At 32.2% G+C, this 68408-nt stretch overlaps 1 long non-coding RNA gene across 3 annotated transcripts; it reads left to right on the top strand.

Annotated features, from left to right (window-relative positions):
• Positions 1-33700: 33700 nt before the first annotated feature.
• Positions 33701-42069, top strand: LOC123565645 (uncharacterized). Of its 3 annotated transcripts, none has more exons than XR_008372257.1 (5): positions 33701-35910; positions 36379-36499; positions 36977-37080; positions 40127-40237; positions 41325-42069. It is a non-coding gene; the product is annotated as an uncharacterized LOC123565645 (long non-coding RNA). The 3 variants fall into 3 exon arrangements; XR_008372258.1 differs by lacking the exon at positions 41325-42069 and adding an exon at positions 36702-36783 and having other exon boundaries at positions 36379-36460; positions 40127-40876; XR_008372256.1 differs by lacking the exon at positions 41325-42069 and having other exon boundaries at positions 40127-40876.
• Positions 42070-68408: the final 26339 nt, after the last annotated feature.

Consider the following 68408-nt stretch of genomic DNA (forward strand, 5'->3'; position numbering starts at 1 on the left):
CAAATAAAGAAAAAATACCTCATTAATGCTTAAGGAAGAACAATACTTGGACTTATCAGTGAACATATCATCAAGCAGGGATATACACAAGTAAGTACAGTTCACAATTCAAAGGAAACATTGAGCTAGACTATTTTGATGCTGGATATGGGAAAGCGGCATGTTTAAGGGAAAATAAATCTTTTTATAAACAGATGGTTCTGACAATTAATTCAAATAAGCAACGGGAGTTAGTGAGCATAGGTGACCCAATCATTTACATCCAGTAAAAACAAGATATGCCAAAGGACAGCAACGCTCGACTATTAAACAGTCGTGTCAATAAAGTTAACTGAATGAATACTGAAACCAAATGGAGTCAACATTTCGTAAACATGAAAAACAGGCCTAATGAGTCTGTGCAGTGTATGTCAGCTCATCAAAATAAACAAGTTTCAATCCATTCCAATAAGTGTCTCACCAAAATGTACAAGTTTCAATCTATTCCAGTTTGTTGGTACAGAAATACAAGCTATCATGCAAAAACCTTCAACGAACATTTCTAAGTAATACGAATGGCATACGTTTGTAAAATTTAAATTCATTCCCATTAGTATGTATTAGGATAACAGTTCTCATACAAACTAGAACTTAACAAAGTTATTTCACCTGTGCAGCGGAAGTAACTTCATTACAGTAAATACCTATACCGAAAGAAGTTTAAAATTAATTCCACAAGTGATCGCTACGATACTAGCTTACATACAACAACTTAACCAAAATGAAATGCTTACCAATGGGCGAGTACAATAGCATAACCAGTTGCTAAAGAAAGTCGAGCTAAAATTACCATTGATGATGTAGAACATCTGTTTGAATCAAATCGATTAAGTAATAAATGAAAGTAAATCAAAACATCAATCAAAAATGTGAATAAAATGTTGAAACTAAAGTTATGGCCCATAAGTCATATTACGTGGGCAAAGCCAATCCGTTAAGTAATAACAGGCATAAAATGAAAGTGCATGCACACTTTAACCAAGTTGTGGACACCGGAACACATATGATAATTTTCAATATAGTTTGTTTAGCTTAGTTTCAAATCATAAGTAGGTATATTTTATCAATAATTTTGCCTTAGTTATATTGTAACTGAGAACTTCTTCTATCTGAGATTTCACTACTGTGTAAGTAATGCATCCGATACTTAAATTTTCTGTACAAAAACCCGCTTCACACAAATGTCCTCAACGTTAGGCTTCCGTTATTTAACTTATTCTTGATTCTGCGTTCTGTACTGATAAAATTAGAGTAGAAATCAACTCACACTTATGCCCCTTGCCGGCGGGGGGATAGAAAATGCCGGCTGTATCTCCATGCAGAGGGGTACGACTCCCCCGAAAATGGAGCCACCTGTTTGCCGTGGGTGGCGGCCCGTAAGCCGGAGAAGAGGGTCCTGGATGTTGAGGTGCCATGCAAGTGTATCCCACACCGTTCTCTGAACTCCTCGAGGGGGATCATTCGTTGTCCTGATCTTGCAGGAGTATCGGAGACGGAAATTGTGCGAGAACTTGCTGCGCAACATGTCACTGCTGCAAGACGCATCAAAATAAAGAAACTAGGCAAAGAAATCCAAACGAACACTATCATCCTAACATTTGGCGTTCCATTTCTTCCTTCTGTTATCAACATCGGCTATCTTCGTACAAAAGTTTCAACTTACATTCCAAATCCTTTTCAATGTTATAATTGTTTCAAGTTTGGCCACAATGAAAACAACTGTAAAGCTGATCACATTTGCCCAAAGTGCTGCCAAAATGGTCATTCTAATGAACATGACACCTGCAGATATCCATTGCATTGTGTGAATTGCGGCGAGCCCAATTCAGCCGAGTCTCGAAGATCGAAAAGGAAGTTCTCCATGTCAAATTCACACAGGGCATTGGATTTCCTGAAGCTAGACAAATTGCCAATGCTAAATTCGTATCTCCATCACTGACAGCAACATATTCTTCCATAACAAAATCTAACTCAAACAAATCTACTCAATATATTGATGCGTCTACGCAAACTGATTCCGTGCCTATTCCAAATGCTCAAAACGAAAAGCCAAAACTACCAGCAAAACCTGTTCAGACACCAGCAGTTCAAAATGCAGCTGCTAAACCAAGGCTGCCACCAGCTGTACAAAATGTTCCCAACTACACAAATTCGCAATCGTCAAAGCAAAATGTTACATCAAATTCTAATCAACGTGGGGTGAGTCAAACACCCAAACAAAAAATTGACTTGAAAACTGATGGGTTTGGAAAGGGATCAAACGATCCCATTCAAACCCATAACCGGTTCCCTCTTGATATGAACCGGTTGACGGGGGAGGATGATGACGATCCGCCATTATCTGCTCCGCACAGTTTAACCAGCACAAAGGAGGGGAAGATCAAAAGGTTCCCACCTCCTGAATCAATGCAACACTAATACTTTAAATTTCCAGTCGTTTAATTTTTGTTTACCAGTGTAAATGGAAAGTAAAAGTATCCAGTGGAATTGCCGTGGACTTAAAGCAAATTATAATGCAATTCTCCTTCTCTTATCAAAATATAATCCTTCACTTATGTGCCTTAGTGAAACATTTTTAAAGGAATCGGACAAAATAGCTTTCAAAAATTATTCAGTGTATAACTTCATAAATACTAACACTGATAGAGCTTCTGGTGGTACATCTATTATTATTAATAATGCATGTCAGCACAGACAAATTGTTCTAAAAACAAGTATTCTATCAGTTGCAATAAACGTAACATTACATCGACCAATTACTATCAGTTCGATTTACATACCTCCCAAATTTAAACTAAATCTTGAAGATCTTGATGATCTTATTAAACAGTAACCACAACCACTTTTACTTATGGGAGATTTTAATGGTCATCATGAAATTTGGGGCTGTTCTGACAGCAACACTAGAGGTCAAATTATTGAAATTTTTATTGAAAGAAATGCCCTCTGTTTATTAAATAATAAATCCAAAACTTATCTTCATCCTGCAACAGGTAACTTTTCTTCGCTTGATTTGACAATTTGTCAACCGAACATCTTTCTTGATTTGAATGGAAAGTACTGGATGATTTGCATGGTAGTGACCATTTTCCAATTATTATTTCAAATACTTCTAATCTGCCATCAAACCACCCTTCATATTTCAAATTTAATAAAGCTGACTGGAAGCAATTTGAAACGCTATGTAAAAATGATTTGACTTTGGAGAATTTTACTAATTTTTATGATCCTATTGATCGGTTTTCAGTTCTTCTGTCCGATATTGCTGACAAGTCCATTCCTAAAACTTCAAGAGACGTGAAAAACTGTTATTGCAATATGCTCTGAGGGTAGCTGCCAACAAATCTAATCCTGCTCATAAAATCATATTTAAACCCAAGTACCACGATTCGTATGACAGAAAACCTAAACAAATTAAACCTTTTGGATTTCGCATTAATAATTCTATGACGGAAACTGATTTTGAATTTGATGATGTGAAAGAAAATTTAGTTCTGAATACACCACCATGTACTCTAAATTCTCCAACAGTTCTTTTTGATATGAAAACCGTCTTGAAAAAGTCTGAAAAAAACCCAGAAATATTCAAGTCTAAAAATAACGAAATCAAGTCGACTTACAAAGATCATTTTCCAATTTATACAGATTGTTCAAAAGATGATTCAAAGGTTGGATGTGCCGCCGTTAGCCATCTACATCAATCAAGATTACGTTTGCCAAATAACGCTACTATTTTTTCAGCAGAAGCAAAAGCTATTGATTTGGCCCTTAATTTTATTTCAGAATATAATGAAGAAAAGTTTATCATCTTTTCCGACTCACTTTCTGCATTACAATCAATACACAACCGTAATACAGAAAATCCTCTCATTCAAAACATTCTTCTCAGGGTTCATGAACTATCTTTTAAAAAATCCATCATATTCTGTTGAATTCCTAGTCATGTTGGTATTTATGGAAATGAAGATGCTGATACTGCAACAAAGAAATCACTTTCATTAAATGAATCTAAATTGAAATTACCATATACCGATTTTAGGTCAAATATCAACAAATACATTTTAACTAAATGGCAGTCCTCATGGATCAATGCTTCGTTCAATAAACTTCGTGAAATTAAACCTACTTTAGGTGAATGGCACCAAGGAAATAGATCTGTTCGCAGGGAAGAAGTTGTTCTTTCTCGTTGTCGAATATGTCATACTCGGTTGACTCATTCGTATCTGCTGAACAATGAAGATCAACCTGAATGTATACCATGTCAAACACCACTTACTATTAAACATATTTTAATAGACTGTATAGACTTCGATTCACAACGCAATTCATACTATAATGTTGAATCTCTAAAAGAGCTGTTCGAGCAAATTTCAGCCGACAAAATTTTGCAGTTTTTGAAACAAATAGGTATATATCATAAAATCTGAACCTTATTTGATTTTTATTCACCACTTTTTTAATATTTGCATTTGAATTTTTACACTATATATGTATATACGCTTTTACTTTAATAGTTTTATATATTACAACATGATTCTAAATTTATTTACAATGATTGGTATATTAAAAATCCAGAAATAAAAAACAACTACAAATGATTATTTGACAAATTATTAACTTAATGCAAAGTTAAAATTGAGAAACACATTGTGTGTTTTAATTTCCATTGACAGGTTCGGGTGCATATCTACAAATAGTTCCAAATGATAAACTATGAATCCCAAAGTTGAAAAGAATATCTGTTGCTTCATTCTCTGTCATGACTCTCTCTACAAATGTTGACTGAAACATTTGAAACCACAGCTAATGTTCTCAATTTTAGTAAGCATTTCCTTGTAGTAATGAAATTAAGACTGCATTTTGGAAAACACCAAATTTGTATACATTTGTATTTTAATTTCGCGGGTCAATTACTCAGTTTTGATTGGTATCGGATCTAGGACCGCCTACAAAATATTTAAAGAAAATAAAAAAAAAATGAAATAAGGAAACAGTAACGAAAATATAAAAGTTGTGCGGGAAAGACATTATAAATGAGCAAATATATATACGAGGGCTGTCTCAGAAAATCGTGAACTTTTTTATCATTTCGAAAATAAGTGGCGCTTCAAATAATTATTTTAACTGATGTTATTTCAATGTTTACTCGACAGGACTATAGAGTTTAAAATTAAATATCTGTCATATTATTTGATATTTTTCAAATAATGGACGGCAGTCAGTACTAGTCGGCGCACGTTTAGATTTCCTAATTCAGAAAGAAGAAACTTACCCGATATACATCTCACTGGATTAAAATTTATATCGTCCTTAACAGCAACGTGTGTCGCGTAATTATGTTGCGTTTCAAGTCTTTGACATCACTTACGTTAAAATAGTGACGTAACTTTGAAAGTAATGGTTGCACACACTTTTAGAAATGGCGACGCCAGATAAGTTCGCGGCGCAGAAAGTATTAAAGTATTATGTCGCCCTCTCTTTGAATCACTCGCCCAACCTTCCTTAAACCGTTTGTCCTGCGTAAAGACAAGGGTCCTGCTAACATTTACCTGACTTCCAGTATTTTCCATTTCTCGTTTTGTTTTGGAATGAGTCATACCGCGATCTACACAATATTTTTTAATAGTTTCTGCGCCGCGAACTTATCTGACGTCACCATTTCTGAAAATGCGTGCAACCATTACTTTCAAAATTACGTCACTATTTTAACGTAAGTGATGTCAAAGACTTATCTTTTTCTTTTGTTAATCTAGCTGATAAAACTGTTAAGTTTTCATTTTATAAAATGGGAATATAGTACATTTTGACTCTGTTGTACAACAAATGTCTATATGGCTACTTACAGGTAATTGTCTTATCGATGGGTCTCTAATTTGTTGAGGATGAATTGTTCTTCTAGTTCTTAATTTGTCTCCGGTTTGACATATGTAATATTCATGGCAGCCATTACATGTCATAACATAAATTATATTTTTCACATCACAGGACATGTTTTCATTCACGTAAAATATTTGTCCATTAAAGATAAATGAATTAGATTGTTCTATTTGTTTACATAGGTTACAGTTAGGTCTATTACTCCTATAAACTCTGTTGTTTCTTTGTATATTGAATTCAGAAAATTTTGCTCTTGTTAATAGTTTCTTCAAATATATCTCTACAGATAATTCTTTAATTTCAAACGACAAATCTAATTATGTACATCATAATATCTCTTTAAAAGAACGTAAAGCATGAAAGTCATTAGCAGATGATAATAATAATTATGAAAGAGGCTGATAAAGGCGGTGGCATAGTAATTATGAACATGGCCATTTGTAATCCCGCTCGAAAATAGTTGAGAAATATAGCCACATATACCAAATTATTCCTTGGTCTAAGACAAAAACAATATGTGTGTATCTTTTATGGGGACCACGACTGGATCCGGAAATGACGTCATCAATATGGCGACTGATTACGAAAATAAAACTGCTGAATAATTTCTGAAAAAATCAGTAAAATTGCTTATAATATCGAATATCATGTCATTAAACAAGCCAATGAGACATTTCAAATATGTATATTTACACTTTCTCAGGAAACAATATATTCAATTTATTTTAACTGTTTAATTTGTACCCCACCCACTTAATTTACAATGGATTTTTACACGCCGCTTCTACCTCTTGATATTAACTATTTTCGACTGTTCTTATGGTGTTGAATTTGAAATAAGTTAATTTCCGAAAGTTACAAGAAATATAACATATAATAAGGGAATATATGTTACCAATATCTGCTTTTAATAAGTACCTAGAAGGAAAGGAATTTGAATGCAGTAAAAATCAATGTCAGCACAAATAGTTGTCTATGCTCTTATAAGATAATGTGCAAATTACATACATTGTTTGCAAGTTCATTTTGATTAGATTTAAGCATGAACAAGACGATTAAGCCAGCAGAAGTTTAACAGATCGTTTTCAATTAATGCAAGTGTTAAAATCATGATAGTCTTCTTAATTATTCTGAATTACTGGTTAATTATATTCATTAAGGCTTGACATCAACATTGAAAGTGTTCTACTTACGTATTCAGTCCTGCGATAACAAAGCTATCTACAAACAGTATTATTCATTTCTCCTGCATTTAAAACGTTCTGAGTTTAATATGGACCTTCCGCAATTACGTTCAGCTAATTGCAGCAGGAAGGGCATCAGGGGCATGGGGTAGTCATTTCACCATTCCATTTCTGCAACTGAAAGTATTTCTCAAAAGATCCGATATGTGATATACTCTGCAACGCCTCTTTGAACCGTTACACTGCAGCAATGCATGTATAGTTTAGAACATGATAAATACATGAACAAAGTAAAGCATATAGACAGAAAGCTCAAAACGTAAAATAAAGGAAAGAACGAAGTGCGGCAACACCTTGGAACGGTCAGTTGTAAAACAACGCTGGTGTGCTTAAAACAGTATTTTGGCAACAATGCCCAGACTCTATATCCCAACCATATTCCAATGTGATAGAACAGTATACATATAAGTAAGCCGTCAACTGCTGAATGTCTTATTCATGAAAGGGAAACTAAAGGCACGTTATGTGAAAAACAAAAATGATTGGGTAAATATCTACATGAAAAACCTCTGGTCCTTTAGTTTTATGGAGTTCATTTAGTATCATCACAACATAATTCCGCTTAAACCGTGCTAAAGGGCGTAAGGGTATTTTACCTTTCTAAATCTCTCATGAACAATCTTAGTCAACCGAGCCTTCTATTATTTTGATTAGATGAGTTCTATATTTCAAGGGATATTCTTGAAGCTTTTAACAAACCATTTGCTCATGTTCTCCATGCCGTTGCAGAAAGCAGAACAACAGCAGACTATTATTAAGGATCCTATGATTCAGGAAAGCAAAAACATATCAAAGCAGCTCAGTATTAATGGGCTTTAAGAACTATCATGGCATCGTCCACCTCTTTCGTCAAACACGATCAAATAGAAAAATCTAGCATCCAGCTGACGAAGGACTAAACACGAAATATGCGATATATCTCAAAATAAGTGGGTCACAACCGCATAAGATAAAACATTTCATCATTTTACCAAATACATTTGGGACAATTTCCATTGAATTTGATAAATAACTATTGTTTTGACACACTTAGTAACGGAAGTGTTTCAAATTGCTATTAAACGTATAAAACACACACTGAATTACGATACTGACATTAGAATATTCTCGCAGTTGATAATAGCGGTATTTCTGCAAAAGGACAAATTGATAACGTTCATTGAATTCTTGAAAGACACTCTTGCAAAGATATGGTGATTACATAAAGGTAAAGGAAAAGGTATTTATTAAACGTCGCATATAACCGACAGACAACATGACCTACAGCTATTGTGAGATAAACCACGCATCTGGTAACAGATACCTACCTGGTCTGATATATTTCAAAAAAGTGTATGGGGAACATCCCCACTCATCTAAATAGAATAAAGCTTGGGTAAATCAGTGTACTTAAAAATCAAATTTCAAATATGTCAGTCCCAATCGATGCAGTATTGTAGTTTACATTTAATAACTGTACATCCCTGGCATAAAAATGTCAACTATTCAAGCAACAACTGATTGTCCGTATTTGAAAACATCATCAAGAACACGTGAATTATTGTTGATATAGTAACCACAGCTGACTGTGTATAACGTTTTCCAAATCATACGAAAAATATCTGCGAAAAGGTAGGCAGAAATGGTACTCACGGATTACTTATTATATCTCGGAAAACTGCATTCCCTAACCGGACATCAATGCTGTTGAATAAGGAGAGAGTTTGACAAACTGCTTCACATGGTCACATGCACAAATATCAATATGAAAAAGGGAAAAGGCTTAACTGAAATTAAATACATAAAAATGCGTTTAATCTAAGCAGTTTCTTTGTCATTCATTATACTATTAGGTAAATAGGTATAAAGAGTAAAGAAATCATATGAAACAATTAACAGCACACCTTGTAATTGTTGGATTTCAATTTTTCAAGGAATGTTCTTTTTTCAGAGTTTGCATATACTTTGTCGCAATACCGTTTCACGCGGGGTAAAATATCAGTTAGGCATGAAGTTATACCGTAACGATAAAATAAATTAGTATTGGTAGATGTAAAAGGGTTAAATTATCTATGAAACGAGCTTAATGTGATTGAATATGCAATTAAGGAATCCATCATAATCTTGCTGATCATCTATGCGAACTTCGAAAATACAAACTTCAGGATGTGATTAGAGGCCAAATCCTGTTCATTAGAAGGACTCAAGGTGTAGGTTTAACTACTATAATTTTCTTTATGTAAAACGTAAATACACTGTAGGCGTTAAACGACGATGACATCATAGACCATCTAGTATACTGAACTAAAATGTACATAGAGAAATCTTCTGATGATTCCTTTCGTATATTTCTTTAACTCTTGTTTACGGGGAAGTATGTATTAATTGGATTTATTAATTTTAATAGGAGAATCTGCACTATAAAATAGTTTACGTTTTAAAGCTGTTATATCATTAGAAACAACATTATTAAGATTGCATTATGTAACAGATGTTTTTTCTATTGATTTTGAGTTCTGACCACATTGTCGGGGCGTTAAGCCGATCTGACACACTCATACAGATAACAAGGGTATATAGATATATATAATTATGTTATTTGACTATGGAAGTGATAGAGTATTAGACAATTTCTATTTTTAATCGAGCACACTGTGCCATTTAACAGAAACTTGCAAACTTAATACCGTTATTTAGTCATTTTCAAGTATTGATGGATATTTTTCAGTTTATGCATAGTTGATTCCATCTTATTTTTCATAAAAGTGTTTTATCTGCTAGAATAAGCATAACCTTCACTAAATATATCAGTTTTACAATCATAATCTAGTTTTCAAAGACGTTGTCACCTGTAATTATTCAGCAGTCATACATTGTCTGCCTTTCTTATTTTCTCTTTAGCCGCCATATTTATGAAGTCATAACTTTCTCCAGTCGCATGTCTGGAAAGAGATACATGGGAAATAACTTTAACTCACTTCAATCTACAATGTGGTATAGGTCTCTATATTTCTCAATATTTTTCTCACGGCGGCCCATATTCCCACAAGTCGACGTGTACTAATAGATTTTTATAAACATAAGATCTTAGAAATGTTGAATGATGATTCATTCTATAAAGTAACGACTAATATATACATACAGGATACAATGAAAAAGATAAAATAAAAGCTTATCACTTCAAATAGTAATGTCATGACCAAAGAAGAAATAAACTACTTACTGGACTTTGAATATAAATCTAGTTACTTTTACGGCCTACCTAAGCTTCACAAAAGTAAGCTAGTAAATGACAAATGTAGGGAAACGAGAGGGGAATAATTAGAATTATTTAATCTATTAGATTTAAAATTTAGACCTATTGTAGCAGGTCAAGCTTGTGAAACACAGCGGCTCAATAACTTAATCGATATTCTGCTAAAACCATTCATTTTTAAAGTAAAAAGATATGTAAGAGGTGACCTAGATTTCATAAACTATATTCCCAGGGTGCATGTACCATGTGACTTTTTCGCTAATCTGGGGTGCCAAAACATGGCGGATTGCACTTTTAGAGAAAACGAACGGACTTTGAGACAGAAAACTTGTAGCCGAGTGTTGGATTTTCATATGAGAGGGCACTCATCTATGTTTCCTTTTATTTGAACAGGTTGCTGAAAAGATATTTAAGAAATTGATACCTTTATTGTGGAATCAGCCATGTTTTTGGCACCACAGATTAGCGAAAAAGTCACGTGGTACATGCACCCTGATTCCAAAGAAAGTTGATCAAAGTACATTATTAGTCTCGTTTGATGTTACAGCACTCTACACAAATATTTCACACACATTAGGTATAAAAGCAAACGTTCCACAAAATTCACAAAAAAAGTTTATATTTGAAGCAATTAAAACTATACTTGAAAACAATAACTTTTTACAATCAAATTAAGCGTACGGCTATGGGCACAAAGTCTGCACCAACCTATGCTACTTTAGTTTTAACATTTTTAGAAGAAAATTTGTATACTAAATTAGATCAGATCTATGACTTAGAATTTGTACATTATATACGAGAAAACTGGAAAAGATACCTTGATGATTGCTTCATATTCTGGAATAAAAACAAAAGAGGAACTTAAACGATTTCATAGAGTTTTAAATGATCTTTATGAAGATATTAGTTTTACTATAGATTCAAGTAACCAAACATTACCATTTCTTGACATACTGGTCATCAAAAACGACACTGACATTAGTACAGATATATATTTCAAAGATACTAATACTAAACAATACCTAAACATTCATTCATGCCACTCAAAGCACATAAAAAGCCACCACATATGAAGAAACTATTAACAAGAGCAAAATTTTCTGAATTCAATATATAAAGAAACAACAGAGTTTATAAGTGCAATAGACCTAACTGTAACCTATGTAAACAAATACATAAACATATATTGACAAAAATATTCACTCACTCGTTTGACCGATTGAAGCATAATAATTATTTCAGGTTTTTAATATCATTATGGATGGAATAACATTTTTCCTACAGCATACTACGTAACCGAATATGTTCGGGCAGGATGGTGTGTTTGTCGCAGGATTTATACATTATACGGTAGAATCACCTAATTTTCATCATGTAATAGTTGCACTTTATTATTTTGATTTGAAATCTTGAAAAGTTGCCATTTTAAGGGGAACCAGTGAAATTGAATGTTTATCTCTAATTTTGGCAATAAATTTCATAGCCACATTTCTTTGAAAACATTGCGAAACAATTTCTATATGGATTGTAATTGTAAATCTTTACCATGTCATACTTTCGAACTACGATGTCTTAATTATTGTTTAGTGGATTTTTTTTAAGTTTAAATTATACCTTATAGAATACAATGTTTGGCGCAGGGTAAACGTTTTTTGCGATATTCTGGTATAGATTATTGTTAATATCATCGTCGATATAGCACAATGATCGTTTTCGACGCTGTAAAGCAATTTTTGAAGGAAGTTGCTGTATTTATAAAACGTACTATCGTTTAAATTTGTTCATAACGATTTTGTTCAACAGAGGGAGGACGTGTTTATCCAAGAACATACAGCAAGTATCTAGTGGTACATCTTTCTGAATACATATATTGGTGCCTGTATTTTTTATTGTCATTAGGAAGACAATAAAATAAAATCTGTGAAAAGATCCTTTGGAAGCAAAGAATGCAGCCAAGAAGAATAATAGCAGACTCGGTTTGATTGAGTCTGTTCATGAGAGGTAATGAAATGTGCAACACCTCTCATGCCCCCTAGCACCGGCTTAAGCGGAACTCTATTACACATATGTTGAATGGACTCCATGGTCCCAAGGACCAGAAAATCAGGTCATAATATTCAACGTGCACGGGCTTGACATTTCTAGGGAAAACCTTGTTTTTTTAAAAAAAGCGTGCACTTTAGTGACGTCAAATCAACACAATAATTGTCATGTCATAAATAATATCTGGAGGAAATGTTTCATTTTCCACTAATGAGTACCATTACTTGTATATGAAAAGATTGCCATGTTAACCGAGTGTGTCGGTTTTATTTTATATATTTCTTAAAAGTCTACAGTATATTAATCTCACCCAGGTCCCCTGGCTTACAGATTACTGACTGAGCTAAATTGTAGTAGTAAAACATGTATAACAATTGATAAGTCTGCATCCTCTTCAAAAAACAGTCAAAGAAACTCGTGTTCAGATATTTTTATTAACATTTATCATTAATCATTATTCACTAAATCCAGTCAGTGAATCTTAATAGGATATTTTTTGATGTGCAACTAATATTCCTGGTCATATGTACACGTGGAGACTGGACAGTCTGATTTCTAAAACTTATTTTTCCATTTATATTGGTAAGTTGGTACTTATACAATGCTTTAAAATTACTTAGACTGCCGTAGAAATTTCTTAAATTAAACTTATGTTAAAGAGTCCCATAACTTATATGTCTAACTGTAAAATTGACAGGCGTTGACACTAGTCTATTTAAGAAACACAGCTTCAACTTTTATCTGTATTTCAACACTATATATGAGAATAATAATTGCAAGCACAATGGTTTTCCATTAACATGTCAGACGGGGGATACTGATGTAAGTATTTAATCTTTGAAGTTTAAAACAAATGCAGTGCAAATGACACAAAAAGTTACTAACTGTAGAAATGAAATGTTTTGAAGCTATATTAAACAAGACAAATACTTTCTTACATTTTTTTCTGAATAATTACAATAAAAACAAGATATAAGATAATTTAAACATCTCTGTTGTCATTGTTACATTAAACAGTTAGATTAATAGTGTGCCATGAAAAGTGCTTGGCATTCTGTTGATGATACTACCCTAGTATTCCATGTTGGTCATTAACAGAATGGTACTGAAACCGTTGAAACAACCTGTTATCATAAAGACTGCTTTAAAAATGAAAGGAAATGCGTAACCATGGAAACATGAGCCCCGTAACATATACATTTTAAGCTTAAATTAGAACGCTAGCGCGCATATTTGTAAAATTATCAACCACTCGGTCTTCTACGGAATCCTGAAACCGAAATACACTGAAACGTGTCAAAAATCAGAATTTTTAGTCCATTTCAAACCTGGATAAAATTGTACTTAAAGGAACAGAGATAAACGAACTTGAGATTGTAGCAGCTACGACATTGAATCACACGAAACACAATACATTACCACGGCTTAACTAATATAAATTTACCCTGGAAACAATGTATTCTACATCCAAAATCATAAATACTAGTCTATATGTAAGATAATGATTAATATAACTGATACTGTAAATGATTTAAGCAAATTTGAATTAGTGTATCGCATTTAAATCAAACTTTAAGTCATTATGCAAATATTCATTGATTCATTTGTTTGGATCTTCATTGATCCTTTCCATATTGAAATCAATTTTGGACGTCTGCAAGGTTATATACGTTTGAATAACATGGAATACAATATATTGGAAAAGAAATATTTGCAAACATGTTATTCATTTAACAAAACAGATTCCGCTGCATATTCCACTTTAAAGGTAAGAGCCCAAATGCCTCAGTGCAATTCCTGCTACAGTGGAACATCCCTAATCTGAACCCCTCTTCTCCGAAAACCTTTCTAAACTGAACGAATTATATGGTCCCATTTTTCTTATTAATTCTCTATTGTAAAAACACCTATGTAATCCAAAACCTCTCTACTCCGTAAACCGAACAAACTTTTTTATTATCAAATTAAATTAAAATTTAACTTTCTAATTTGAATCTTAGTCAATGTATCTGATGTAAATCATGCTCATTTTGGACATTTTTCAGTCTGTTTACAATTTTAGCTATTACTCTTTATAACATCAATAGGCCCTAACACTAGAAATCAAAAGTAATGTCAGAGTTTTGCTTTGCAGATCCATGCAATGAGCACAGGTGTGAAAGAAGCAGATTCGAATAGTTAATCCGTACCTTCCTCAAAAAATTCTGTGAAATTTGTTCATTTAAACACTGAAAGTGGAACTAAATAGGATCATTACAATAACTGGTCAAGTAAAATGTTCTCCTTTTAGCTACTTTCTGGGAATGTAGGAGTGGTGAAAAAATGTTTACCAGTGATATTGAGAAGTTGAATTAACATTAAATTTACATGACACTAAAGCAATTTACATGGTGCTTATAATTTGATCATTTTTGTACACAAAAAGATAAATTTACACGTCATGATTTTTCTTTCTAAAATAGAAACCCTTCTAATCCGAAAACCCCTCTAATCCGAACTTTTTTCTGGTCCGAACATGTTCAGATTAGACAGGTTCTGCATTTCATAAAATAAAGTTCAATGAAAAGTACACATTTTAAAGGAGAATATTTCAAAAGTAAGAGAGTATCTAAAAAGTTTACTCGTGTATCTTTGGTTGTTACCTGCATATACGGATGTAGATATGTATAGCAAAACAGTTTGATGTGACATCTGTAGGGTCCATCCTTATAAATATTTATAACTTAATAAATGAGAAAAAAGTACAATGTGTACCTTTCTTAAAATTATGTTCTTTGTGCATGTTAGCAACCAAATTCATTTCAAGATTTTACTTTAAACAGCTGCTGAACCGGACTAACAGATCCATTTGCATAGACCTATTCTTATCGCATTTCAAATCGTAGTTCAACCTCTGGCTTATTGTTCTTACAATAAAGCACATTAGCTGCACTGTTTGAAGAATAAAGAAAAAAAAAACTTTAAAATGATAGTATCTCATTTAAAATTAAACGGTATATTTCAAATAATGCGTTTATGTTATTCAAGTACATTTCACGGCACTTCAAATTAACAAGAGGCGATTTCTTTTATATACGTTTACCTGTAATGATTTTATTTTATTTTTTTAGACATTCAAGCCAATGTCAGGTTTCTTCTTTTAAAGGCACTCGCTACAGTTTTTCGGACGGGTCGATATTTACCCAAACACCCCAACACCGTGCAAATTTGGTTTCGATGTAGCTCACTGCAGTGTTGGTGCGGTCGGAAGTGATTATCTAATGTCGCGTACTGCAAAAAATTCGCAAATTATTGTATGTTCGCATGCATTTTATGTAAAAAATGTATAATATACTGACTAAAGTATAGGGTAAGTATCACCATGATTACAAAATATATACATTGCTACACAGTACTCTTAGTTCAAATTGCTTCAATCCGACATATATTGGAGTCTGTTATTGATACCAGCGCTCAAACTCTGCATTGTGTCACAGCTGTTTCTAATCCCGTACCGTACCCGTACCATACATTCGTAAACTATAGGTTTTGCTAAAAAAGGGCGGAAACATTCATCGTTCTTTGCCATCAAAATGCTTCAGAAACACCTTAAAATCAACTTATTATATATATATTTCTAAGTCATTTGCTCAAACACTGAAAGAGTATTTCGTACCAACCTGCGGTGTATAAATTCCCGCCACACCCCACCTCGTTGTAATTTGATTTAAGCGAAATCTAATATGGTAACCTATCAATTTTCTTTTTATTTTAGATTAGGTAGACATAACAAAAGACTTAAAACTGACCAAAATATGCAAAAATAGCCCTTGAGTCTGCTGAACATGTGTTCCTTTCTTTACAAAATCATGTTCTGTTGATTTCTCTGAGCATGTTTCAAATAGATATATTGTTTTCCGTTATAAAAATGCTTAAATAATTAAATGTATGCAGACTATCGTACTTTACTGAAATATATTTTAGGATTACAGAAATTTTGAAAATTGTTTAAAATAGCACAATATCTAGGGGCAAATTAAATTGAAAAATGCTGGTGACCTAGTATTTTTATTTTATTTTTCAATACATCATAACATGATCTTTTCATTCAAAACATTTCATCAAACTCTATTATTGAGAAAAAAAAATACGAAACAGTAGCGAGCGTCCTTAAATGTCTTTAAACATAAGCTGCAGATCCGGATGAAGAGAGGTAAGATGCAATGTGACAGTTTTTGTATATGTAGTACTGAATGGATTATGGAAAAGGTTAAACATATGAATTTTTAAAGTGTCCTTTCTCATTTGAAAGCAGAGAAACACTTCAGACCAATTGTACACTGCATTTTTTTGACTGTACCTTTTCTGAAATCATATTCTGGGCCTTTTTCTACAGATACAGTTTCTTCATAGTTATACCCTAGTCACACATACGGCGCGGATAGCTACGTCTAGCTACGGATAGAAACGTAGTAATCCGTATCGATCCGTACCTGAGCCGTACCTCAAAGTAGTAATCCGTATTAGTCCGTACCAACACTTGATCTAAACGTATCCAAGACTTATCCCAAACGTGCAAGTTTCTCCAACTTTTGGACATGCACAAAGTTTGAGCAATCCGTTGCCATTGAAGCGTGACTTCAGTCCAACTCGGTTGAAACTTATTCATCTGTAGTTAAACGTGTTAAACGTAGATATCCGTACTGAATCGTACCTTGTGGTAGTTTGGCATGATGTTAAAGATAATTGTAATGAAAACGCTGGCAAAACGTGGCCTATTTATATGAAACTTATCGAACCTTTACTAAACGTTAATGCGAACGTAGTCATGCGAATTAATCCGTAGCTGAACGTAGTTATCCGAGGCTGTCCGTACGTAAGCGTAGTTCACCACAGACCCGTCCACACACTGGGAAGGTTGCCAGGTGTATTAAAACGTAGATTGACGTAGTACTCCGTTTCTATTCGTACTTATGCACGTGCTGTATCTTTTTGTTCCCCGTTTCTAACCATTTTACCCCTACTAAGACGTTCTGCTCCGTACTTATCCGTGTCCGCACCCCCACCGTTCACACCGTACCTCAACGCACTGACATATCCGTATTTGTTACTGTAGCTTATATCACATTTAAAGCCGTGGTTCCTACAAGACAGAAAGTAAAGAAATGTATATCCTAAATTTCAGATATTCAATGGCACATAGTATTCCTCTGCCTACACAAATTGAATTGACTGTACTTATTTGGAAACCATCTTCTAGGTCCATTCTACATATACATATATAGATTTTAATTCTCGCTATAAAACATATGAATACAATCTGGAAAGTAGATCCCTCGGAAGCACCGAGAACAAGGCAAACAGTGAAAATGGCCATGGTTCGTACAATGCTAAAATATAAGATTTATCTCCTAAATTTCAGATATTCAATGACACATAGTATTTTTTTACAGAAAATACAAGTGTATCTTATGGAAGTTCCATTTATGTAAATTATTATTAGTGTATAAATAAACCGATCCTACTGTACATGTTTAGTTACCTTTAATTAATTTCTTGATAGTCTCTCCTCCTTTTTATGTTGAAATCAACTCAGTATTACTGCATGGTTAAATAAACGTTTTAATCAAATTAAACAGTTAAAGTTGAAAATTGAATCTTGATATTCACCAAACTCTTACTGTTTAACATTATAAAACCGCACTTTGAAGTTGAAACTCCAAACTGAATCAGGCGGTTCCTGAAATCTGAATTCTCTTGTAACAATTGAAAAACAAAATTATCTTTGAACATCATGAAAACTAAAAGTCAGACATTAGCTGTACAATTTTTGGCGAAGTGTTTTCATATATTAATATATAAGCTGCAGATCCAGAAGTATGACAACAGTATGCAATCTGACAGTTCTTATGTCTGAAGTAGGGGGGCCTCCGTGGCCGAGTGGTTAAGGTCGCTGACTTCAAATCACTTGCCCCTCATCGATGTGGGTTCGAGCCTCACTCGGGGCGTTGAATTCTTCATGTGAGGAAGCCATCCAGCTGGCTTACGGAAGGTCAATGGTTCTACCCAGGTGCCCGCTCGTGATGAAATAATAAACACCTAACCTCTCCCTCACCTAAAACGCGTACATTAAGGACTCAGTACTATGGATCGGGAGGTGGCATGACCCTAGTTAGCGTTGCTTCAATTCATTATCGTCACGGAAGAGCTGACTTTCCTAGTACAAGTTAGACGTAACACTCAAATTTGTGTACTAAGCTAGTGTTACGACATCCAAGATTCAACTCCAGCCACTTTTATACAATATGATTTATTAGTTAAATATAGTATCAGTAAGAAATGTAAAAAAAATATTAACTTGTTCAATCAGTTATAAGCCACGTGTTCTCTTTTGCATCTTACCGTCAAATGACAGTCAGTAATCATAGTCTGAATACTTATAAAATATTTTGACAGGCTTAAACCCGTACACCATGCTATAGTGTACAAATACGATGATTTTTATATAGCGCAAGATTTGATTTATGGGCGCATTAATATAATTATAGAAATGATTATATTTTTTTTAATAAACCTGATACGAAATAAAATATAAATAATTAACTAAATTATTCATACAACGTACCAGTGATGCGCTTTTCGGACCAAGGGTTGAATATAAATATCGTTTCAATTTCATCAGCCAATTAGAATGCAGTATTTTGACAAGCGGTAACACTTTTCCAATGAACTTGACAGGTTTAGACCCGTATCGCTTTACGTTTACTCCACGCTACATATCTATTGATTTTAAAGAGCGCCTTGACGCTTTATGCATGAGTATAGAAATGATTATAGCAAAATGTGATTAATTTCTTTAATTTACCTGATACGAAAATGAAACAGAAATACCTAATTTAATCGTTCATACAGCATAAACAGTGATGTGCACTCTACCAGATCCTTTAACCGAATGATATTTACCTGTAGAACTCCAATATAGTATATAACAGTTCACTACCATCAGCCAATCAGGGAGCAGAATTTTGACAAGCGATGTCACGGATCGATTTTGTTTTCCAATACTGAGATAAAACCACAGGGAAAGTTTAACATTTGTCCTTTAAATAACAATCATTGAAAATAAGTGTATTAGTGCCTCTTGTCTGGTTTTTACCGGTTTAAACCAGAGAAAACTAGAATCTTACTTTGGCGAATACGTTTATGGCAAGCCAATTGTCCAATAATTACGTGAACTCTAGTTCACGGTCGGAAAAACTAGGATAAACGATCGATAAACTAGGTTTTCCGAACGTAAAACTAGGTTTTTCGAATACTAACCTATATTTTCGAGCGAAAACATAGGATAACGCCGTGAACCATAGTTCACGCTCGTAAATGTAGGTTCACGATTGTAAACCCCAGTTCACGGTCGTAAACATAGGTTCACGTTCGTAAACTATGGTTTACGAGCGTGAACCAGGGTTTACGAGCGTAAACATAGGATAACGATCGTAAACATAGGATAACGACCGAAACTCATAGTTTAATAGAGAAACCAAGTTTATCAAATGGTATCATGGTTTACGGTCGATATATTAGGATTATAGAATCAACAATGAATTTCGGGCGTGAACATAGGTTTACGGCCATGAACCTCTGTTTACGGACGTGAACCTATGTTTACGACGGTGAACCATAGTTTACGGACCTGAACCTATATTTTCGAGCGTGAACCTATGTTTACGAACGTGAACTTGGGTTTACGAGCGTGAACTTAGGTTTACATTCGATAAACCAGGTTTTTCAAACGTAAAACCAGGTTTTTCAAATACTAACCTATTTTTTCGAGCGAAAACATGGGATAACATCGTAAACCATAGTTCACGCTCGTAAACTTAGGTTCATGTTCGTAAACCCAAGTTTACGGTCGTAAACAGGATAACGAACAAAATTCATAGTTCAATCGAGAAACCTAGTTTATCGAACGTAAACCATGGTTTACGATTGATATACTAGGATTATGAAATCAACTATAAATTTCGGCCGTAAACCTATGTTTACGGTCGTGAACCTATATTTACGAGCGTGAACCTAGGTTTACGGCCGTGAACTACAGTTTTACCTTCGTAAAATTGTGTTTATCGAGTTGTAACTATATGACAAACTAATTGTCCAATAATTACGTGAACCCTAGTTCACGGTCGAAAAACTAGGATTAACGATCGATAAACTATGTTTTTCGAACGTAAAACTAGGTTTTTCGAATACTAAACAATATTTTCGAGCGAAAACATAGGATAACGCCGTGAACCATAGTTCACGCCCGCAAATGTAGGTTCACGATTGTAAACCCCAGTTCACGGTCGTAAACATAGGTTCACGTTCGTAAACTATGGTTTACGGGCGTGAACCGGGGTTTACGAGCATAAACAAAGGATAACATGCTATTATTTAAGTTCTGTGTTTCTTTTATATTTGTTATTTATGTATTTATTATCCTTAATGTTTGTAAATAATATTAATTATCTAATTAATTAATTAATTAATTAATTAATATGAAATTGTAAAATTAAAAAGGATAAAAATCTCCTTCATCCTACGTGTAAGAAAACATAACTGTTGTGCACCACGTCCACTTTGCCTACAAACTTTAAAACTTCTGAATTCCGGAAACTTCTAAAAACCGAACTTTTAAGCTGATCCGGAGGTCGTTCGGTTTTCAGAAGTTACACTGTAGTACCATTAATGTGCGAATGTTTTCTGTACGCGACATTAGATAATCACTTCCGGGCATCTGCAGAAGACCGCTCCAACTCTACAATGAGCTACATCGATTAGAAACACAACCAAATTGACATGGTGTTGGGGTAAATATCGACCCGTCCGGAAAAACTGCAGCGAGCGCCTTTAAATATGAGAATGAACATTCGACGATAATTCACCTCAAGTACGCCTCAAACTCTATGTTAGATTTTTGTTCGAATTGTGTGCATATGATATACATATTCAAGAAAGTTAAACATGTTAGTTAACTTTATTTAATTATATTGATCTCTAATCTAATAAACATGTCACACAACGCATATCAATCTTCCAAACATAAAAATATAATTCGTTTCTGAATTACCAAATGTATAAATACTTTCTCCATAGTCTTCAAAAGTCACTTGAGGAGTACCCAGCATCATTCAACATTTTACTATTAATTTTGTCATATTTTTAAACACATTTTCTTCAAATGCAAAATAACATTTATGATTGAGCGGTCTATTTTATCGAAACGCGAAGAAGGAAATCCAATGCTTAATATTTTAGTACATAGAGTGACATGAGAAGACAATATTTATGGAATTTTTTAAACCAGTGATGTTTCTTTATCCAGGATTTGCATATTTACGTAACATCTTTAACTAGATTAGGAATCCATGCAATAAAACAAAATGTAATGCATGTTACCAACGCTCGAAATTGTTTTTTGTTATTTATGCTACATATTTGACAGTGCGGCTTGTATATGACTTATATATCATGTGTTGATATTTGTGAACGCTAGACAACTTAACAGAAATAAAGAGGTTGATGTGGGTTAAATAATGTCAAGTTGTGTCGTTACGAATTAATTAAGGAAAACCTCAAAAATAAAATGAAATCTTTACGAGTTGCTACGGATCGCCCTTTTACCAAAAGTGTTTTAAGTGTCAGATAATAGTTTCTGCTTCATTCGATTTTGAAGTAATTTTGGTACAGTTGTTATGACTTGTTTCTAAAGAAGTTAATGAACGTTTTCAAAATGTTGTTGAATTCATTTTTATTTCACTTTCTTTCTATGCGATTATACTTGAGTTCATAGAGTGCGTATGTAACCTGCTGTCATCAAACTGAACCCAGTAAAACATCAGTTATATTGCACCCGCTAGATTTAATATAATTTATTGAATTGTACCTTTTACACCCCTAACTTTTTATCAGAAGACCTTACATGATCGGATATTTCGTTTCGTCCCAGTGAAATGTCATCAGTTCATCTTTGCAATACCTCTCTACGGGACGTGTAAATAATATATTTTGGACTTTGGATGTCGGTATGTAAGGCTTCTTTTAAGATTTTAATTCGGTTAAAAGGCATTTGATATTTACATTTTTATTGCAATGTTTAGTTGCTTTTGGTTGATAAATGATTTACACTTTCTTGAAATCTTACACAGGTGTTCATAATGTATTATTCGAGCATTTTCAGCTTTTTATTTTCGATGGGCATTATCGACCTGAAAGATAAACATATTTAATTTCTATTTACAACTAATATACACTAAGAGAAAATGGTGTAAGTAATTCGGGTTAACCCATAGTGGCAGCTTTAGTGCTTTATTTTAAATCATGTACACTCAAGATACTTTATCGTAAATGTAGCGTACATATTAGATATGCACTTACTATCTGAAGAGCATATGGTTATCTTATCATAAATGTTACCTCTACCTACGAATTTAATAAAACATTTTAATACTTTCAAGCAGATAGGAAATGCTTTTAAGAATTCGTTATTCAAGATGTAATTGTTCATTTCTGTGTCAAGCGATGTGTTGGGTTATTTCCAATGGTTCACCAGTATCCATTATAAATATCCTAAACGCTTAAAAGATGATAATTTATACACCTTAATTTTGAGGATATCTACAAAAGTTCTAGGGAATCTACGAAAAAGATTTCAGATGTTGAATCTTTATACTGACAAATTTACCTCCCTAAAACAACAACCTCTACATATTAGTCAATATTTTGTATTTCCTAAAGGTTGTTGCCCTACAGATGCTGCACTGTATTTCTTCCTTTATTACACTGTTACTGAGATAGGAGATATAGCATGATCAAACAATGTTGTATAGTTGAAAATCAACTGCCATCAATGAAATCCGCTGCTTTAATCCGATAAAGATTTAAGAAGGCACGCGGTTATAAAAAATACTGATATGTGTGACAGGTTCATTATATTCGTAGTTAATATCATAATGGTCACGTTGTTGCCATGACATTTGATCATGGACTCATACCAATGTTATTTTGTAACAGAAGTCGGTGCAAAGGAGCGGGAGTCGGTGCAAAGGAGCGGGATTGGGTTTAGCACATTTAACCTCTCGTTAACAAATTCAAAATTCCACATTTCTGCTCAGGTTTCAAACTGATCCTATGGGGAGAATAGTGAACATGTAAAACATTGTCGTTTATTTGGACCATATGAAACAAATAAATTTGTAATGATATAATGAAATTTATTTGGTTATTCTGATTTGTCATACGAAAGCAGTTGCAAAATATTTTCTTCTGTGAAGCGTTACACAAAAGCGTTTTATCATTCTTTTCAATAATTGATGTTGTTGTTTACCTGAAACATTTAAGTAGCACTTACACATATATAACGATTAGCAAGGGTTTTGTTACTTAATTTACTTTTGTATGAAAACATGAACCAGTCACTTTTTGTAATAACATTTTTGTAAACAAAAGTCGTCGTTTCACTACACTTGCACACTAAAATGTGTATATACAGCATAAATGTGCAACGTGAATTAAATACACAATACACATGTGTACATACCATTGAATGGCTTCTAGATAAAAACAATAATTTCTAAGATCAATTGCATTCATCATTTTGAGGTTTATTCTATTACTGTGATTTTACTTGCATTCTGGATTTGTTTGTTTACATTCCGCCTAATATGTGCACACGGCTGTGACTTTAGACCGATTGTTCATAAGGGAAGTTCACGCAAGTTTTTTCAATAACGTTGACGAAAGCATATAAAAGTGGAGCATCTCAGCAATATGAAATATTTTGACAATGTGACTTGTTACTATGGAAGATAAATTATCGCTTATTCAATATGCTCGACCTGTGTGTTTTAGGCGAGAAATGTACGATTGAAATTAGTTAGTGCATTTCCCCGTTCATGACCATGGTTCTTATAGTAAAACCCTAGCGATAGGGTACATGTACACTGGCAGTTTCTTTCTGGTTTGGTGTCAGTGACCATAACAGCATCATGTGGTATGTTTTGAAATTGTAATCATATATAAATGTTAAAAGAGGTGTCAAAATAAGAACAATTCGATTTCCCGAAATTTGTAATCAAGGTTTATGTATTTATTTAAAATGAAATATATCGGAGCTTCATATGGAGATTGCATAATTTCAAAGATATTACTTGTTCACTACATTTTTGAACTTTATCGAAAAGCTGGCGTTAACTGAAAACCTTCGTTTTTTTAAGATTATAATCATCTTATTGAAAACTGCTGATGATAATAAAAAAGAGTCTTATAAAATATTTTTGTCTAGAAAAAAATCGGATTTGTTGAGGAATGTATCAATTAAAGAATGCTGATATCAAAACAAACATTGAAAATAAGGCACGGCAGATAAAAAGTATCAATTAAACTTTAAGTGTGTTGTGTTATTACTGTTATAACGGCTTGTAGGGGTTTTTTAAAAGTTTTTTTAATTGTAGAAATAGAAATATACTTAACCGTTTAAAAGGGAGAGTTAAACTAATGAAAAGACGTAATCTATGGAATATTCAAAATGGCGAAACCAATGTTATCATTTAAAATAACGCACGGTAGATTAAAAATGTAAAAAAATAAAGAGTATTCTATTTTTGAAATAATAGAGAGTATAACGAATTAAATATACGAAATATACGAAAATTAGATGTTTTTATTTCTTATTTTTATTCATCTAGGTGTATCTATTTAAGTAAGTATCCGATTTCATTAAATGTAAGTTTATTTTGTAAACTGAGGTATAAGTTACAATAACATAAAATGCATATTATGTATATTGTAAGTATAGCTGACTTATTTTAGTTCAGATTTTCTAGGGGCCTGTTATTGGCGCAGTTATTTTTTCTTTCAATATAATACAAGTTTGCTACAAGACAGTTAGGTAGATCTTATACTTGTATCTTAAAATGAGATACATTTTGAATAATTAACTAAAATGTATTGGTGAAGTTTAGAAACAAACGGGAAAGGAGACTTGAATAAAATGCAATTAAAAAGAAACAAAAGCATGCGTAGCTTACGTATATGCGTGTTCTATAATGTAAAAAGAAAATAACGTTCGGTAAGTTGGGTTTAGTTAAAAATGGAGTTTAGATTTCCTACATAATTGATTAAGTGTTTAATTTTGAAAATTCAGATTTTAGTGACATGCGCATTAAATTACATACTTTATTTATGTAAAACATGCTTTAACCATGCAGTAATCATTGTAATGCTGGATTAACTTCAACTCAAGAATGAGTAACGAGAATCAAATATTCATATTAGGTGTTATAGAATATGTCTAGAAGGGAAATTATGATTTAAAGCTCTGAAATATACTTACTTTACTGCAAAGTATTATTTACGATTAACCAGTTAATCATATATTGTAATAGAGATGATATGTAAATATCTAAAAGTTCGGAGTAACCCTTCTTTCTTCGTTCTTGAAAACATTAAAATTAACGTTTTGTCTTGTAGTAACATAACGACACATCTTGAAATGTATTGAGAAGAAAACTCTACGCCTGGATCTGAAGGTCCGGATTAGCAGCTTATTTTCAAATAAGCGTCAATAAAAATGTTGGAAAAAGTTCATCTACAACTGATATCTTAATGAGTATATATTTAAAGATTAAATTTCTTACTTTTAGCTGTAATGTCCAGTAGGCAAAACATTAATGTATTACCCACAAATTTAAGAAATTATATCAGAAAAATACCACATTTCCACTAAAAACTTCCAAGTCGAAAATAGTCGACTTAGAATATTTTACCGATAATTTGAACCTTTTCTTTCACGTCGCGTAATTTAAAGTGAGAACAATGACAATATTTAGAATTTTAGATATAAAGGATTAAATGGTTTGAATTTCTTTCTGAAAAATATTACTCTCATTATATAGATTATATAGTCTACGCAAATTCTAGTCATTTGAATTACGTATAGTCGTTGGAGCATTCCAGTGGTAAAATATTTCTATCAAAATGTTGTCATCCTGAATTTCAAAATGACTCTCATTTTGCAATGAGCATACTATTATATATTTGATCTAGCTTTTAAATAAGCAATATTGTCTTACTGAGACGCACAGTTTAGAACTTGCAAATTGCATTGGTGTTGATATATAATGTGTATATGCTGTTTTAGTTAAGTATTGATTCTTTACAAGTGCAAATTTAGATCAAAATTCTTTTTTTCGTACAACCAATTCTTAAAATGAGAAATATGGTTATTACTTTAATAAACGGGCATAGCCATACCTGTTTAAGATAGTACAGTGATAAATTGAGTCAACTGTTTAAAAAGAAAATAAAAAAAATGTAAACTATGAGTGACAGGTCGTAGTTAAAGTCCCTGTTGCAATATAATACTTATGACAATGACAGAACAAGCAAACATGGATATGAAATTAGACATGTTTTTTTTTTTATTCAAAGACCAACTTTAGTAGTAGAAATTTCTTAACAAGTAAAGGTACATCTTTTACAAAAGTAAACACAAAAACTCTGATACAAATATATTCCATGACAATGACATAAATTGGGATACCTTCATTGAAAGTGATATGTTCAAGGCAAAATGAATTTACAGTCTGTAGATTGATTTACTACAGATGTTACTTAATATACTGTGTGCATTACAAAAACAAGCATTGTTCTTAGTCTTATATCAAAACATGTAGCTTGCGTCTTTCTTATTTGTTTCAGATCTCTCAGATAACAGAAATAAAAAAGCCTGCCTGTTTAAAAAAAATGGAGCCTTCAACCAAATACTCCTGGTATGTAAGAACTCTTTCATTTTAGCACATGATTTCCAGGTGAGACATATATCTATATGAATTAGATATCAATTTTGCTTATGAAACTATCATTCGAAATGTTATTTTAAGACCTATTTTCAATACGGAAGCATTTGATATTGAACATTTTATCATTGCTAGTGTTCTTAGTAGTTCTGATGAATAAAGGCTACTTTAATATCAGGTAATTTTTTTTAAGAATTGCTATGTCTTAACAGCTCCAAAAAAGGACTGAAGTATCACGGATATTCTTGGATGTAACAAGGCTTTTTATAACATTCATAAAACAAGCAGGAAGTACTTTAATTCATAAAACCTTAGCATATAATAAACATGCAAAAATACTGATAACTTTGCAAATTCATCTGGTCTCGTCATCATATTTCGCGACTGAGAGAGCACGAAATTATGGTCTTGAAAACAGAAAACTGGATATAAGACATGCATTACGGATAGTTTGTAGTGCCACAAAAACAGTTATGTTAAAAGTGCAATATGTTTATTTCAGGTATGTAGTTAGAGACAGTTTGTGAGGTACAAAAAGTCAAGCAGGCGATTGTAGACCGAGAAGCTCTGAAGCAGACGATTGTATTTTGAGAATCTTTAGAATTTGTAAGTTCTTCGATTGCATTCATTTGATGTCTGAGATGCTTTTCAGTATGATTTATGAAGGAAAATGAGTGAAAAAGTTTATCTTGAAACAAAATGTGAGCTTTTAAGAGAAGCAATTAAGGGAAAATATCCAAAATTCAGGAATGAGAGTCAGTTTTGCCATGTTTTCCTAGTAGATATAATTATTGATATGTCTTTTATAATACCAATTCGCTTTAACAGATGCTTACTGTGGCAATAGTGTTGTAAAATAAGGCATTCAAATTTAAATGCATTGATTTCTATAAATACAGTAAGCTTTTTAAGAGCACAATACTGGCTCGGGCTATAGGACGGGCTTAAGGGTAATTTCCGCACAGTTTCCTCAGAATCAGTACTATATTGTTCGCATGTTTGTAGAATTTTCATACGAATTGCATGTAAACAAAACACCAGTTTTAAAATCTAGTTTACAAATTAGTTGCAATTTACGAATTGAATTGTATATTTGTGCTGAAAAGTAATAATTATTACCAGAGTTAAAGTTTCATTGCCAGGAATGGAGTTTCAGTTCTAGAGTGAAAATCAGTTGAGTAGCCTTCATCCTGAAATTATAATGTATAGACTTGCATGTGCGAATGCATGCGTTCCTTGAGATAGCTTAAATAGGAGCTCTCACTATGCAGGGGCCCAAGAAAAATTGTAATAGTGCAAAAAACGGGAATTTTCTGCATCGATTTAAAATTGTCAAATTTAGCTTTCCTCGTTATCAGATTTCGCGACAGGGATAGCACAAAATTAAGGTCTTGTAAAAAGATAACTAAATACAACACATGTATTGGAGATAGTTTGTAATGCTACTCATACACTCATATTAATTGTTCATGCTTTTTATATTTCCAGTGTAGAGTTACAGACATTTGTGTGAGGTTTTTGAAAGTAAAGTAGGAGACTGTAAGCCTACAAGCTCTGAAGTGAGGGACTATTTGTTTAGATGTTTAGATTGAATCTAAATTGAGTTTTTAAGAGCAGCAATTAAGGGGAGGTAACCACAACTCATGTGAGTCAGTTTTGCCATGTTTTCCTAGTAGATATAATGATAAATATGTCTTTTATAATACCAATTTGCTGAAACAGATGCTTACTGTGGGAAAAACGTAGTCAAATTTAAATACATCTAATTTTATCAATGCAGTAAGCTTTTTAAGAGCACAACAATGCCATGGGTTATACGGCGGGCTATACAGTACTTTCCGCAATGTTTCCTCTGATTACTAGAATATTGTTCGCTTCTTTGTAATTTCTTTGTAAACAGATAACAAGATATAAGACATGTATTGCAAATAGTTTGTAATGCCACATAAACACTCATATTGAATTCCCATGTCTTTCATTTCAGAAGTGCACCTACAGACATTTGTGTGAGGTTTCGAAAGTCGAAAAGGAGAGTGTAGGCCGAGAAGCTCTCAAGACTCTTTACCTGCCTCCTTGAAAGCAAATCTTTAGAATCTGTACGTTCTTCCGCGTGCATGTTTTGATGTCTGGGATGCTTTTCAGTATGATTTCTGAAGGAATTAGAGTTTAGAAGTTTATCTCGAAACAATATGTGAGTTTTTTTTTCAAGAGCAGCAATTAATGGGAGAAAACCACAATTCAGGTATGAGAGTCAGTTTTGCCATGTTTTTCAAGTAAAGATATTGACCGATATGTTTATTATGATATCTATTCGCGAAAAAAGATGCTTACAGTGGTAATAATTTTGTCAAATTTAAATTCGTTGATTTCTATCAATGCAGTAAGGCTATAGGACGGGCCCTAGAGTACTTTCCGCGTTGTTTCCTCTGAATTAGTACTAAATTTTTCTCTTCTTTGTAGAATTTTTTATACTAGAATTTGGCTTGAAATGTGAAAAAGTATAGAACACCAATTTTGGGAAACTAGTTTTGGTTTTCTTGAAACTATGGAATTTTATGTTCTTTCAAGGGTTTTTGGTCTCAAAAATAGCTTTTTGCTGATATTTCGTCACTAGCAAAATGGGCAGAATTCTTTGAATACATGATTAATTCTAATTGTCACTGTTCTCAATAGTATATGCTGTTTGTTTATGAAATTATTGTCATACTATGTGGATCTCTTTTGTCTCTCTTAAGGAGGCAGTAAACAATGTTCAGCTGTTAGTGCCAAATTGGCCAGGGTCAAATTTACAAATTTGTGGCAATTGGATATTAGTACTGTAAAATAACCATTATTAGTAGAATTGAAGTTTCAGTGGCAAGAATGGTGTTTCAGCTTTTGAGTGAAAATCAGTTGAGTAACCTTCATCTGGAAATTATGACGTATAGACTTGCAGGTGCGAATGCATGCGTTCCTTTAGATAGCTTTAATAAGAGCTCTCAATTCAGCGTGGGTCTCGGGGAAATTTAAATAGTGGAAAAAAGGTATGTATGGCACATACATTTGAGCATATTTTCAGACATGACATTGTTACTGAGGTAGGGAACAGTGCAACAATCGGTGCTATCAGTTGTGGAGAATTTTCTGAAGCGATTTCAAAATTGTAAAATTTAGCTTTTCTCGCCTTCAGATTTCGCGACCGGGAGAGCACAATACCGCTCTTGTAAGCAGATAACTAAATGTTAAAAGGTATTGCAGATAGTTTGTAATGCTACACAAGCAATCGTATCAATTTTGCCTGTCTTTTATTTTAGATGTGCAGTTACAGAGATTTGTGTAAAAGTCAAGTAGAAGATTGTAGGCCAAGAAACTCTGAAGACTGTTTACAGTCACCATAAGAACAACTCTTGAGAATTTGTAAGATCTTCCGCATGATTATTTGATGTCTGAGATGCTTTTCCATATGATTTATGAAGAAATATTACTTTGAAACAAGATGTGATTTTGGTAGGAGCAGCAATTGAGGGGAAATAACCACAAATCAGAAATGAAAGTCAGTTTTGCCTTGTTTTTCTAGTAGATATAATGATAAATATGTTTATTATGATACCAATTTGCATAAACAGATGATTACTGTGGCAATATTTTTGTCAAGTTTAATTCCATTGATTTCCATCAATGCAGTTAGGCTATATGACGGGTTTTAGAATGTTGCATATAAACATAGACACCCATTTTAGATACTGATTTGTCTGAAATGAATATGATTTTAAGGGTCTGTCTCAAAAATATCTTTTTGCTGATATTTCGTCACTAGCAAAATGGGCAGAATTTGTGAAAACATGATTAATTCTAATTGTCATTGTTTTCTGGATGTGTATGCAAGTTAGTTTCTTTCCGTGTAAATCAGTAAAAATACAAAATAAACAGCAGATGATGTCATACTTTGTGAATATGTTGTGTCTCTATTATGGAGACTGTAAACAATTCACAGCTGTTAAAGCTAATTTGGCGATTGTCTAATTTACAGATATCTGACAATTGGATATATATTTGTACTGTAAAATAATCATTATTACTATAATTGAAATTTCAGTTTCAGAAATGGAGTTTCATTTATTGAGTAAAAATCAGTTGAGTTGCCTTCATCTTGAAATGATGACGTTTAGACTTGCAGATGGGGATCCATGCGTTCATTTAGATAGCTTAAATAGGAGCTCTTATTTTAGGAGGGGCCTCAGGAATATTTGAATACCGGAAAAATGGTATAAATGGCACGTAAGATTGAGCTTATTTTCAGATTGTTTAGTGCTGCTGATGTAGGAAACACTGCAACAATTTGTGCCATCTATTGTAGGGAATTTTCTGTAGCGATTTGAAAATTGGCATATTTAGATTTTCTCGTGATCATATATCGCGACCGGGACATCACACAATTCAGGTCTTGTATACAGATAACTAGATATAAGACATGTATTGCAAATAGTTTGTGATGCTACACAAATGCTCATGTCTTTATTTCAAATGTGTAGTTAAAGACATTTGTGTGAGGTTTTGAAAGTCAAGTAGAAGATTGTAGGCCGTGAGGATCTGAAGTATGTTAACAGCCTCCTTAAGAGCAAATCTTGAGAATTTGTATGTCCTCCGCGTGCATTTATTTGATGTCTCAGATGCTTTTCAGTATTATTTATGAATTTGTGAATACTTTTATCAGCTTTAGAATGTAGTGCCCCTGTGCATTATTCTACAGCTGGTAAACAATAAGGGGGTTGAGATTGTATGACCTGTGGGGCAGTTTTGTCGATTCTCGAGGCCGTATTAGAAGATATCAGTTAGAGTTATTTGTAACAAATGGATTTTTTTTTTTAAGAACGAATTGAGTGAATAACCACACTTCAGAAATGAGATTCTGTTTTGCCATGTTTTTGATGATAGATATATCTATAATGATACCAGTTCGCTTAAAAAGATGCTTACTGTGACAATAATATTGTCCAATTTAAATCCATTAATTTCTAAGGAATTTATTTTCTAAGAGCACAATAATGACTCGGGTTAAAGGAATGGCTTTAGAGTTCTTTCCGCGCTTTTACCTCTGAATCAGTACCATATTGTTCGCTTCTTTGTAGAGTTTTATTCGTCTTACATGTAAATATAGACACCATTTCTAGAAACTAATTTGTCTGAAATGAAGTCGTGTTTAAGTGTATTTCTCAAAAATAGCTTTTTACTGATATTTTGTCACTAGCAAAATGGACAGAATTTGTAAATACATGATTTATTCTAATTGTCATTGTTTTCAAATGTATATGCTGGATGTGTATGAAATTATTGTCCTACTATGTGGATCTCTTTTGTCTCTCATAAGGAGACAGTTTTCAGCTGTTAGTGTCTATTGGCCAGGGTCAAATTTACAAATCAATGGCAATCGGGTTGTTTTACTGTAAAATAATCATTATTACTAGAATTGAAGTTTCGGCGGCAGGAATGGGGTTTCAGTAATTGAGTGAAAATCAGTTGAGAAGCTTACATTTTGGCATAGGAGGGATGGACTTGCAGGTGCAAATGCATCCGTTACTTAATATAACTCAAAAAGGAGGCTTCCTTTTAGCAGGGACCTCAGGAAAATTGGAATGCTGAAAAAAGACGGCATGGATGGCACATAAATTTGAGCTTATTTTCAAAAATTACAGTGTTACTGAAGTAGGAAACTACGGAATTTCGATAGGGCCATCGCCTTTGCATGTGTTGATCTGAAACGCGATACTCGATAGTACGATGATGGAAACGCGAAATCACGAAACTACGATAACGAAAACGCGATAATACGATAGTACGATGATGATAATGCGAAATACTATCGCGTTTTCACCATCGTATTGTCGCGTTATCACCATCGTAATATCGTGATATCGCGTTTTCGTTATCGTAGTATCGTACTATCGCGTTATCACCATCGTACTGTCGCGTTATCACCATCGTACTATCGTTATCACCATCGTACTGTCGCGTTATCATTATCGCACCATTGTACTAATTTATGAATCAGAATTAGCTTAATGTTTACCTTCGTAATCTGACTCGGAGTCAGACATTTTGTCACATGGAGGGGAAATGTTTCTATGCGCATGGACACCGGAAGGCGATAGTACGATGATGATAACGCGACAGTACGATGATGATAACGCGACAGTACGATGGTGATAACGCGATAGTACGATACTACAATAACGAAAACGCGATATCACGACAGTACGATGGTGATAACGCGACAGTACGATGGTGACAACGCGATAGTATATCGTATTATCCCGTTTTCATGATCGTGGTATCGCGTTATCATCATCATGTTGTCGCGTTTTTGTTATTGTAGTTTCGTGATTTCGCGTTTTCATCATCGTACTATCGAGTATCGCGTTTCAGATCAACACATTTAAAGGCGATGGCCCTAACGGAATTCCTTAAGAAACAGTGCAACAATTGTTGTTGCTATCAATAGTTGGGAATTTTCTGAAGCGATGGAAACATTGGCAAATTTTGCTTATCTCGTCATCAGGTTTCTCGTCCTTGAGAGCTCAAAATTCAGGTCTTGTAATAAAAAAAAAACTTGGTAAGAGACATGTATTGCAGATAGTTTCTAATTCTACACAAACACTCATTTTATTTATTTACCATTTCTTTCAGATGTGTAACAGACATTTGTGTGAGGTTTTAAGAGTCAAGTAGGAGATTGGAGGCTGAGAAGCTCTGAAGACTGTTTACAGCCTCCTTAGGAGCAAATCTTGAGATATTTTAAGCTCTTCTGCGTGCATTTTTTATGTCCGAAATGCTTCTCAGTATGATTTATGAAGGAATATGTGTTTAGATGTATATCTTGAAACAAAATTTGAGTTCTTAAGAGCAGCAATTAAGGGGAGGTTACCACAATTCAGGCATGAGATTTAGTTTACCATGTTTTCCTAGTAGATTTAGTGATAGATAAGTCTATAATAATACCGATTCGCCTAAATAGATGTTTCTGTGGTAATAATGTTTTTAAATATAAATTCATTGAATTCTATAAATGAAGTAAGCTTCAGAAGAGCACAGTAATAGCTAGGTCGATAGGGTACTTTCCGCACTGTTTCATCTGATTCATTTCTGTATTTTTCGCATCTTTGTAGAATTTACAAATAACTGCATATCAGACAAGTATTTCAGGTAATTTGTAATGCTATACATACACTTATATTAATTTTGCATGCCTTTTATTTCAAGTGTATAATTACATTGAAGGTCGGGTAGAAGATTGTAGACCGAGAAGCTCAGTAGACAGTTCACTGGATCCTGTAGAGCAATTTCTGAGAATTTCTAAGTTATTCTGCTTGCACTGATTTGATGTCTGAGATGCTTTTAAGTATGATTAATGAAGGAATATCAGTTTAGAAGTTTATCTGAAAACAAAATTTGAGTTTTACAGAACAGCAATGCAGGAAAGATAACAACAATTCAGACACAGTTTTGCAATATTTTCTTAGTAGATATACTGATAGAGATGTATATTATAATTATACCAATTCGCTTAAACAGATATTTACTGTGGCAATAATGTTGTAAAATTTGAATTAATTGAATTTTATAAATGCCTTAAGCTTTTTAAGATCACAATTATGGCTAGGGCTATTGGACGAGCTTTAGGATAGTTTCCGCACTCTATCCTATGAATAAGTACTATATTGTTCGCATCTTTGTAGAATTTTTATACGTATTGCATGTAAACATAGACATCAATTTTAGGAACTAGTTTGTCTGAAATGAATATGTTCTTCAATGTTTGTCTAAAAAATAGTTTTTTTGCTGATATTTCGTCACTAGCAAAATGGGCAGAATTTGTGAATACATGATTTATTCTAATTGTCACTGTTTTCAAAAGTTTACGCTGGATTTGTATAAGATTTAGTTTCATTTAGTCTAAATCATAAAATTACTAAACAAAAAAAAAAATGCCATACTTTATGGATCTGTTTTGTCTCTCTTTAAGGGACAGTAAACATAAACACTTTACAGCTGTTAGTGACAAATTGGCCATGGTCTTTTCAAATAAGTGGCAATTGGATATTTGTACTGTAAAATAATCACTATTAATAGAATTAAAGTTTCGAGGCAGGAATGGAGCTTCAGTTATTGAGTGGAAATCAGTTGTGTGGTCTTCATCTTGAAATTATAAAATATAGACTTGCACGTGCTCCTTTAGGTAGCTTAAATAGGAGCTCTCATTTTAACAGGGGCCTCAGGAAAATTGAAATACTGAAAAAGCGGTATGGATTGCACATACATTTGAGCTTATTTTCAAATTTTATAGTGTTACTGAAGTACGGAACAGTGAACCGACTAGAGCTATAAATTATAGCAATTTTCTGCAGCGATTGAAATATTGGCAAATTTAGTTTTCTGGTCATCAGATTTCGCGACCGGGAGAGCAAAAACTTAAGGTCTTGTAAACAGGTAACTAGGTATAAGACATGTATTGCATTTAGTTTATAATTCTACACAAACACTCATATATTTTGCATGTCTTTTATTTCAGATGTGTAGTTACAGACATTTGTGTGAGGTTTTCAAAGTCAGGTAGAAGATTGTAGGCCGAGTGGCCCTGAGGACTGTTTACAGCCTCCTTAAGAGCAAACCTTGAGAAATTGTAAGTTTTTCTGCGTGTATTTATTTGATGCCCGAGATGCATTTCACAATACAGTGTACAGTAGAGTCAATTGTTAACAAAAAAGAAAAAAATATAAACTATGAGTGACAGATCGTAGTTAAAGTCCCTGTTGCAATGAAATACTTATGACAATGACAGAAACAGCAAATATGGATATGAAATTAGACGTTTTTTATTCAAAGACCAACTTTAGTAGTAGAAATTTCTTAACAAGTACAGCTTTTACAGAAGTAAACACAGGAAGTTTGATACAAATATATTCCATGACAATGACATAAATTGGGATATCTTCATTGAAAGTGATATGTTCAAGGCTAAATGAATTTACAGTCTGTAGATTGATTTACTATAGATGTTACTTAATATACTGTGTGCATTACACAAACAAGCATTGTTCTTAATTTTATATCAAATACATGTAGCATGCGTATTTCTTATTTGTTTCAGATCTCTCAGATAACAGAAATAAAAACGTCTGCCTGTATGAAAAATGGAGACTTCTCCCAGTGCCTTCCACCAAATACTCCTGGTATCTAAGAACTCTTTCACTTTAGCACATGATTTCCAGGTGAAACATATCTCTATGAACTAGATATCAATTTTGCTTATGACGCTATCATTCGAAATGTTATTTTAAGACATATTTTTTATACGGAAGCATTTGATATTGAACGTTTTATCATTGCTAGTGTTCTTAGTAGTTCTGATGAATAAAGGCTACTTTAATATCATGTAATCAAATATTTTTAACAATTGCTATGTCTTAACAGCTCCAAAAAGGGACTGAAGTATCACGGATATTCTTGGATGTAACAAGGCTTTTTATAACATTCATGAAGAAAAAAGCAGGAGGTACGATTCCTTGAATTCATAAAACTTTGGCAAATAATAAACATGTAAAAATACTTATAATTTTTATCTTTTATCTTTATCAATTTATCTTGTCTCGTCATAACATTTCGCGACTGAGAGAGCACAAAATCAAGGTCTTGTAAACAGAAAACAAGATATAAGACATGCAAATAGTGCAATATGTTTATTTCAGGTATGTAGTTAGAGACAGTTTGTGAGGTACAGAAAGTCAAGCAGGCGGTTGTAGGCCGAGAAGCTCTGAAGCAGACGATTGTACTTTGAGAATCTTTAGAATTTGTAAGTTCTTCGATTACATTCATTTGATGTCTGAGATGCTTTTCAGTATGATTTATGAAGGAAAATGAGTGAAAAAGTTTATCTTGAAACAAAATGTGAGCTTTTATGAGAAGCAATTAAGGGAAAATATCCAAAATTCAGGAATGAGTTTTGTCAGTTTTGCCTATGATATATGCCTATGCCTAGTAGATATAATTATTGATATGTCTTTTATAATACCAATTCGCTTTAACAGATGCTTACTGTGGCAATGATGTTGTCAAGTAAGGCATTCAAATTTAAATGCATTGATTTCTATCAATACAGTAAGCTTTTTAAGAGCACACTACTGGCTCGGGCTATAGGACGGGCGTAAGGGTAATTTCCCGAGTGTTTCCTCAGAATCAGTACTATATTGTTCGCTTTTTTGTAGAGTTTTTATACGTATTGCATATAAACATAGACTCCAGTATTAGAAACTAGTTTACAAATTAGTTGCAATTTACGAATTGAATTGTATATTTGAACTGAAAAGTAATAATTATTACCAGAGTTAAAGTTTCATTGCCAGGGATGGAGTTTCAGTTTTAGAGTGAAAATCAGTTGAGCAGCCTTCATCTTGAAATTATAAAGTATAGACTTGTAGGTGCGAATGCATTGCGTTCCATTAATAAGCTTTAAAGGAGTCTCACTATCATGGCCCGAAAATGGTATAGTGAAAAAACGGGAATTTTCTCACGATTGAAATTGTCAAATATACTTTCCTCGTCATTCATATCTCGCGACAGGGAGAGCACAATAAGGTCTTTAACAGATACTGAATACAAGCATGTATTGCAGATCGTTTGTAAGCATCATACACTCATTTAAATTGTTCAATTTTAGAGTTGACATTTGTTATTTTTGAAAGTCAATAGGAATTGTAGCCAGAAGTCTAAAGTTTACAGCCACCGAACAGCAAGCTTGCAAATTTATCAGTCGTTGTCGCAATTCATTGAATGCAGTGCTTTCATATATCTTGAAAATTATTAGTTTAGATTTAATTGGATCTAATTAAGAGCAGCAATTAAGGGGAGGTAACCACAACTTAAACGTGAGTCGGTTTCGCCATGTTTTCCTAGTATATATGATGATAAATACCAATTTGCTTAAACAGATCCTTACTGTGGGTGGCAAAAACGTAGTCAAATTTAAATTCATTTAACTCTATCAATGCAGTTAGCTTTTTTAAAAGCACAACAATGGTTCGGGCTATAGGACGGGCTTTACGGAACTTTCCGCACTGTTTGCTCTGATTACTAGAATATTGTTCGCTTCTTTGTAATTTCTTTGTAAACAGATAACAAGATATAAGACATGTATTGCAAATAGTTTGTTATGCTTTTCAATATGATTTATGAAGGAATATGAGTTTAGAAGTTTATCTTGAAGACAATATGTGAGATTTTTTTAAGAGCAGCAATTACTAGTAAGTGGAGATAACCACAATTCAGGGATGAGAGTCAGTTTTGCCATGTTTCTCTAGTAGAGGTATTGACCGATATGTTTATTATGATACCTATTCGCTGAAACAAATGCTTACTGTGGCAATATTTGGTCAAATTTAAATTCGTTGATTTCTATCAATGCAGTAAGGCTATAGGACGGGCCCTAGAGTACTTTCCGCGTTGTTTCCTCTGAATCAGTACTATATTTTTCGCTTCTTTGTAGAATTTTTATACGTATTGCATGTAAACATAGACACCTATTTTAGGAACTAGTTTGTCTGAAATGAATATGTTCTTCAGGGTTTGTCTCAAAAATAGCTTTTTGCTGATATTTCGTCACTAGCAAAATGGACAGAATTTGTGCATACATGATTTATTCTAATTGCAGGCCAAGAAGCCTCCTTAAGAGCAAATCTTGAAAATTTATAAGTTCTTCCGCGTGCATTTATTGATCTCTCTGATGTTTTTAAATAAGATTTATGAAGGAATATGAGTTTAGAAGTTTATCTTGGAACAAAGTGTGAGCTTTTTAAGAGCAGCAATTAAGGGGAGATAACTACAATTCAGGAATGAGCGTCAGTTTTGCCATGTTTTTCTGGTGGATATATTGACAGATATGTTTATTATAATTTCTATTCGCTTAAACAAATGCTTTGTGGCAATAGTTTGCCAAATTTAAATTCGTTGGTTACTTTCAATGCAGTAAGGCTATAGGACGGGGTCTAGAGTAATTTTTGCGTTGTTTCTTCTGATTCAGTACTATATTTTTCGCTTCTTTGTAGAATTTTTATACGTATTACATATAAATATAGACATCAATTTTAGGAACTAGTTTGTCTGAAATGAATATGTTCTTCAAGGTTTGTCTCAAAAATAGTTTTTTGCTGATATTTCGTCACTAGCAAAATGGGCAGAATTTGTGAATACATGATTTATTCTAATTGTCACTGTTTTCAATAGTATATGCTGGATGTGTATGAACTTATTTTAATTTTATGCGGATCTCTTTTGTCTCTCCTAAGGAGAAGTAAACAATTTTCAGCTGTTATTGCCAAATCGGCCAGGGTCAAATTTACAAATAAGTGGCAATTGGATATTTGTACTGTAAAACAATCATTATTAGTAGAATTGAAGTTTCAGTGGCAAGAATGGTGTTTCAGCTTTTGAGTGAAAATCAATTGAGTAGCCTTCATCTGGAAATTGTGAAGTATAGACTTGCAGGTGCGAATGCATGCGTTCCTTTAGATAGCTTTAATAAGAGCTCTCAATTCAGCGTGGGTCTCGGGGAAATTTAAATAGTGGAAAAAACGGTATGTATGGCACATACATTTGAGCATATTTTCAGACATGACATTGTTACTGGGGTAGGAAACAGTGCAACAATCGCTACTATCAGTTGTAGGAAATTTTCTGAAGCGATTTGAAAATTGTAAAATTTAGCTTTCCTCGCCTTCAGATTTCGCGACCGGGAGAGCACAATACCGCTCTTGTAAGCAGATAACTAAATATAAAAATGTATTGCAGATAGTTTGTAATGCTACACAAACAATCGTATCAATTTTGCCTGTCTTTTATTTTAGATGTGCAGTTACAGAGATGTGTGTGATGTTTTGAAAGTCAAGTAGAAGATTGTAGGCCAAGAAACTCTGAAGACTCTTTACAGCCACCTTAAGAACAACTCTTGAGAATTTGTAAGATCTTCCGTGTGATTGTTTTATGACTGAGATGCTTTTCTATATGATTTATGAAGGAATATGAGTTAATAATATTACTTTCAAACAAGATGTGATATTTTTTTGTAAGAGCAGCAATTAAGGAGAGATAACCACAAATCAGAAATGTGAGTCAGTTTTGCCTTGTTTTTCTAGTAGATATAATGATATATAATGCAGCACAAACACTCGTATTAATTGCTCATGTCTTTTATTTCAAATGTGTACTTAAAGACATTTGTGTGAGGTTTTGAAAGTCAAGTAGGAGATTGTAGGCCGTGAGGATCAGAAGACTGTTTACAGCCTCCTTAAGAGCAAATCTTGAGAATTTGTAAGTTCTTCCGCTTGCATTTATTTGATGTCTCACATGCTTTTCAGTATTATTTATGAAGGAATATCAGTTTAGAAGTTTATCCTGTAACAAAATGTGAGTTTTTTTTAAGAACAGCAGTTAAGGGGAGGTAACCACAATTCAGAAATGAGAGTCAGTTTTGCCATGTTGTCGATATAATGATAGATATATCTTTTATGATATCAATTCGCTTAAAAAGATGCTTACTGTTGCAATAATGTTGTCCAATTTAAATCCATTAATTTCTACCAAGGAATTTACCTTTTCAGAGCGCAATAATGACTCGGGTTATAGGAATGGCTTTAGAGTTCTTGCCGCGCTTTTACCATAGTACCATATTGTTCGCTTCTTTGTAGAGTTTTTATACGTATTGCATGTAAATATAGACACCAGTTTTAGAAACTAATTTGTCTGAGATGAAATCGTCTTTAAGTGTTTTTCCCAAAAATAGCTTTTTGCTGATATTTTGTCACTAGCAAAATGGACAGAATTTGTGACTACATGAATTATTCTAATTACAACTGTTTTCAATAGTATATGCTCGATGTGTATGAACTTATTTTCATTCTATGTGGATCTATTTTGTCTCTCTTAAGGAGCAGTAAACATTTTTCAGCTGTTAGTTCCAAATTGGACAGGGTCAAATTTACAAATAAGTGGCAATTGGATATTTGTTCTGTAAAATAATCATTATTAGTAGAATTGAAATTTCAGTGGCAAGAATGGTGTTTCAGCTTTTGAGTGAAAATCAGTTGAGTAGCCTTCATCTGGAAATTATGAAGTATAGACTTGCAGGTGCGAATGGATACATTCCTTTAGATAGCTTTAATAAGAGCTCTCAATTCAGCGTGGGTCTCACGAAATTTGAAATAGTGAAAAAACGGTATGTATGACACATAAATTTGAGCATATCTTTACACTTGACCTTTTTACTGAAGTAGGGAACAGTGCAGCAATCGCTACTATCATTTATAGGGAATTTTCTGAAGCGATTTGATAATTGTAAAATTTAGCTTTTCTCGCCTTCAGATTTCGCGACCGGGAGAGCACAATACAGCTTTTGTAAGCCGATAACTAAATATAAAAATGTATTGCAGATAGTTTGTAATGCTACACAAAATTTCGTATCAATTTTGCCTGTCTTTTATTTTAGATATGCAATTACAGAGATTTGTGTGATGTTTTGAAAGTCAAGTAGAAGATTGTAGGCCAAGAAACTCTGAAGACTGTTTACAGCCTCCTTAAGAACAACTCTTGACAATTTGTAAGATCTTCCGCGTGATTTTTTTTATGACTGAGATACTTTTCCATACCGTATAGCGGGTTATTTCTGCGGTCAAAATATTCTGCGTTTTGGTCCCAAAAATTGTGTACGAAATTTACTGCGTGTTTAATTTCTGCGTTTTCACATTAAAGGAAGTGATATTTCTGCATTTTAGATACCAAGGAGGAGGTAATTCCTCGCATGATCGGGCGTCGTGAGTATGATAGCATATAAAAAAACAAAAAAAACTAAATTACTGCTAACTGTTGTAAAGTAACTTTGCTTTTAATGAATACATTGTAGATATATAATGCATGAAATAAAGTTAACACATTTGTACAATACAATGCAAACGATATCGGATACGTTACATTTGAAGGTTAATAAAGTACAGTTCAAAGATCTTCATAAACAACCAAGTGAATTCATCGTTATTCATTACAAACAAACGTTTTCGGTGATTACATGGACTTGTTGCCCACACCTATATACATATCGGTATGTTATACCGGTAATTTCTATATACCTCGTAACTAGCATGAAACATGTTGTCAGAAAAAGCAGTTTTCTTAAATTTGCTGCTAATATTCGCTGAAATTCTACGATCCTACGAGAACGCGAACGCAAATACCCGTAAAATAACCCGTTATACGGTAAGATTTATAAAGGAATATGAGTTAAGAATATTACTTTGAAATAAGATGTGATGTTTTTTTCTAAGAGCAGCAATTAAGAGGAGATAACCACAAATCAGAAATGAGGGTAAGTTTTGCCTAGTTTTTCTAGTAGATATAATGATAAATATATTTCCATCAATGCACTTAGGCTATATGACGGGTTTTAGAGTATTGCATATAAACATAGACACCAATTTTATATACTGATTTGTCTGAAATGAATATGTATTAAGCGTCTGTCTCAAAAATAACTTTTTGCTGATATTTCGTCACTAGCAAAATGGGCAGAATTTGTGAATACATGATTGATTCTAATTGTCATTGTTTTCAACAGTATATGTTGGATGTGTATGCAATTTAGTTTCTTTCCGTCTAAATCAGTAAAAATACAAATAAACAGCAGATGTCATACTATGTGAATCTGTTTTGTCTCTCTTAATGGAGGCAGTAAACAATTTTCAGCTGTTAGTGAAAAATTGGCAAGGTTACAAATAAGTGGCAATATGATATTTGTACTTTAAATTAATCAGTATTACTAGAAATTTCAGTGGTAGGAATGGAGTTTCATTTATTGAGTGGAAATCAGTTGAGCCGCCTTCATCTTAAAATTATGAGGTTTAAACTTGCAGGTGCGAATGCAAGCGTTCCTTCATATAGCTTACATAAGGACACTCATAATAGCAGGGGCCTCAGGAAAAGTGGAATAGTTGAAAACTGAAGTAGGGAACAGGGCAACAATTGGCTCTACCAATAGAAGGAAAATTTCTGCAGCGATTTGACTGAAATCTTTCAATATTTTCATGAGAAATGCGTTTTAAAGTTTATCTTGAAAAGAATGTGAGTTTTTAAGAGCAGCAATTAAGGGGAGATTCTTGCATGAGAGTAAATTTGCCATGTTTTTCTAATAGACATAATGATTATTAGTCTATTATCAACCGGATTCTATCCTTGCAATAACGGTGGACAAAAAGGTATTCAAGTTTAAATGCATTGATTATATATATATGCAGTTACATAAGCTATTTTAAAGCACAATAATGGCGCGACATAGAACGGCTGAGGTACTATCCGCATGATTCTCTTACCAGCAATTTATGTCCCTTTCGTAGATTATTTTTATACCTATGCATGTAATAAAGACAGCAGTCACAGCACAAGATATTTTAAAAATATCTAAAACTACAAGACGTCATAAATGCCAACATGATCAGACACGCAACATTTCTCTGAAAATTCAGATTGATGCAACTGTAAAGCGATAACTAAAGAATCATTCAGCCATGCCTCGTACATCCTAGCCAAAGATTCATGTCCTGAAATTATTTTTAACATGCACGTGAGACTTTTAGAAATAGCACTTAATAATATGCTTTATGTGATTGACAGTGAAGACGTTTCAATGAAGCTGGTCGCCGTATATATCCAGGTAATTAAGTAAATAATTATATTGACTTTTTCGGAGTATTATTCCCATACCAATGCAGGGAGGACTATTATTTTGCTTCGCCGTATGTTTGTCCATCCGTCAGTCAGTACGTCAGACCGCATTGCTTGTCTGCTTTCTGAGTCAAAAACTGAGCCGTTTAGACGAAACTTTACATAATGACCAGCACTACTTGTGCATCATCTCTGGACATTCCACTTCCTGCAGAAAATGGCCCAAGAGCTACAAATAGAAAAAAAAAACAACTTTCAAAGTTCAAACTGCTTGGTCGGATTTCGACGAACTTCACAATTATCAGTTTGAAGCCAATTGTGATATCCACACCCCGCCTCGCTGCACAAATGCCGCCAGACACTATAAAAGAAAAATTTTGACACGGCTTCTCAACAAGCAAACTGCTGACTGGAATTCTACGAAACTTCACAGGATATCAGTACCAATCCAGTTTGCATATTCTACATGGGTTGGGAGGGGGTCATCCTTCCCCTTCACAAAATGGCAACCAAGCTAAAATTAAAACTATAGCCGATTTTCGCAGTCAAAGATGCTGGACAGATTTAGGACGAAACTTAACAAGTGATCAGTTACCAAGCCTAGTGTGCATATCGCCAACATTTCAGCTTCGCAATACAAAATGGCCGCCAAGCTTAAATATATACAGATGTAGAGACAATATGTATTTGTGACAAAAACACCTTCTAGTTTTCTTGATGTTTTGTTGATTAACGTTATATCCGACCAAATAACGTCATATGTGAACACCAAAACTACCACCTCTGTAAGCCAACATATTTATGCCGCACATGATATCTAAACGCCCTGTTAAGGATTTAATTCCTATAGGTTTTTTACTGCATTGCTGTGAATCTTTTGAATTAATGACCATTAATTCATTCTATTCTCAATACTAGCGACTTACATATATCGTAACTATGTAATAGGGTTTAAATCAAAAGAAATAAACATGACATGACATTAATTAATTGGAACAGCATTGACCGATGGCACAATAAAACTCAAACAATTTAAAGAGACGATCCCGTGGACCAATAGTATATCAAAGCCAAAACAACAATAGCAAATCTTCGATCAACGAACACTTAAAAGGTAACGGAGTGAACCACCTCTAGAACCAAATAAGAGGAAATATAAACACTTATTTGAAATATGTTTTAGATATTCCAAATCAAAGATACCAAACGGTAACGCGTAACCTATGAGCTTCCCGGTTTTGATCTTATCTTTGAACAACAGCTAGATGATTGTTGACACGCAACAACGGACGAAGGAACCAACTGGACAGTTACTCCAGTTTCCATTTACCCCTCCACTTGCTACGGCTATCCTGACAATATCAGTGCTCTGGGAAATTATTAATAGTCGATAAATTACTCCTCACAGATTATTTTAAGAATCGTCACAAGGTATATTGTTTCTTGCTTCAGCTTATATAACCGAAATCTAATCCAGATACAACCCAATTTGCGAAGGAATTACATTTAAAATTTTTTTGGTCAGGGAAAAGACATAACAATAATCAAGTCAATAAATGACAATTGATCAATGCATTTTAGCCTTGACTAGAGAAACAAATCCTTTGGAATAAATATTTAATCCAAAAATTCGTGAATAGAAACACAAACGACAGATCGTATGAGATTGGTATATAAAAATACCTTTCTGAAATGCTCCTCATATTATTACCTTGTTTCTAACAACCAATATTAATATTGTTTTATAAACGAATAGATTTCTCTCTCATAAAAAAAACGAGTTTCTCTCAACATATCAAAAACCAATTAGTGCAGCATAGGTGTAAAATGCATTTTCATCCGTCAGAGATTCGTCTAAATTTCCTATTAAATCTAAGATTTTTTCGTTTGTCTTTTCCATGCGCAAGGTGTAATTACTATTGGGTGCTTCATCCAAAACCTTTCTCACAATTATACCACGCCAAATTACACATTTTGGCAAATCTTTTTTAACGATGAATTTTAAAATAGAATATATTCCAATGTCTAACTTTTAAGGTTTATGAAAATGTCTTCTAATCAATTTACCAAAATAAATAAAAATAGCCGTCGATATCGGAAAGGACATGTCAAGCATTCTTCGTCATTTTGATTGACGTTGCGAAAGATTTGTTACAATGTATTGTGGTAATTTAACTGTAAACTGTACTAAACACATGTATTGGCTAAGTGCCAGAGAGCAACTTTGAATCTTCTATACGTTCTTGATTCATAATGTGCCCAACTACGCATTTCACGTAAGTTTCGCTTCCTCAATAATCAGAAAGTCGAAGAAAAATAGTTACACTAACTGTGCAGAAACTTGAAATTTACGACTGAAGAAAGGTAAACCTTGCTTGCTGTCGACCTCACTTGGTGCAAGGGTAAACACATTATCTCAAATATGATAATAAGTGGCGAACAATCAGACACAGCAACACCGAATACTGCAGACAACGTGTCCTTTCCTAACGTGACCTAAGATAAGGAAATTATCATAAGAAACTCTGTTCATAATAAAAAATCCTGGCCAAACCCTCGATAAATCTTCTAACGCAACACTTTGTATTGTTCAATATAATTGAATCTTGTTAATCAAATCACAGGTTTCAAACATATATTAAAATATAAAGTTTCAGTGACAATATACAGTTGCGTAAAACAAGCTTGAATGGTTGTCCAATCATTTCACATCTAAGACAATCAAAGCAAACATCTCGAAATAATCATTAGATATTGAAATCACATGATCAAAAAGAAGAAACAACTTATAAATATTCATTATTTGTTTGAAAATATCAATATTCATTTCTTGCAAATCAATTTGAATAAAAAAAAAAAAAAAAAGACTAATTCTCGCTTGTTAAACAAAATAAACATATAAGTATTTCTTCAACATACTGCAATTTAGCGAGGCCCCTGAAAAAATATTGAACTAAATGTGTTTCCTTAGTGTACGTTAAATTGTCGTTCATACGAATGAAAAGTAGAAGCAATATCAATACGGGTGGCGCAGCCGCAATGAAAAATAACATATTGTTGTTTCTAAGCAGACAAATCTTTGGATCTTACGTTTAAGAACAGAAAAATGAAAACCACAGGTGCCAAACACTCATAAAGAAAATTTGCCGGCTCAGTTTTGATTTGCCTGTTAAAGGACGGTATATAAATGCCAAGCCTTTGTGCATTGTCCTCACCCTCTATCCGAATCCCGGTTAAGCAGAACGCAACATTTTGTACATGCTGAAGTGACCAAATGTAATTTTTAGACACCTGCCGATTTTTATTTTACGGCGGTGCACATACCATCAATGATACACGCATGTGCATCCATTAAAAACGCGTATGGTCCCTCAGTTAAAATAGGCTTCTTCCTTAACGAGAAATAAATGGGCAGAAATAAACAAACTGAAAACGAGACTTGACTTAAGGTTATCGACTTGCATTTCACAGAAAAAGGCCAAAACACAGAACTAAAAACGTAGCACTATAACCAAGGTGATTAACAATGCGCAAAAATTATCAAGCGAGCATTGGGGCACCAACCCAAGCCCAATTTAAAGCTTAAAAATGCAACAGTAAACTAACACACAGCATACATGCGCTTCCGATAAAATTTCCGTTGCTTTCAGGAAAGAGACGTATCTTTAGTAAGTGTTCGTGAAAAGAAACCGTTGCAACCAAAACACAAAAACGTGTAATAAATACCATCGCATCATAAACAGAACCGTGAAACGAGATTACTTAGCGACTGCGCAGCGAGAAAAGAAACGATAAAACGTGAAAATCTGATTCGTTTCATTCAATAAACATAGCATCTATAACCATTAACTTTGTGTCAATTAATTTTTGTAACAATCAATAGAATCAAAATTAAGTGATCTCGAATTAATGAAATCTCAGCGAAAACTTGAATCCTTCCATTTCCCTTAATGAAAGAACGATAACAATAAGAAGCAAATTAATCACTGAAACGTAAAGAATATACTTTTAACAATATAATCAAACGTTTTTTGTTGTTTTTTTCTGAACATGTTAATCCTTCAAATATTTTGTTTACCTCGTTTACATACATTGTTTTAATTCATTAGTTAATAGAAGACGTTCTAATTTTGGTTGTCTGCATATTCAGTGACAAACTTTAGTAAATTTGCATAAGAATCGAACCACAGAATATACTATTAGGTAAAGCATGTCGCTATATAAATTTAAGATAATTAAAAATTTTAGTGCTTTAGGCACATTCACACCGTTGCTGTATTATTTAATAATATTATTTCAATACAAAAGCACTTGTACTCGTTAATAACTTACTATTATCACGGCAAAACTCCCATAAATCAATTAATTACGCCTAAAAAATAAGATTTACCATTTGTGATTGATTTTCTGATAATAAGGAAAAAGATTGAATCCAAATATCTGCCTCCCACATACATAAAAATGTTTTTGCCAATATGCGTAAAATGTCACAGTGGCGCGTAATTGAATAACGGTGTTTCAACGATTCGAAATAAATAATATAAAACTGTTCAAGCCTTTGTAGGACCACATACGTAAACAGATCGCATTTGTAACAGATTTCTACGTATGCATCGCATTCGTAACATTAAAAAGCGTGTTACATGAGTTGTCCAACATGGGGTTGACCATGAAAGCACATATATCATGTTGAGTATTTATACTGCAAATGTTCAATCAGTCGGTTGTCATCGCAACATCATTAAAATACTGCCATAAGCACCGTCACACGTAGCGTTCGACGTCGTCGACTCAATACGTCCATTAAATTATTTTTTAGCCGCATCATGAATAAATGGCCTTCCGGAATCATTCGAGGTTTGCAACCAGTGTAGACCCCAGATCAGCCTGTGCAACCGCGCGTCTGATCATAGTCCACACCGTTCGCTATTATTTCAAAGGCTCACTAACAACCTGAAAATGAAGTTTTCTGACCCTAATACATATGCCATAAAGTGCACCAGTTCACCTTAATATAGACAGTTTCGGAAATACCGAAAATGTCCTAAGCCACATACCCGTTACACAGGCTCAATTTTTATTAACATTTCTCATCCACTGCCACTACCACTATAATATGATTACACCTTCACTTCTTCTACGGTTACCTCTACTAGCTGAAATGTAGACCCAACATCTCAGTTACTGGTTCGAACCCGTGGCGACATACATTTGGTAGCTATCTTTCGCTATCATAGCTGTCTCAAGCTGGTTACAAACATGAAGTTGCTATTCCAGGACAAATTATATACAACTTTTCATACTATCGTTAGCCCTTAAGTCTAGAGCCACGACCTTGTGCATGTTGCGAACTAATACTATGAGATTTAAGAAAATACACCTTAACTTTAATTACTCTCAACACCGACTGAGCTCGCTTAAGCAAATACCACTTACGTTTAATAAATCCCCCGTGAAATACGGAGTTCTGCAGTTAAATATATGTTCGTGTCCTTGAAACTTGCCCAGGCATTGTCAGATTTTTCTATGATGTGTCTAGTATCACTTAGGAACTTAGATTTGTTTTTTATTTGTTGTAATATATACGTTTTTTCCGGACGGAACACGCTTTAGTCAAATTTCCAATACTATGAGTACAAACACCACCATTTATGACAATCTGTCAATGACATAATACACCTATTACTGCAAACGACTCAAATTTTGCACCCTGTAGAATGGTTTTTGATGAATATTATGTTTGTTAGTTATCAGAGCGCCTGATTTCAACAGTATTTAGGTAATACATATTAGGCAGTAATCTTACCATTGATCCTAAAAACGACAAATCCAAGATTATTATGAAATTGATGATGATAATAAATATGATAAAAATGTCAAAAATCTTAAAATCCTACAAAATATCTTTATGTTAGTAACAGACAACTTCCCCCATGAAACAGCCCGATAGCGAAAATGCAACAGATACAGTAGTTTATCACCCAGTTTCGAACGTGTAATCCCTCGACACTCCTATCGATGGTTAGTTCCTCCTCCCTTTATATTAATGAAATTATACCCCTTGCATCATATACGAGCAATCGTTTACGGGTCCTGTAAAACGCAACAGATACATGTAAAGCTTAACCTGTGGATAGAGACACTAATATCTCTGAAATTCCGGCCCTACTGAATTCACCAGCTCCGCCGATCTGCAAAACTATACACCTGCACCACTCACCAACATGGATTTACTGTGCCGCTCCCTATATAATACAAAAATAAAAAGGTATCCATACGAATCAGACACCACCTGCAAGAAAAACTCTCTTAGTAAATATATCCAATAAGTTCACGTCCAGGGTTTTGAATAGGGACATATTTCATTTGATTATCCATTTTCGTAAGTATAAGATTTTTTTTTTTGATGTTCAAAGCAATGCGAATTGACAAAAATAAACAAAACGAAACGAAAAACCTATCTTGTAGCGAACCCACTCACGCCACGACACAGATCAACAATAGCCGAGCAATCTTCGAATATAGCTAGTCCTATTTAAATGATACATAAATATTATACCCGTGTACTAACGAAACAACTTTTACAAGACTTTTTTTGTATTGAACTGCTTGGTCTTGTTTTAGCATTTATTGCTCTGAAGCGAAACAACCCCATTTGCCGATTATAAAAGTTGAACAGATCGCATGTGTGTTCATTTTCCCTTAAATCATACAAATACATATATACATCATTCAGGCAAAAATGAAGCTTACAAACAAAACCGATATAGAAAAATTATAAGTCACATGTACAATGTAGTACCATGCTACTAAGAAAAGAACCAGATATGATACCGGTATTCTTTCCAAGTTTAATTGCCAATAACAAACCAGTACCAAGATCTGTAAAATCTGGTAATAAGCATATTACGCTTATAAAATTCTTTAGTGACACTTTTATCGCCTAGTTTTGATATGCCTTATAACTTAAAGTGCCAAAACTAGCTTTATTTTGATATGCGCTATAGACACGCCTGTGCGCCTATGTTAATATATTAGGAATATTAACCATGCTTCCTCGATGAGAAAACGAAAGTAAAACAAGGCCAAGACGTCCAGTGAACTACCTTCTTTTTATTGCATAGACCGACAGTAATTTAATACAAACTGACTTACATAATATTGCCAAATAATGTTCAATCTCTCGACCATCAATAATTGTTCAACACTAAGATTATACATTTTATCCATATTCTTATAACCAACAATTTACAAAAGAATGACAAACTGTTATGACAACGCAAACAACTTTTATTGGTATTCAAACTCTACTTATCATTTACTGAAAACATTTTCTATTCAAAAAGCTGATTATCGATTTATTCTAATTATCGTTTATCAGCAATAACGTTAAAATCTTTTTAACACCTATCGCTATTCAACAGTAAGAACACTTGTCACCTGTATTTATCATAAACAATTATCACAATATAAAACCGTTAATAACCTCTTTATGCTATTAATCTGTTTTTGATTACCAGTAATCGATATATGCGCCTACATTCGAGACAAAATAATGGTAAGGGCATGACATGCGCCTTATTAATCCCATGACGGATAAAACGTACTCCGTATGCGCTTACATTTGATATGCGCTTAATTTAAGAAAAAGTTTCTTTATTTACCAATTCCTACAGTATTAACCTGACCGGAAATATCCCACTAAACTACAATAGGGTCGTCCTACCCCACTATCGCTAACATGATAATACTACAACCATGCACTTTATTAAATCTGCGATTATTCCATTTCCAGGGCATAACTCTAAGACAACAGCGAATGTGTCTCAACTCTCGCGAAAAGGCAAGACTAATGATATCAAAATTCAATGCAAGTTTGATCAAAATCAAAATAATTAAAAGTGATCTAGCGATATTTTTACAATTCTAAAGTCAGCAAATTGTTCATTTTAGGGCCATAACTCCAAGGGAAAAAAGTCATAATAGCTGGTTTTCTCAAGGAACCAAGATGTTATAGTATATAACTTCTATACAAGTATGGTCCCAAAATAAACAATAATCATGGTCTCTATTGTGTTATTAACTAAAATAAGCAAATTTTGCCATATCAGCCATTACTCCGAACAATTCGCGATATGGCGGGTTTAAAATTAATCCCTTTTATAAGTTTTTTAATAAAAATCAAATAATAAATGTAGTCACCACTGTGTGATAGATAAAATCACAGCATGTTCTTTTTGGCCAATTCAGGGCCGTAACAGGCAATAAATAGTGCAAACGGTTTTGTTTTAGAAAGAACGAAAGTAAAAGTAAACAAAAAATGTGGTCACTTTCGCGTTCACAAGCTTAAAATCATAAATTATTGCCATCTCTGGGGCCAAAACTCAAAGCAATTAAGATGATATGGCTTTTTTTTTGAAAGAAACCGAATATCATAGATAAATACACGATCTGAGCAAGTTTTGTCAAAATCAAATAAAATAAATGTGCGCGAGCGTCTCTACGGTATTCACAAGAAAAAAAATGTTAAACGGACACGTACAAAATAAATCACAATAGCTACTTAGTCTCTTCATGCAGTGAGCTAAAACATGTTACAATGTTTTTCAGATGTAAAAAGGCACTTTTTGTTTCATATGTCCGAATGAAAATGACATGTGACAAATGAGATCAGATGCACCTCAAACTTGGCATCGATAACATTTGTCTCTAAAATTGTAACAAATGTGCTAGATTTCGTTACATATGCGATCTCATTTGAACAACTGTTACATATGCAATCAGCATTTGTAACACCTGTTACAAACGATCTGTTACGAATGTGTCCTACAAAGCTTCATAATGACCATAAACAGTTAATAATCTATATTGGAAACATTGTGCCTCACAATGTTGAATCAAACGTAGTTTTAACTATCTGTCATGCATGAAAAGATTAAAGCATGAAAATTATAACGGAAATCCGCATGATACTAAATCATTTCAAACAAAAACAAAAAAAAAACTTGCGAATGCGAGAATAAAATTAATTTCGTATAGCAAGATGTTTTTCTTTTGTTTCTTTTAAATGATGTATATAATTTTTATGGAACAAAGAATATCATATTTTTAACAATCTGGTTAACAGATTGAAGTTACACTTCAACCGTATTTGCACTCCATATCGTTTCAATTTCCTTATACATTCCTTAAATGTGAAATTGCAGTTTTCGATAGAAAATAAAACATATATACTTCTGAAAACAAGTCGTCGCCCGCAAATAGATTCCTTTCCCATCTGCGCCACAACACACCTCTCCCCAACCCCATTATTCCCTCTTTAACGTAAAATTTCGCTCCCCATCCCCCTCCACGCCATTTATTATACCGTTTTTTTTTCATTTATTCAATAATTTTACATTCCGCCTGTAAAAAAATTGAAAATGCCTCTCCTAAAAATTATTAATTCATAATCTTCGTTTATATTTCTAAATTTCTTAACAGCTAACTGCAGAGACAAATAAAGTCAAAGAAATAAGTGATGAAAAGAAAACAGGCAATCAAAAGTATAAAAACACAATAAGTAAATACCCATATAAAAGAACATAGCCTTCTTTCGCATTGCACAAAATACCGAACAGGCGGTCTTGCAATTACACTGAATGACAGTGACCACTAACTGGTCTCCACAAAAGTTCAAAGTGCAATACCGCCTTTGCGTGTTTGTGATATACTTTAATCAAATTAGTCTCTAATTAGACAGACTTATTGTAATCTCCCTTATCCGTATCAATGTTCTAAGAAGTTCATTTATGCTATATGACTTTTGTATTTTTAAGATGCGAATGTGTGTTGTGTGGTGTAGTGTGTGTGTGAGTGTGTGTGTGTGTTCGTTTAACTCTTTTCAACACTTTTTCAGTCATATAAAGACGGGGTCACTTGTACAGTGAGCACAAATCCCAAATCATTATAGTGCTGCCTCACTAGAATATCACTGCCGTAACACGTGACAAATAACCCAACCCCTAGCACATATACTGACATCCTGTGACCAGTCCTAGCACTACCCTCGTTAATGCTGAGCGCCACGAGAAGCTACTAGTACCATATTTTGCGATCTTTTGTATGACGCCGCCGGGATCGAACCCCACACCTCCCGCTTCACGAAGCGGACGCTCTACTAACTACAATAGGCGACCGAGGCGTTTAAATCAATTGATGTTGATTACTTTATGCGTAAATGTGAAAATGAAACATGTTGATGTGGGTGTTTTTGTGTTTTTCTTTTCCTTCTTTTTTCTTCTTTTTTGGTCACGTTCGACATTAAGCCTTTTGAATATGTTCAAAGTTTATTTTTGAAAATAAAACTTAATAACGTATATTTAATAAGGATTTTATGCGAGAGAGAGTGGGGCATCTCTAACTCAAGCCCTACCTAGCAAATAATTCCATGTAGAAATCGGAGCCTCATTAATATCGGGAGTCGGTTAAAAATACACCATTGTGTTGAACTGATATATAACTTGACGATGAAGCGACAAACCCCTCCCTTAAATCTACCTATAACTAGACATCTACTTACTTTTTTAGCGATTCATACTTTTTTTGTTTGCAATTTCATATAAAAACTATTTATAAGGCCACTGACATACAAAGTTTGGCTAAAAAATGACCTGATAGCAGTTTGGACACATTATGACACTGTGGAATGTAATCTTGTTCAACACTTTTGAAAATATCAATTCAAACAAAAACAGAAAATTCCGGAGTCAGAGTCCCTCAAGAATTTTTATTTGCTTTCAGTAACTAACCCCCAAGAAAGATTAACCTATGTTTATGCGACTTACCTTGAGTAAGTTACAAAACCTTTTCATTTAAGTGTAAAAGTAATTGCAAAAATAAAAAACACAATTCTCAAGTGTTTCCATAATAAAAGTCTTCCAGTAATTAAGTTTGAAAAATATAGCATTTCTTTACTGATACATTTAATCTGTACAAACAATAATTTCTCTTTATTTTTATTTTTTTGTTTTTGTTTTTGTTGCCTTTCTGGAGGCCGGTGCATTTACATCTCACTGTGCTATTACTTTCAATGAAAGTATCTTAGGATAATAAAAAAAATAAGAAACTATTTTGGGATGTTTTCTTTCAACTGTTCAAAGTTTAGCAAAAGGAATTTGTCCTTCTCTCTAATACATATTATGTAACTGAGGTTATAACAAATATCAAATTAGTGACATGGAAAATTAAATTCCAAACGCAGAAGCACATTTAAGATGGGTGGTCGACTTATAATTTGTTTGAAGAGCGATTCATGCGTCACGTGATCACATATAAGATTGGTCAACAAATCACCACTGAAAACGCAGATGCGTATAGAACGCGCATTTGACCTTTAATATCTTATTTTTTTATTGACCGACCAATCTTTACTTGGCAAGTCAGCAATAAGTTATAACATAATCAACAATAAAAACATCATTGGTTCAAAACACACATTATTCATTTATTTAGAAATACTAGGTTCCTGAGTGTATATTTCTTTTATTTTATAATAAAAAAAATCACTAATCTAATATGATTCTGATTTATTAAAAGAACAAAAAAGAAAGAAAAACAAAACACTGTTTATATTATTACTTTGTTTGTTGAGCCCTAATAAATCTCTAAAAATTGTAAGTATTTCATTTAAAATCAAGAAAGAAACTTATCTCATCACTATTTTCTGTTTTAATTGTTTAATAAGATAATAAATAATCAACTAATCGTGAAACACGAAAATCGCAGACCGGTTAGATTATTTTCATACACCGCCTCAATTCTTTTATTAATATGAGATTGAAATTTCCATATTCCTTTCTTTAATTGCTAAATGAAATTAACAACGACATAAAAATTATCTTATAATACCCAATTCAAGATTATATAAAATATAAATGATGTACAAACTTTTTATTGAGAATGATTCAACATTATGTATGTTTAATATCTTTACTTTTTATCTAATCATGACCTGTCTTCTTAGTTCAACAGGAAAGCCAGATCAAACGTCCCAAACCCGGGAGTTTGATCCTTGTACAGCGTATGTTCTCCCGCAATATATAACATCGTCCGTATCTGATTCATATCAAAGTTTCATTACTTCGGAGAAAAAAATTATTTGTACTTGTACAGAATACAGAACCCTTGTTAATTAACTTACATCCTTACATAAGTAAAATACTGCTTTGGAACGCGATGAAACCCAAAAATTATCTAATTTTTTGTTTATTTTTATCACAAAGTTAACTCACGTTGGCATAATTTCTGTAAAATGATTACTTACTTTGAAATAAGTTATCAACTACGCGTTCAAAAACGACAACGATTCAAGTGCGAAAATATATCTGAACAGACAAACATAAATTGTATTCACCCAACATTCTTCAATGCAACAATGCTTAATACATGTACATGTATAACAAAATGGTTGATATAACAAAAACATTTGAATAATTCCGGTACAGACAAATACAATCTAAGATTTTGTGACACAGCATTAACAAGACTTCAATGTTGATAAAATAAATAATAGTAAACAGGGAACAATTACTATTAGACGCCTAAGTAAAACCAAAAACAGAAAACCTTTTAGTTTACTTTTTGACAGAAAGATTCTTAAAATATCTAGAATGGATTACGGCAATGCAAAGGCGTGCAATGATACTCACCTACACTAAATCACTTCATTCGAGAAGTTGTAATCATACATTATTATGAACTTATTATCAATAATAATAGAAACGCAATAAAAAGAAACTTATTTAAAACACAACGAACAGTTTTGAAAAAAAAATTATACTTTCTAGTTAAATAACGAAATGTTTTATTATTAAGTATTTAGAAAATCGATCGGTGCTCAGGTAAATATCGAAAATTTCATGCGTAGAAATTTTTACAACTCGAAAATTCATTCCGCGATTAATTTGGGCAGTATTATCTGATTATAATAGTACTCATTATTCCGAAACATATAATTACACACAGGTTAGAAATCCGACCGTGTATTAAAGTTCCAATACTTAGGAACGTGAACATTTAAAATTCTTTTAAAACCGAAAAACTATTTCATTTTTAATTGGAAAATGAAAGTTGTAAGTAGAAATTCGAAATAAATCGCAGTACATAAAATTTATTTTCAATGAAGTATAAGAAAGTTAAAAAGACCTGGGGTCATTCTGTCGATTCCTTGAAATTATCAACATAATACACATAGCATTTCTTGAGTTTCCAAAGACCTTCTTAATTTTGACACTCAAACTTCATTATTTATGTCTTGCAAATCTATGCACTGGCTAAGGATATGAAAAATAATAGCCACTCACTTTCCCTAGAATGGACTTAACTTAAGATCTCTTGCTATTTCTGTTATCGTTAAATCCAAGGTAAATAATATTTTTTCATACTTATCTCAAATTAAAAACACATACTAAAAAATAAAACAGACCCTATAAATAGCACTTTCACAAAATAAGAAAAATAATTCTTAAAATCAACTTATATAGAATACCAATCACCGAAGCATTAGACAAGTTGATCACCATAGTGCTTAATTGATTGGTATACGATAAACATACACGTGCATGTACACCACCATCAATTCATATTGCTTAAAATCCAATCAAAGTGATAACTTGTTCAAAGAAGCGATAAAAAGGTAAATTAGTACCAGTATGGGTAACTATATAACTGTAACTTATTGCACATTTATGATTTTTTTATTATTTATACTAAAAATGTTCTTTGATTTTAAATGATAATGTCATTGATAAACACTCCAGATCGGGCTTAATAGTCATTTATAATACATAAGTTAAATGTTCGATTTTTGTATTGCCTATAATAATTAGTTATTTTGACATATATTTTAAGTGATGAAGCGTATAGTTATATTGCACCTTATGGTTCACAGAATGTATGACATTAAAAGTTTCGTTTTTAGTTGTCCTTTAAGAAAAGTAAATAGTCTAGGAAATATAAATATATGTGCGAATGAAATGATAGAAAACCTATTCAGAAATGACAAATAAGAACTATGTTGTTATAAAAGAAATTTCTATGAATACATAAATGAAAATAAAGTGACAAAAAATTAGAGTCAAAATCGGAGGAAAAGTAAGTTAAAGCATATATCGCATTCTCAAATTATTTAGCAAGTCGAGTTTAGAGACGAAGTAAATTAATATGCTGGATAATTGTTTATGTTGGAGAAAGAATCTTTCACATCTTTCGTTTGAAATTTGTACTTGTGAAAATAAAAAGAAGTATGGGTAATCTATTTGCGATAATCGATCCACTTCACGCCCACTAACTACGGTTGGCTGAACGGATTCACGATTCCGCGTTTCTCGTTAGGCATCATGTGATTGGAAGATACAAAATAACCGTTTATGAAAACCTTTACTGTCACTGCCGGTCACGCGCATGAATAAACGAGATTCACGGAAATTTATTCGCAGCGCCACGGTAAGTGCCGCGCTGACGACCGAAAAATCAAATATTACAGCTCTGATTGAGTACCTGATACATTTTATAGCCGCAACACGCACAAACAACAATGCTTGAAAACAAGAAAACGTGATAACCATACAATTCCCCACAGAACATTACTATCACGTCAGGCTGCGGTTAATAAACCATGTCATAAATTGTAGTGGAAGTACAATCTAACCCCATCGCCTTCTTGCCTCCCAGGTTAGGCAGAACGCAGCATTTATATATGTAATAAAATACCAAATATATTAGAGCACTCCGCAGTCCGTATATCGAACGTGATACACATTTTAAAAGGCTATTGTCCCATTAAAATAAGCTTGTCCCTTAACGGTAAACACATGGCAGAACTAATCAAACGGAATTAAGACAGTTGATCTAACTATGGAGCCTGAATATCACTAAACAATAAAGCAATTAAAATAATTTTTAGCCACAAAAACCAATGCCAAGCTAAAAAATTCATACATACACTTACACAACATACTGATTTTTGAAACATCTAAAGAGACCTTGAAGAAACTTCTCGTGACATTTTACGGCCGCCACACTGCAATTATCCATTAGTCACTGAAAAAGTACTATGATCGCATTGTGGCCCTTTCAAGTCCTGTTGAAATATTTATATGTCAAGACTTAACATTCTCCAACGACAAGAAAATTGCAACTTTAACTGTCAATAAAAATAAATATAAATATTATATAAGTATTCTTACAAAATTTAGACAAGTGTTATATTTCGAATGGATTTACGGTAATTTTGTTTTTCATTATCTTTGATCGATACTATAAGAAACGACAGTACGATTAACTAGATGTACGAGCCAGCAAATACGAAACAAAATCTTATCATTGCAAACTATTTTCAATTGATAAGATGACAAGTTCAATCCATCTACTACCCTACATGGTATTTTTACGAGTTGCCATTATTTTAAAAAATCTCTTAATTTCAAAAACTCAGTAAAAATGATCACACATTATGACAATACGTGTGTACACATATAATTGACTTGCATTATCCTATATACTTTACCTTTTTCAAACCCATGGATGTTTATACAAGTAACACCTTGTTAAAGTTATCAATTAATTTTACTATTGCTAATATTTGTTTTGGTGTTTAAAATTTTCTTAAATAATATACACATCGCTTCTTTTGTCACGGCCAGTATTTGGCAGCTATCACCTTTATATAAATAATAATAAATATAAATAAAAAAAAATAAATATATAATTATCAATAACAGGTTAGGCAAACGCAGAATATAAATCCTCAAAATACCAATTCCTTTGGAACTCTTCATTCCATAATGTACCGTTATATATACAGGTATACGTAACTTCCTTTTGTTGGCGATCTTAAAACGATTCTGAACATCAACAAACGAATGATCCAACACACCAGGCCAGTGAGGACAGTAGAAAGACCCAATATATATGATATATTTGTTTTGGAATACGGATATTCCGTATGTAAAAATATAAAAAATGCTTTTTTACATATTTAATAATTCTAATCCCATTGAAGTAGTTAACTAATGTAACTTTGACCGTTTTACTCGTTTACGCGATCATCAGGAGTAATACCAAGCAGCATCTTGACAAATATTCAATTGCAATTTTCTAATCCGATATTTTTAAATTATGACAAAAGGAGGAATAATGCAAATAGAATGATGAATTCAATTGTTATTTGCTTGTTTCGGTGAAGTGTTGGAATTTCAACTCTGCAAAAGCAATTCATGTACCTTACTTCCAAAAAATTTCGAAGAAAGCATTATTCAATAGGTATAAAAAGTATTACAATCAAACACTTTATAAATCGAATAAACACAGGCTGATCCAAAAGTAATGCCATTTGCGTCCATGATGCGCTTATTCATCTAGAATCATAAAAAAACGAAACTAGCAAAAATCAATTCTGATAATATGCAAAATATATATTTCCGCGGTTTTCCGTTAGATACACGAGAATAAAAACAAATATACCACTGACGCTATGTCACCGCACGCTAAAAAACATCACTCGGTTCATTAATAAAACTGTCAAATGCAGTTACCGACTTTATCAAAATAACGGCTGAATCATATGAAATTTTTACAACGTGACATCACGTAGTTCCCGCATATGCTGTTGAAATTTTATTGTACTCATCGCTCTTAAAAATATCTATGCAGTGTTAACGCTGTTTATGCTGTGAGCAAATTATATCGGTTTTCTGGACAAAACACCGCACGAGCTGCTCTGTCTTGTTAGTTTAAATTAGAAAATTCAACCGTTAGAGGCAAAGCAGACGAAAAATAACAAATAATGGATCCAAAAACAGTGATCCGGAAGACTATATACATGTATAATGGCGTTTCAGGACGGGGCGATGAGTCACTAGGAGATCGCCAATAACCGGAAGACTTAAAATAAATTAAATGTAAATATGATTATAATGAAATTGGAAATGATATAAATATGTGTATGAATAATAAAATGAATAAAAAAAAATAATAAATTTGAAAGATGGAATATAAATAAATAAAAATTGTGAGAAAAAATAAAAATTTGAAAAATAAATAATGAAATTTAAACGTATTAAAAATTAAAAAAAAATGATAATAATGGAAAAAAAAATTTAAATAAAAAATAGATAAAATAAAAATAATTTGATATAATAATTGAAATGTATAAAAAAAAAATAAAATGTAAGTAATAGGAAATAAATAATATTATAAAAATAATGAAAATACATTAACTATCTTATTAGAAAATATTTGAAATGGGTCATGTATAAAATAAAAAAAAAATAATGGATGATAAATCGTAATGATTAAAAAAAATAATTAATGTGTAAAAAAATAAAATCTTTAATGAAGTTTAAAAATGTAAAAATGGAAGATGAGAAAAATCAGAAAAGAAATTTATAAAAATTTCAATAATAAATTATTTGAATTAAAAAAATATTAATAAACAAACTGAAAAATTAATGTGGTAATAGCTATAATGGATTTGAAAAAATGAAAAAAAAATGATAAAAAAAAAGATATAAATAAATATTATTTTATAAATAGGAATGGTAATTTCAATGAAAGATTATAATGTAGATAATAAATATGTAATATAATCTAAATTAAAATAAAATAAATAATTTGATAAATAAAAAAAAATAAATTAGTAAAAGGTTTTTAAAATATGCAATAAAAAAATATTAATGAAGGTTAAAAAATTGATTGAAATGAAAAAATAATTGAAATAATGTAATGTAAAAGTAAACATGGTAAGTATTAATAAAAAGTAAAAATGAAATTAATAATAATTGTAATTGATATGGTGTAAAAATGAATAATAAATTAAAAAAAATTGTTGATCTTAAACTAAAAATTATTGAAAAATATAATTAAAAAAATATTATTTGAAATTTTGATTAAAAATGAATAAAAGTGAAAGAAAAATTTGGAAAATAGATTGTAAAATATGATTAATTAAGAAATCAAAAATAAAAACATAATGATAATAAAATATTAAAAATGAATAAAAATAAAAAAAAAATGAAAATAATAACTGAATAATAAATGTAAAAAATATTAATAAATATATAAAAAAAAAAAAATATAATTACTATGTAAAGATATAAAAAAATAATGAAAAATTTTAAATGTGAGATAAAAATGAAGGAAAATTTTTGATTATGATTTTAATACATAAATATGATAAAATAAAAAAACATGTAAATAAAAAAATAAAATTTAAAAATAAAACAAAAAATAAATAATAAACTAAAAATTGTTAATGATTTAATAAAACAAATTTAAAATTAAAAAAAAATGAAAAATTAAGAATAAATTATTAATTGAAAATAAAAAATAATTGAATATGTAAAATTATTAAATATGAAAAATAAAAAAAAAATTGATATCATGGAAAATAAAATACAATGAAATAATTGAATTATTATAGTAAAAGTAATGGAAAATAAAAAAAAAATAAAAAAAAATTTGGGATAATAAATTAATAATGTGAAAATTATGTAATAAAAAAAATTTAAAATGATGGTGATATGAAAAAATATATATTTTGAAAATATTAATAATTAAAAAAAATGTAATAGGGTGGGGAGATAGGAAAAATATAATATATTTAAATGGAAAAATATAATGAAAAATAAAATAAAAATTGAAAAATATTGGAATTAAATAATGAAAAATAAATGGTTAATATTGATAAAATATTATATAAAAAAAAAATAATTATTTTATTAATGAAAATATGTGGAATTAATAAAAAAATTTACGATAAACATAAAAAATAATAAAAAAAAAAATGGATATATAATTAATAAAGGGTTTGAAATGAATGAATATTGAATGAAATTATTTAAAAAAAATCTGAAAAAATTTTATAAAATAAAATATGTAGATAAGAAAAAATGAATTGGAAAAAAAAAAAAAATAATAAAAAAAAAAAAAAATAAAATATTATTTGAAAAATTGAATAAAATGTATGAAAAGAAATTTTTAAAATGAAGTAATACAAAATGAAAAAATAAATGTAAAAAATAATATGTAATATATTGAAATAATGATAAAAAAATAAATAATGAAAAAAATGAAAATAAATGTATAAATAATATATTGATGATAAATTTAAATAAAATAGGATAAAATAATATTAAAAATGCTAACAAAAATTAAATAATTAAGATTAAATATATGATTGATGATAAAAATAAAAGAATAATTAAGAAAAAAAAAAGTACAATATTTAAATAATTTCATAATAATTAAAAATTAAAATCAAATATGGATAAAAAATAATAAAATTTGATGAAAATGTAATAGAGAATAAAGAAAGACTTAAAAGCAAATATTATTCTTTAAGAAAATATAATTATGGAAAATAAATAAAAAAGAATGATGAAAAAATAAATAATTTAAAGATTAAAAAAGAAAATTTATAAATATTAATGAATAAGAAAATATATTGACTAGAAATGGAAAACATTCGAAAATGGATGGTTAAACTAAAGATATTAAATGAAAAATAATGTATATAAAAATGAAAAATATTATGATTAGAAAAGTAAAAATAAAAATAATGAATGTAACAACTAAGAAATATGTAGAATATTGCGCGTGTGATTTTAGCGCTTTTCCCATCATCATAAAAAAAATCCCGAAGGGTCCTTTTCCAGGACCTTGATCATTTGAAAATCTATAAAAATGTATATTTGATTCTCTTTCAAAGGACTGACATGTATGTTGCTGCTTCCCGTAAAATGTCAAAAAGCATGAGCGCTTTAATGAAAATCAAGGGGATACTATCTTGAAAAGGAATGAATATTGATAGCAGTCAGTGAGAAACGTCGTCTCGGACGTCCAATCACATCACTGACTCAGCTATTTTTAGACAATATTTCAAATTATAAAGGTACTCTCGGAAATCATTTATTTTATTTCCTTTCATCAGAAACGAATTTAACGCTAACAGTACAATACTTTTGGATCAAACCCTCTTAATTATCAAAATATTGATACTTAATTTGATTAAATAATATCCTTGCAAGTAGAAAAAAATTTTCAAGCTGTTTTACAATCTTAAATAAAGCTATTTATAATTCTAAAGCATAAACATTCCCAAAAAAGTACACCTCAGTGTTTTAAATATAAATTGTAAGGCAATAATAAATAATTTAATTTTAATGTCACATAAAACATGAGCAAAGTTTATTTAATAATCAAAGATATTAATTAGCAAATGAAATGCTGCATGCTTTACACATAAAAGATATAAATTTCCACATTGTGCACCAATTAAAAAAAACTAAAATAAATATATTCAAGAATATTAAGTTTTTATTTTTATCCAGTTTCATGAAAGCCTCTTAAATGTGTTTAAATAAATCTAATAAATGATACAAAACGACTTATTAATCCGTAGCATGTTCATCTTACAATTTTACTTTTCATGATTTAGTCAAAATAGAGTTATCAACCTTAAATAACACAAGAACTCCTATTTCTAAACACAGTTCCCTAAACGGCAACTCACAGCTCGAAGCCGTTCACACGTTTAAACACAACAACACGAATTATCACACAATACAAAGCAAACACAACGAAAAAATACAAACAAAAAAAACACAGTGGGCTCCGCCTTTGAACGGCCAGCACATTTTAATCGTAAAAAAGGGTCTTTTCGTAATGGTTCGATTAAAACACATCTACTATTTTAAATAATGGAATTTCGTCGATACCTCTTAATGTACTTAGCTACTTGGATGCGGTGACTGTATACACTTTAAACTCATTAACACCAACAGCCATATCCCGCTTAATTACTGGTATCAATTTTCCGATACATACGGAGCCACTTATCGATAAATGTAGCATCCTTGATCAAAATTTAGGACAAACAATCTGTTTTATAAAAGATAATAAAACTGAAATTTTCACAACGATACTACATTCATGATCTAATCAATATTTTAAAAAATTACTATTAGTTGTGGGATTGTGCAAAATTGTTTTACACCAACTGAATAACATTAAATATGGAAAACTGCTATAATCAAGAAAGAATTGACATAGAAAAAAACTTTCATATTTGATTATTTTATATTTATTCAAATTTCATTCTATTGCTAAACTTAAAGCAAATGACATTATTAAAAGAACATATTATACTTTATTTAATAAAATTAAAAATACTGACTGAATAAAAAAGAAAAGATTATGCGTATAAAGGAAGAGAAGATAAAACAGCAATACCTACAAATAACTTTCTAATTCCGATATTTTGTGATGATATGTTAAAAAAAGATGCTTAAATAATAAATTATTGGTGGGGGCGTTCCTGCCGGTTTTATAAATCTTAGATAAAATATTTACATGGTTGACTTTGAACACATCCAATCGTTGTACTCTTACCAAAATGACTATTTTTAAAAAAAATCACGACACGCGCATACAGTCCTATCAGCGGATAGCGCATTTATGCGATTCCCTCGCATACACCCTTTATCTTTGACGGATAAAACGACATAGCGTATCGATAAGAGTAAAATGAATCGCACAATAAATTCGATCTGCGTCCTTAAGATTAAAGGATTAGTGTTAAAAAGACACACCAGTAATATAGAGTTTTTGTCAAACTTCTTCAATCTTGTCCAAATTTTCCAATACCCGATTCTGGTTTACCTTTACGCTTATCAATGATTTGTTTTCGTTTGAGACCAGACCATATCCAAAATACCATAATAAATAATTTCGTTTACAGTAAAGGTTTACTTGTTTACCATATATCATTTTTTAGCTATACAAATTATGTGTGTTAAAACAATATAACTACATATTATTCCATAGAATATATCAAACATAACGTCAGTCATAAAGAAAAACAGTAAGTGAAATGCAATTTGTTAAATAACTACTTTTATACTGGAAAAAGTTTCATACAGCTATCATTCAGATTAGAATATATTTAATTAAGTTGATAGGCTTAACCTCAAGCCATTACCTGAAAGGTCTTACCAGTCACAGGCAATATTTGAAAGCCTAGGCCTGACAATAATAACACTTACAGAAATTGGTTTAGTATAAAGTTACTACTTCCGACATGTTTTCATGTGCTGACCCAAAAAAATATTGATGGCACTTACTGACCACAGTCATCATTCTTGAAAAACTTTGACCAACATAGAGAACACAGTGGATTCCAATAGTTCACCTTAAGCTTCTTGTGCTTGGGCGAGATAAGTAATGTTCCATGCATGTCACAAATCAGAGTCAAGACAAATCAGACATGACGTTTGACCTGTACATCAAGCATAATACACACAAGATAAAGTCAGTTCACAATTCAAAGAAACAGTGAGCTAGAGCTCTTTTGATGCTGATATGGGAAAGCGGCATGTTTAAAGAAAAACTACTAAATCTATTATACTAGACGGTTTCAACAGTTTAATTCAAATAACAACGGTGGTTAGTGAGCATAGTGGCCCAATCTATACATCCAGTAAAAACAAGATATGCCAAAACAGCAACGCTCGACTATTAAACATCGTGTTAATAACGTAACTAAATGAATATTGAAATCAAAATATCAATATTAGTAAAATTGAAAAAACCTGCCCTAATGAACCTGACAGTGTATGTCAGCTCACCAAATAGACAATTTCATCCATTCCAATTATTCTCATCAAATGTACAATTTCAATCTAGTCCAGTTAGTGGGCTCAGGAAATGCCAACCTTCATCAAAAACCTTCAAACGAACATTCTAGAATAAGAATGCATAATTTGTAAAATTTAAAATTCATTCCCCATTAGTATGTTTTTTTGATAATAGCTTTCATACAAAACTAGAACTTAACAGTTTTTCAACTGCAGGAAAGTCCACTTCATTACAGAAATACCTATAAGCCGAAAGAAGTTTCAAATTGTTTCCACAAGTGGATCCTACGATACTAGCTTATATCATAAACTTAACCAAAATAAATGCTGACCAGGGCCGAGTGCAATAGCATTACTATTGCTAAAGAAAGTCGAGCTAAAAATTTACATATATGAAATGGACCAACTGATTCAAGTTTAAAATCAACCCTTTAAGTAAATAAATGAAAGTAAATCGAAACATCAATCAAAATAATAAGGAAAAATGTGCATACAATATTGAAACTAGAGTTTTATGCCCATAAGTCATATTAAGTGCAAACCAATCCGAAAATAATAACAGGTATACAATAAAGTGCATGATCACTTTAACCAAGATGTGACAACCGGAACACTAGATAACTTTCATCTAGTTTATGTATATCTTATTTTTATAATCAAAAGTAGTATATTTTATCAATATATTGGCTTAGTAATATTGTAACTGAAAAATTTCTTCTATCTGAGAACAGCTTTTACTGCTGTAAAAGTAATGCATCAGAACTTAAACTTTTCTTACAAAAACCCAATCACACAAATGTTATATAATTCTCAACTTAGGCTTTCCTTCTATACTTTCTTCTTGCTTCTTCGCGTTCTGTACTATAATATTATAGCAGAAATCAACTCACACTAACCAAAACGTTATTTCCCTCGCGATAAGATCCCTGCACTAAACTGAACTCTAGAAAAAAATAATTTTTACAAATGACTATTACAGAGTAATTCCATTCATAACCTCACTACCATATAAAATAAAGGCAGTCAATAATCTTGCTATTGAGTAAAGTGTCCTTGACTGATCAATACAAATCATGAATTAATACTTTTGACACCAGTTTTAAACAATTAAAGTTGTTTCTTTAACTACACGATGCAAGTAAATGAATTAAACTATCATGATCCCCAGCCTCAAAACTAATACCTAACAACATATCCTAAATTTTATTTACACTGAATGGTATATTCAAAATCCAGAAATAAAAAAAAAAACATATTTCTTTGACAAATTATTAACTTAATGCAAAGTTCAAATTAAAATTACATTGTGTATTAATTTCCATTGAACAGTGTAAATGGGTCCCATATCTACAAAATTTCCAAATTCAAATATAAAATCACAAAGTTTAAAGAATATCTGTTCTTCATTCTCTATCATGATTCACGCTACAAATGTGATTGAAACATTTGAAATCATAGTAATATTCTCAATTTAGTTTACATTTTCTGTAAAATGTATTAATAAACAAAAGACAGCATTTTCGCAAAACACCAAATATGTATATTTTTTTAGCAAGAATTCAATCCCTCAATTCTGCTTGTATCGACCTAGACCGCCCGCAAAATATTTTAAAGAAAATAAATAAAAAAGAATAAGGAAACATAACAAAAATTAACAAGTGTGCGGAAAAGACATAAAAATGAGCCTTAATCCAAAACTTAGGAAGCCTGAATTTGTTGTCCTTTCCCTTAAGCCTGTATGTGGTGA

Source organism: Mercenaria mercenaria, chromosome 8, assembly GCF_021730395.1.
Source record: "Mercenaria mercenaria strain notata chromosome 8, MADL_Memer_1, whole genome shotgun sequence".
In the NCBI taxonomy this organism is placed as follows: domain Eukaryota; kingdom Metazoa; phylum Mollusca; class Bivalvia; order Venerida; family Veneridae; genus Mercenaria; species Mercenaria mercenaria.